Source organism: Hakea prostrata, unplaced genomic scaffold (assembly GCF_041222555.1).
Source record: "Hakea prostrata isolate BN-2017 unplaced genomic scaffold, UWA_Hpros_2 contig_100, whole genome shotgun sequence".
NCBI lineage: Eukaryota > Viridiplantae > Streptophyta > Magnoliopsida > Proteales > Proteaceae > Hakea > Hakea prostrata.
Window position 1 is genome coordinate 37,314 of NW_028291219.1, and position 60,948 is coordinate 98,261.

Sequence of the window (60,948 nt, forward strand, 5' to 3'; positions counted from 1 at the left end):
GTCTCACAATTGTTGAAAATCAAACTTCTATTAATCTTGATCGAAAGATAGAATTAGCTAGACATGGGAAAGAAGAATAAAGAAATGAAAAAAAAAAAATTGTGCTCTCTTCCATTGAACTATGGCCTCCTCTTGTTGTGGTGTGTGATGTCTAATCTCTGGAAATGCCTTCCTTTTTATAGACGTTTCTTGCCAATTCTACATCATTTCCAATTTTGTCATTTCCATTGTTCTCTTTAGCAATGCAATTCTTCCCAATTCAGTTGTTTTCTTTCTTCCTCCTTGCCCATTCAATGGTTTCCATTATTTCTGTCACACCCCACCCACCGGTCTTGGTCCCACTCGACAACCTGTGGGTGCGATCCGTCACAGGATCCACAGTTTTATCATCAATAATAATATGCAAGCAATAATAATTATAAGTAAGAATAAGTGTGAATAATTAATTAAAAAGGATTACAGGAGTCCAAATACTCCGAAGAAAATGAATAAAAATAAATAAATCAAGGTAATCAAATTCCAAAATTTATCGAGTTCAACGGAAGCAATTATTAATCTAAAACAGTTTAATTCCAGTAGTTCGCTCCTGGGTTATAGCCTTCGCTTCAGTCCTAGCAATATAGGGAGTTCTCCAATTTTGCTCCAAAGACTTCTCGAAATGTTGAGTGACCTACCTCCTTCTACCGTCAATGGGTGCTATAAGCACACTCCATGCATCCACAGGAGGCATTGTAGTAAACATCTCTGTCTCCCACTGACGGTACCACATTCTCTTCAAAGGAATTGCTCCAATCATACGGAACTTCTCCTAATTCGGGAATACCATATGTACAATATAATGTAACATACACAAAAAAAATAATGAGTTCTGACGAACTCAATAAGGAAAACACATCTCACATACATATCGACAATATATTAAAGTAAGCACATATTTAAAGAATGATATGCAAATATATGAATGCAGCTATGAATCTAACTATCCAAGTCTCTAAATGATGGACATGCTTTAAGATATAACACTAGCCCTCCTTTGGGTAGGTCTAGTAACTATGATACTTCACGGACTGGTTACCTCTATTGGGATCCCAAGCAAGGGGTTCAGTCCTTGTCAATCGACCATGGCTAGGGTTTAGGTCAACACTCTCTTACCACGACCATTGGTATAAGTACTGGCGCATGTCGAGGTTTCTAATCCAGTGCAAGATTATACAGTGATATACTACATGTAGTCTAGATACTTCCCCTATGGCACCAACCAACTCGGTTCAGTATCCTTCCCTACCTTGGAATGAGAACCCTCACGGACTAGCTTACCGTTGTTGGACTCCATTCCCTAACACTATGGTCATCCACATATTGTTGGGGCAAATTGGATGTCCATGAGTCCAAACCCTAACATATGCAACCCTACCAATGCATAATCAATAGTGAACCACTGAATCTCGACATGGACTAGTTACTGTTGTAGGATGAAATAGAGTCATGTCACTATTATCACGGGTCATTTGGTTTCAATTCCCCTACCGAAAGGGTAGTAGCATGTATGGGTACCTAGCCATGCAATCTAGACTTCCTAGGTATGTCATCCAACAATCATGATAGTGCTGGGGGCATCAATAAACATGTGTCCCATACCACAACCTTCTGATATCTCAAGCAATGGATACCCAAATGGATACCCTTCCATCACAATTACATCACATTAACAACCATTATAACATAACCATTCATTCTATATCACAAAGTTACATTTATACATCATTTACAACATACATTTAACTACTACTAATTGAATTATACAACTACAAAAAGTTACAAGAGCAATGATATATGTATGCATTAAATAGTTCAACATAGAACATATCATTGCATATATATAAGAATGTGTCCTTACTTGTAAATATGTAAAAAGCTTACAAAAATGCAAGTAGACTTCACCCATAGCAGTTTCAGAGAATCTCAAAGATCACTTAAATATATAGTTGCAAAAATATATAGAAGACATGAGTCAAATTAGAGCAAAGACCAACTTCACAAAGCTATTGTGACCCAGCCGGTTGCTTGGGGCGGTTGGTTGGGCAATTGACCTCTATAACGACCACCCTTGTTCTAGACTACTTCTAAGTCTAAAATTCTAACTTTTGATCTCCCAATTTTAATCCAATTTTTGGGAAAATCTATATCCGAATTTCATCCTTAAGACGCCTACAAGACAAACACAAAACAAAACTCAAGAATTTTAAAGATCCGATATTCAAATCATCTCTTTCGATTAGATCTATCCTTTATTTGAATGCAAGGATCTGTTTTCGGATAGGATCTAATCAAATTCACTGATGGGGAATAGAATCAACACAACTAACTAACCACCAACCCAAGGGGAATATATCCACACCATTCCATGAGATGAGAAAGGAATAAAGAGAGTGTGGGGATCACTTACCTCTTCTAGATTCACAAAACGGACGAAGGATTGGATCTACTTCCCAAACCACGCTTCTCTCACCTTTTAGCACGTTTTTTCGCCTCCAATCGTCCACAACAGCAATCCTGAATAAAATAATGATTAAAAAGGTCAGGGTTTGCTATATATATGGGACCGAGGGCAAATTAAGGTTGAAACCTCACAAGCAAATTTGGTGGTCGCTTGACCAATCAACCGCCTAAAGCAACGCCCCCTAGTACTTTTTAGTACTTAGGTTCTTTGCTCAAGGGGTTAATCCCCAACTCAAACCTAACTTATACAACATGCAGGGGAGTTCTTACTTTGATTTTGGACATCTTCAAACATCTCTTGATTCCGATTGGTGATCCACTTTCCCAGTAAGGCAAGTTCTTCATCAAAAGAATTTAGATCCATGGACTCAGGGTATGAATCATGGATCTCAATCAGGATATTCCACAACTTATTTTGGCTGGACCTTCGGGTTATCGGACCTACAATATGGATTCCGGGTTAGAAATACAGATGTTGTTACAATTTCTCCTTGCCTATTTGATTGTTTCCATTCTTCTTCTTGCCTAATTTAGTCACTTCCCAATTCAGCTTCTTCCTTAGATGTCTGATTACAAGAGGAACAAAATCTTTGTTTGTTGAATTGAAACATTTTGTGAAAATTCTCAAGAATCAAATCTCCAACTTTGGATATAATCAAATCCTCCATCTTAATTTGTGCTTGGTTCTTTGATTTGATTTAAAAATGTGGCGCTACGACTTTAAACCACTCTTTTTCTAGACTTGATATCTAAATGTTCTAATCTGTCCATATAATAAAAATCCAAATAAACAATCAATTAGTCTCACTAAAATATAAAGGATTTGATATAATATTAATGCAATTAAGTGACATATCATATTTTAATCTTCGTTGATCGCGGTGAGAAACCTAAGAACTCCCCTTTCAAGTTTAATAATTTTTGTATGACTAACAAATCTTTTATGGAGGTGGTTAGGTTGGTTTGGGAGGAGCTTGTTGTTGGTGAACCCATATTTGTGTTAGCACAGAGACTAAAGAATGTTAAGCAACGTCTCAAAGCTTGGGCAAAAATAACTTTCCCTAATTTCTTTCTTGAAGTGCGGCAAGTGGAGAAGGAACTAGAGTCCTTACAGCAGCATATAGATCATCAAGGTATGAAGATGAGTGTTTTGAACAAGAGGCAATTTTGAAAACCAAACTTCTAAAGGCAGTGAATTGGCAAGATTCTCTTCTTCAACAAAAAGCAAAAGTTCGATGGTTGCGGGAGGGAGATAGTTCTAAATTCTTCCATCTCTCTACCAAACTTTGAAGGATTAAAAACATGCTCAAGGCTTTGAGAAAAGCTGATGACTCTTGGACGGCAAGGGATGTTGACCTACAACGTCATGTCATGAGTTTTTTCGAAAACTTTCATATAGTTGGTACATATTCTATCCACCAAGATTTGTTGGTTGTGATTCCAAAAGTGTTGACAGATGAGGTCTATAGAACTCTTGAAGGGTTGCCATTTGATGAGGAAATTAAAGGTGTGGTATGGGATCTCGATCTCAATCTCGATAGTTCTCCAGGTCCAGATGGCTTCCTAAGAAGTTTTTTTCGCAAATGTTGGGAAATTGTCTCTTATGATTTTGGGGTTGCAGTGAGATCCTTCTTTTGAAAAGGAAAACTACCTTAAGGGGTAAATAATTGCTTCATCACATTGATTCCCAAGGTGGAGAATGCAGTTTCTCTGGATAAATTCAGGCCTCTTTGTATGGGTAACTTCTTTTGCAAAACGATTTCCAAGGTAATGGCTTCTCGCTTGAGCCCACTGTTGCATAAGCTTATTTATGAGGAGGAGGGTGCATTCAAGAGAGGTAAGTTGATTTCTAAAAATATTGTTGTTGCTTCAGAACTTACAAATATTTTGCATGTTTCTGTTAGAGGGGGAGGAATGAGTCTTAAATTGATATTATGAAGGCATATGATACCCTATCTTGGGATTTTTTTATTCTTGGTTCTAAAGTGTTTTGGATTTTCAAATCAATGGGTTGGTTGGATTCATGAAATGTTAGAGTCTACTATAATCTCTGTTCTATTGAAATGGGGGACCATTTGGTTTCTTTGGTCTTGATAAAGGGTCACATCAAGGGGACCCTTTATCTCCTCTTCTCTTTCTATTTGCAGAAGAGGTCTTATGCAGGGGCCTCGAACTATGATAATTGATGGAAGGATAAAAGCGTTGTCTGGTCCTAGGGTGGTGGTTGTTCTTTTTGTTCTCCTATATGTTGATGTTTTTGTTTTTTCAAATGCCTCATTGTGTTATGTGAAAGCATTGAAGCTATTCTTGTCAAAGTATCATGAGACAACAAATTAGTTTGGAGAGGAATAAGCTTTTCCTTGGGCGTGTGACTGCTCGTAGGAAATAGACAATTGTGGACATCCTCAATATTCCGCTTGCCCATTTTCCTACTCGGTATCTTGTGGTGGATATTTTAAAGGAGAGTTACTCGTGCTAGATTGTTGCTAATGTTAGACAAAATAAAAAATCTCCTTCAAGGGTGATGTGGGAAGTTGCTCTCTATGGCATGTAGGGTGGAGATAGTTCACTCAGTTATTTCTGCCATGCCAATTCATAATTTTTTGGTGTACTGGTGGCCTGGTTTTGAAATCAAGCAAGCAGAGGCTTTGATGCATAACTTCATCTAGACAAGTAGTATAGAGGCAGTGAAAAGGATTATCAAACACAAACACTCTGCTTTGGCTTACTTTTTGAGGAGGAAATTGGTGGACTTAAGGGGTCATTTGAAGATTTTTGGGCAGCAGACATCTTTGATGTTGGGGTTAAGGAAGGTATGGGGTTTTGTCAGGGCTAATGAACGATGGTTAATTGGAGATGTTCATAATATAAATTTTTTGTTGGACTGGAGGTTTAGGAACTTTACCATTGTTGACTATATTGGGGTTCCTACTAAGCTAGAGGGACAATTGCAATTAAAAGTCTCCGATTGTCTGAGGCACGGTGAGTGGAGTCTAGTGGAGGTGGGCATCTCCAAATTCTAGGAGGTGGTTTCTCTTATTCGGTAATCCCCTACTTCTTGTGATGGTTTTGAAGATGTTTGACATTGGCAAGGATCGGTGGAAGGTGAGTTTAGTATTAGATCTGCTTGGGATCTGTTCCATTGGAAGGGGGAGCAAGTAGAGTGAGCAAAATGCCTTTGGAAAACTTCTCTGCAGCCTTATACAACAGCTTGTTTGTTGGAGGATCTTCCATGGCAAGCTCCCAATTGATGCTATGTTGGCACGAAAAGGGATTATGTTAGCTTCATGTTGTAATCTCTGTGGTAAAGCTTCAGAGGATGTCAAGCATCTTTTTCTTCATTGCCCTTTTTCTCGTGGATGTGGAGAGGCATTGGTGTCAAAGTTTGGGTTCAACTGGACAATTAAATATTTAATTGTTGAGTCTTTCAAAGAGTGGAAACAATAGGCTTCTAATTCTCCTCTTAGGATTGCTTGGTTAAATGAATGTCTTTTTCTGTTATATTACCTTTGGATGGTGCGCAATCAAATTAGAATTGAAAGTTTAAACTTCAAGGTGGACTAGGTAATGCGCCTACTTTTTTCAAACTTGGTGCTCATTGGTTACGTGATGGATGGTAAAAGAGTTACTCCTGCCATTTATTTGGCATCTAGGAGATTGGGACTTCAATTTTCAATCATTGGTGTGAAACCTTCTCATGAAGTGTTTTGGTGTCCTCCTGTGTTAGGGTGAGTAAAGCTTAATATCGATGGGTCTTCCTTGGGTAATCTAGGTAAGATTGGGGGTGGCAGTGTGTTTTGGAATGAAAATGCCGTAGTGCTTTTCAATTTCAAGGTTTTCTTGGATATTAAAACAAATTTTGATGCAAGATTGGAGGCTCTCATTCATGGCTTGGGATGGGCAAGACACTTACAGATCCCTAAGTTTTGGGTGGAAAGTGACTCAATGGCAATGGTGGTTCTTATTCAACAGAAGAAAATACCTTGGTTTATTCTACAATATTGGAGAGACTTACAGACATATTAATTTGTTGGAAATCGACTGGAAGATGTCACATTGTTATAGAGAAACTAATATGGTGGCAGATTTCATGGAAAACTAGGCAGCAAGGCTGGGTACCTCTTCTATTAGTCCTCCCAAGCTTGCCACAATCCTTAGGGAACTAGATTTGAACGCCTCTAGACATCCTAGATATTGCTTATGACGTTTTAGGTGTTATCACATGTGAGTAGGAACTAGTGAGGAAGGGTGAATTGGGGGCAACTGCTATTGTGGGTTTGAGAGTTTGGTTCCTTTTGAGGTTCTAATTTTTATACGCTAATTGATGATTTTTTCCCCCTCTTTCACTTAATAAAATGACCCTTTTAGCGAAAAGGAAAAAAAGAAGATAAAGCTTGGAAATGGTTGAAGGAAACCAATGGTGTATCTACGGGAAGGGATGATACATTGAAGTACCATCGTAGGGTTACTCGATTGGTAAAGATCAAAATTTCTTGGTGAAGAGGTCATGGGTTTGACTCTTGTATCATCATAACAACCCCATCCCCTATATATAAAAGCGCCCTCATACCCGAAAAATGGAAGAAAAAAAAAAAACACACATATTGATAAGGAATTTCGTCATCGGTTTGACCCTCACAAGGCCTTGGCTTTGAGGACATTTTGTTTTTTAAGAAAGGTGTCCCCTTCCCTCTTTGTCTACTCTATGCTTCTTCAAATGAACCATTTACTTGTGCTTTTTTTCATTGTATAAATATGCAAAAGAATATTGGCGCCTCTTCCAACTAAGAATAGATACCTCAGATTTTAGGGGAGGAGTGGGTAGTGCATCTATTAAATTTCTTTTCTTATCAAGTTTCAGCGATCTACGTGCTCAACCAGCCCAACCGATTCCAATAGGGACCTCATGCATGAAGCTACATATAACTAGGGGGGGCCCTCCTGTTGGGGGGGGGGGGGGGGGGCAAGGTGGTATTCTTTAGGACTATACGGATAATTTAATAGCAGCGCAAGCCAAGGCATGTGAGGAATGTCCGCTACAATTTTGGGAATTGAAGTTACCAGAGATGACATTTTACTTGCCCAAACAATGCAAGTAATGAAGTTGGTTATCTTGTCTGACTGTCAACCAGTTATTGCAGTTCTAAACCATCAGCCGCATTCACTTGATTGGGCAAGCAAGCAAGAGCCTTATAGATAGATCTTACAATGTCATGTCCATGGTGGGAGATCTCGCTCTCGAGCGAGATCTCGCCACCCAGAAATACCGAGATCTCGACCGAGATGGCGAGATCTCGGTCGAGATATGCCGGAAAATGGCGATAGTCTCGGAGCCCATCTCGGTGAGTTTTAGGGCTCGGTGGGCTGAAACTTGGTACTTAGCCTATTTAAGGCCTTTTGAACACATTGGTGGCCTTAGATTTGTGAGAAAATAACCCTAACTATGTCTCCTACGTCGACCCTATGTGTAAAACCGAAATTCTGTGTAATGCAAAGTTATAGTCTTAGAGAATAGACAACATGTAATGTAATTATGTAAAGATATCAAGTAATTCAAGACTTCAAGTTAATGAGTTATCATTTATCAACCATCAAGTATCAAATACAAATATATAATAACATATTAACATTACACATCAAGTATTCAAGAATCAAGTCAACAAGTGATCAAAGTTCAAACTTCAAACTATCAAAGATTCAAAGTAATAAATTGTTAAACACTTAAATAGTTAAATGTCTTCAAAATTTTACAACCATAACTCCATAAGAATTAAGAAGATTACAACTTACAACTTACAACTTACAACTTACAACACAAGACTAAGAGTATCACTCAACATTCCGCATCAATTGATTCGAACGGTGGCCACATATGACTCCCAAGTCAATTGATCACAAGTATGTCATATATCGGTTTATATGATCATTATATGTTTGCATGTCGAACCTTGGAGGAATAGCGATCCGGGATAACCGTCAATCATGGGTGGGTGAAAGAGCCATTGTTGTTGTTGTTGTTCATATAGTTGTTGAGTATTTGGGTACGGATTTCTAAACCACTCATTTAACAACCCACCCACTCCCATATGCATACCTCCGGTGAAGGGTCTGAGGAATAGTATGACCTCCATAAGAAGAATACCCACCGTAACCGACCGGTGCCGTGATCCCCAATGGTACCCCGATGACAGGCTCGCGTTGTGAATCACTCGATCTAGGCTCATGCCCCATGTTCAATTCAAGATCAGCATGCTTGCATCATCATTCGGTGCCCCCGCCTGCTGATCGCTCTTCCGACTCCTACTATAAGTCCGAGAGATAGGGGAACCGTGGCTCACAGTGTCGGATGACTCGGACCTGGTGGAGGTGAGTCGGTGACTCCCTGTTGACGCGACTTCCACCGAAACACGACCAGCCCGATGCCTCCATGACTCGAACTCGATGTCCGATGGGCCACTGGCCGTCCGGTATGAGTGGTATCATCGGCATCATCATCCGAATCCCCACTACTAGTTGTCACCTCGTGTTGAAGTCGACCAGGTGGCTCCACAAATGGTACAGTTGATCCTTCGATGCCCTACAGCAGCCGACCCTCATCAAGATAGGTGCTCACCACGACATGGGCCCACAAGAAGAATGGTAGGATCAGCTGCCCCCGGCCCATCCAGAGGGCCACCTCGATCCCTAACCCACCGATATATGACATCATCTTCCTCATCCTGGGGGGCTCGTGGAATATATATCAACTCAATCGGTTCACGATTGTCGTCATCTATATTATCTGTATGTGCCCTACCTCAATCTCATGTGTAATGCACATACACCAAGTTTCGAGCCTCATCCCCAACGCTCCGACCACTATGGATGAGCGAGAAGGTGCTCAGCCTCTCGCACCGAGGATGAGCAAGTCCGGAGAGTACTTTAATTGCTAGTCCCCGAGATTTGGCGCACTAATTCCATATAGAAACCACCATCACGCATAACCAAAAATAAGAATGCATTAGGCAAGCAAATCTTTATATTATATAACTTATCAGCTATCATTTATAAAGTTATAGACTTATAGTCTATAGACTTATAGACTTAATGACTTATAGAGTAGTAAACTATTTACCAGGATCAGCTTTCCGGTTGCAACGCAGAAGGCCCAAAACTCCGAGGCATCCCCGAACTCCCGATCCGTACACCAACACCAATTCTTCAATTATTGTATTATACTATTATCATGTATATGCTTAATGGCTAATGCACTAATGCAAGAAGTTGAAGAAACAATTGAATAAGTTCTCACCTCTCCATTAATTGTCCCTTGCATGATGGGATTTGACACAAGCTTCTCCACCACCTCTTGCACCGGATCATCAACTTTACATCAAGCCCCAGATCATTCTTGTAATGGTACTTGGGTTGAGGTAGTAAGCTTGCATTGTGGAAATAAAAAATTTGGTTAATGACTTAGTGATTTGGTTGTTTACTAACTTACTTGTTTATAAATTATAAGTTATAAGTTATAACAAATAAAGAATTTAAATTAAAATATACAACAAAAACTTAAAGACTTAAAAGTGACTCACCAGCCAAGTGCAAAGGATGCATCAAGTGCATCTCCCATCTATTATCGATGATCCTCTCGTAGGATTTGAAGGTGCTAGGGGCAGCAGCTCTAACCAACTCTCATGCTGGAGGGCAGCAAATGTGGGGCATTGTGGGCTCTCCGAATCCACCATCCTTAAAACAAACACAATAGGCTCTATAATGCCCGTGTCCATTCAACCGCCTCCAAAAGGAATCATCGCAATGGTTTGTTGGGCTAGTACCGCATCAGGATGGCTAGATCCACGCCAACCAAACCACTCCTCACTTGCAAACATGTGCGAAGACCCACCACTTCTCGAAGCCAGCTACATAGTTGGTGGCGAATCTAGTCAATCCAGGTCCGACTAGATCACCCTACAAATGGTTCCTCATCATCTTCAGACATAACCATGGTTATAAATAAAATTACTTACCCTTCTAGCCCTCTCAACCACAAGATCGATTGACTCTCCCCAAGTCCTTCAACATAAGATCAATCGAATGAGCAGCACATGGTGTCCAAAAGAGGTGGATCCGCGCTCCTTCCTCATCAACATTTCACCAGCTTTTGAAGTTTGCACCATTATCCGTGACAATTTGACCACATTCTTTGGCCCTACCTCGAGTACCACCTCCCTAAGAAGCTTGTAAAGGTAGTCGCATCTTGATCTTATCCGAGGCATCCACCGACTTGAGGAAGGATGTCTCCATTGCACCACCATGAAATTAATGATGGACTGTCTAGTAGGACCACCATCCACAGCCATCACGATAACACCAATGTACTCCATTGTCTTAATGATTCAATGTATTCATCCACCTCCCGCTTACCTTGGTAAATATTTATTCATTACTCCCAAGGTTGGGCCAACCCACACGCCCTAGCAATCGCATGATCATCCCGATAGTATGGTGTTGGCTACATTGGGTGCAATGTGTTATAGAGCATGAAGCTGATGTTAACCTAGCTCTCCTCCCACCGCCCTCTACCTCCAGAAACAATAGGGAATGCTCTTGATAGATGTCTGTTGGTTGAAGAGAGAGGGTCTTGGTCAAAGTGGAATCATAAGTGTAGTCCCTCCTCCTCCCGGCCCCGCCTCGGCCCGAAAACTATGTCTAGGTGGCAGGATGCCCGACCAACACCCGCTCCCTTGTTCATATCCTCACACTATCCATGTAAGGACGCTAGCTTCCATTCACCATTTCTCCACCTGACTCAACACCCAAACCCTCCTTCTTCATCATCGCATTCCTCATCAACATCAAGAGTAGGTCTAGATACACTATATCCTCAAATTCCCTTCTTGTGCCATCTCTTCCTTTGTTCCTCCTCTTAAAGTTCTCAATTGTTTGGACTTCATAAGGAACCCCGGGACACTTGGCAACATCTTTATAACCACCAGCCAAATGTTGCTAATCCGGCTGAACCACCAGAATTCAAAGTCTTGAGGCAATACTCATCGGATTTCTCGTCGGACGGTGGATCCCCATGTTCCAAGCAATGTCCCAGTCCCACTACCAACGCCACTCCCACTAGTTGCCATTTAAGATTCAAATGTACAGCACTGAAAGTTTGAAATACATACATGAATCATGAATATTCCCAAATAATCATTAGAATAATTTAGATACATAAAAACATGTAAAAACAATTTATAAAACAACAAAACACACACTTTGTTCTAAGATAACATATATACACTGCTCAAACAAACATGTTAGTATTTTTAAAATAAACTACATAATATGAGCATCATTTTAAAAAAAACAGATAAATTTTTAATAACATATTATTTTTTATAATTATTTTATGTAAAAATAATTTATAAAACAACAAAACACACACTTTGTTCTAAGATAACATATATACAATCTCAATAAGACATGTTTGTATTTTTAAAATAAACTACATAATATAAGCATCATTTAAAAAAAAAAACAGATAATTTTTTAATAAAATATTATTTTTCATAATTATTTTATTTAATTATTTAAATAAAAAAATACAGCAAGCATGATAATCAAAATATTAATACATGAGATTGTAGCCCTCTAAATGTAGTTTAACATAAATAATAATCACATTCATATCATAAGTATTTATTTATAATCTTTAATTTTATTTTTTAGATAATATATTTTTAAATACGAAAATTCAAAAAAAAATTAATAACAGAAAATTAAAAATTTTTCCATGAAAGTGTAGATCTAAGCTGAACATCAACATATATTTATATCACACTCATACAATCATTGTAGAACCTGTATTTGAAAAAATCAAATTTGGGGAAAATCTTACATTTCTTGAAGATCCCTTGAAATATGCTTGAATCACTACAAATATGCTCAATTTTGTGATGATGTGCTATGTTGAATCCCCAACAAATCCGGCCAAATTCCGGCCAAAAATGAAGTTCCGGCCAAATATGGGCTTCCACGAGTTAGAGGAGAGAGAGAGGCTCGAGAGAGGCGAGAGATGCCCTCCGAGCGAGATAGGCTTAAAAAGCCCAAAGCACAAAAATATTCCCGTTGGCGAGATCTCGCCGAGATATGGCGAGATCTCGCGAAATGGGCGAGATCTCGCCAGAGATCTCGTCTCGCCTTTCTAAAAAGGCGAGATATCTCGCGAGATCTCGCGAGATCTCCCACCATGGTCATGTCAATGCTGGTTACTTAGCTTGTGTAGCAAACACTTTTTTCACATTTGTTTATTGTAGACGATGGTTTTATTGTAACCATGGTCCGACATGTCGATCCATGTCGCCGTGTCGGACCATGGCGACACGGCGACTCGGGCGACATGTCGCCAGATGTCGGCCGACTTTTGGCAGGGGTCATCGAACCCCTGTTTCGATGGGTATTTCAGGTCATTTTGACCTGAAATTTGACGTGTAACCTAATTTGAGGCCAATAAACACATTGGGAGTGTTATTTTGACCTAAAACATTACATAATCTAAAGTTTATAATTAGCACATTTTCGGCTATATGCGGGCAAACTGGAAATTTGGAAAATTCATATAAACTAATGTAAATATGTAAACAGAACACAAATACACAACTAGTAAATAGATGTACTAAAGTTTACAATTCATTATACAATTATGTTGAGTATGGCTCATGCTTCACATATTGTTGTTGACGGACAGGGGGGTGTGGGGGCAGCGCCCCCGGAGCCTATAAAGGTCCTATGTCACCTTGGCAAAAATCAAATGAAAAATCGGCGAAAAACGAATGAAATACTGTTATATATGGCAAATGTAAGAGATATATTACTGATTTTTCGGCGATATATCGCCAACATAGGGCGATATATCGCCGATATATTGTAAATATCGTGTCGCCCCCCAGCGACACGGCCATATATCGCCCTGTGTCGGCGATATAACACAGTGTACCATGATTGTAACTAGGTGTGTGTTGGATTAGAGAGTTTAATTTTGATGAAAACTCCAAAGAATAAAGAAATGAAAGAAAGTTGACAAAAAAGACTCAGCAATCTAGGTGTTACTTCTTTATCTGTGTGGAGATGATTTCATCCTCTCGGGGATTCGAACTCTGACCTCTTACGTGGTATGTTGTTTTTTTTCAACCTTCTTTTCTACTTTGCTTCACTCCTGTGCGTACTGTCATGTGAAATAACTTAAGTTGTCAGCAAAATTCTGGTCAAGATTTAATCCTCACCGTTGATGTCCAACAGTCGACCGGAAAATCAGAAATTCCACGTGACGGCCCGAAGCAATTTCGTCTTTCTCCCATTAAAATACAAAATATAAGAAGCAAAAAGCGGAGAAAACCAGAAAGTTGTATTCTCTGGAGCAACGGTTCGTCAGCATCATGAAGAAACTTCCGCTTAAAATATTAATCTGCAGTCACCACCCCACGTTGATGTTGAAGGGTATTCTCGTAATCGTTCTTTTTTTTTTTTGGTCAACATTCTCGTAATCGTTCGTACTCTTGCTCATCTGACTTACGATTAAGCAAGTCTATATCGATAAACACAGAGACAATTTCCTGGGTCATTCACGGTTCAGATCAAAAGGAAGATGGGAGACGAATGCTTGGTCAGCTGCAACAGCCAAGAAGAGTGGGATCATTGCTTGGACAAAAACCCCCTGGTTAACACTATTTTTATGTTACTTTCTGAATTATGTTTTATGAATTCGAATCCCCTGTTTAATTGCTTGATTAATGATGCTGGTTTTACTTTGGGTTTGTGTTATTTCTACTAGTTTTGTTGCATCTTCAATTGATCTAGTTTCTCTTTCTTTTATGGTGTTTTATTTTTTATGTGGCTTTGAATTCCACTATGTATTCCGTGATTGCTATTTCTGCTTTTGGGTTTTATGAGGGTTCCATGTCTAGTTGATGGTTTCCCCTGCTTTTGGGTTTTATGAGAGTTCCATGTATAGTTGATGGTTTCCCCTGTTCTCTGTTATGCTGTTTTTGGGTTTTATGAGGGTTTCATATCTAGTTGATGGTTTCCCCTGTTCTCCAACTTTAGAAAGAGGTTAAAGGGGATTTTCTTTCTGGATCCCATATCATTTTAAACCTGAATTCTTTGAAGCCTTAAAAATCTTAAGAAGGCCTCAACTTGCATGCCTGTCCAAGATCTGATTTTTGTGGATCAACACCATATAGAACCCTGATTAAATTGTCATGAAACCCTCATATTGGTGGAAACTACTAGTTTGATTTAAAAGATTTGGATTCCTATCCACATCATTAACAATAGCTACCTCCGGATTGGGAATCAGTTCCAAACAATTGGCAGAGGAAAACCCTATAACTGTGTAGTTTGAATCTAATAATCTAAGACATCTTTGCCCACTGACTAAGTAAGTCAAGTCGGAAATGCAATAACTACGCAGCGCTAGTAGTGGTTGATGCTGGGGGCTTGGGAAATACACTATAGTGAAAAGATGCTTCAGAATTGTTCATTTTCACAGCCCCCAAACCCCAAACCCCAAACCCAAAAATAAAAAAGAACAGAATTGTTTGAAAAGGTAAATATGTTTCGCTTCAGGAAAAAAAAGTTAAGAATGGAAAAAAGCCCAGACAATTATGGCAATAAGTTGAGAAGGGCAAACAAATTTGAACTTTAATGATCCTGGAATTTCCCTTGTGTACCAAAAGTATTAAAAATAAATAAATAAGGATGGGAAAAGCCCAGACAATTGAGGGCAATAAGTTGAGAAAGGGCAAACAAATTTGAACTTTAATGATCCTGGAATTTCCCTTATGTGCCAAAAGTATCTTTCCTTATGTCTGTAATTGCAGAGGGTGCCAAGTGTCTTTGTAGCATGAATGTGCTGGTAAACTTTCTTATGATTTGAATTAGTGTTAATTTGAAAAGTTTGTTTTGACAAAGTTCAAGTGCTAAAATGAAAACCTTTTTCTCAATAGAATATTTTGGCAATATCTATTCATAACCTTTTCAGGAGCAACTAATTCCTCTGTAGAGCAGAAGTGTGGATACCAATATGAATTTAAGGTACAACCCCTTGCAAAAATGCCAACGTGCTTGAATATTGATTCTTAAGAAGACCTGTAAAAGCTAGTCTACTGTCAACCACAAACCGCCTGAGATTTTGAGTCATTTGATTTTGTACTAGAATATAGAATTTAAAGTATTCTAAATGAATGTAACCCATCCTACCACCTCTTTCTTTCTTTCTTTCTTTTCTTTTAGAAAGGGAAGATTATCCTTCAATCAAGGTTATTTGACAACCTGAGGATGTGGAAACTAAAAGAAGGTTATCTATTTGTATCCATGGTGTCTACTGACCTTACCAACTCATAATGCCCTGGGTCTGGTCTGGATGGACAATCTCTGTTGCAAATGGAAGAAACCTGCTGCTTAATTTATGTGTTTAGCAAGAACAGGGGCTGGCTTTGACTGTCACAAGCAGCTTGTTTGACTCTCAAGTTTGTTTGAGCATGTTGTCCATGGCATCGTCTGGTTGAATTTTAGTTTCCAGTGCCATTGTGCATTTTTAGAGTGAGAATAATGATTTCAGATTTCTATGAAAAAAGTTATTATTTTTGAAACATTTGGACTGTTAAAAGTGTTGAGATCTCACAGTTGGTGGAATGTCCAACCATGAGTGTTTTTCTGAATTAGCAGTTTACCGGTAGTAGGATTAGTGGTTTAGAGTTCTGTTTTTTGTATTCTGTTCCTTATTGTTTCCTACCCTAATTATGTTTCTTTCTTTGGCTTATTAATAAACACAACCACAAGCGATCATATTCATACTGAAGCTGTCATTAGTTTAATTTTCCCCGCCTCTCTCCCTCTCTTCTTTTTTTTTTCATTGTTAGGTTTCTACACTGTTTTTTAGATGAATGTAGGTTCTACACTGTTGCATGGTATAAAGTAATTGAGGTACCCTAATCGATCTCTGGTTGGGGCCTATACTTGCTGTCAGCCTTTAAGGTTTTGTAGCAACCTATGCTGCAATGTTTTAAGGTTAGTCCCTATTGTTAATGATATTACTATGTAAAAGGTGCATCTCCCTTGTGTACCATGAGGTAGACGGTGGTCATGTACAAATGGTCTTATTTTCCTTGTATTATTTCCCTCGTACCCTTGTAACTTGATTGTCAAGCAATCCAACCATTGGCTAGATTGCGAAGATTTAGTTTCTAATATTTGCATGTAACCAGATTTAGGGGTTCTTACTTTTTATGTTAAAGCACCTGCTTTAGCGAGAGAGTTGATTATTTACACGACTCTCACCCCTCCTCATTCTGGTCTCCATCTTCTCTTTTCTCTTCTTTCTTTTCACTGTCTTTTCGGGTTCTCTTACTTCACCTGCTGTGATATGGTATCAGAGCTGTACTTCTTGTCCTCCTTGAAGACTCCAATCTTTTACTTAGGCTCTTCCTAGATGTGCTTATTAGAAGTGTTGTTCTAAGCTGCGCATGTGCAACTTTTATCATCCAGCTTGGAGGCCGGAGGGTGAGTTTAACTGTCGAGGTTAATGGTTGGAGGAACGTCCTGCCTGCATGTATTTCTAAACTTGTAGTTTAGTCTTAGTAGGATTAGTGTTTTTGAGTGTTTAGTCTTATTTGTTTTACTTTATTGTTCCCTAGAGTGATCAATCTTCCTTCTTTAGCTTATATATAAAAACAACCCCCAGCAATAGAATTCCCTGTGATTCTACCAGTATGTTTAGTTCATCTTCCTTTTCTCTTTCGTAATTAGGTTTTTTCACTGTTAGATGGACAATTGATGAAACAAGGAAAAACATTTACATTGAGTTACAAGAGATGGGGGTCTCAATCATAAATAAAAAAAAGTGTTAGAAAGGATGATGTTTCACAAAGAATTAAAATATGGTGGATGAACTGGAGAGGTGCGTCTAGGGTCTTGTGTGATCAACGTATGCCTTAAAAGCTTAAAGGAAAATGTTGTAAGATTGTCGTACAACCAACTATGATGTATGGTGTAAAGTGTTGGGCTGTTAAAAAGCATCATAGATAAACCTAGTGTAGTAGATTTGAGGATGCTAAGATGGATGAGTGGCAAATCTAGGATGGACAAGATAAGGAATGATCATATTAGAGCGCAACCATGTGCTAATGGAGGCCTGTAAATGCCCCTATTTGAAGAAGTGATTTAATCCAGGTTGAAGGAATTAGAAGAGGTAGAGGCAGACCTAAGATAACCTTAAGACCTTAAGAGAAGTTGCGAGAAAGGATATGCATAGCTTAGGCCTTGTATCTAGTATGGCCACAAACAGAGCTGATTCCATCTAGTTGCGACAAGGCTTATTGTTGTTGTTGTTGTTTGTGAGTTTTGCGGAGGTGGTTGGAAACAGTTGAGATGGACCATTAATCTAATCATCAAACCAGTATTTCCCCTGTTGCATCAAATGAATTCAAAATTTATATAATTTTTAGTTCATGTACCTAACCTAGGCATACAACCAGCTAATTTTATTATCAGAAGCCATGTTTTCCAAATAATATACAAAATATACTTTCCTTAATATGGTTATAAAGTAAATTCTGGTATCCAATTCCTCTCAGTGGTTTTAAAAACCTGATGATATTTGACATGATTATCTAATTCTTACATGGATAAGGGCAAACCCGATGCCAAAGGCTTCCGAACAAGCAGAATCCCCTTGGGGAGGAGGGACAATTTTCCTATGCAACATTACCCCAGCAATTTTTGTTGAGAGGCTGTTTAGATGCCTTGACATCAGCCCACAACCCTGGTCCACCGACTATTGCCCAATGACTGCCCTTAATTCATATAGATAAGATCTTTTTTGACTAGTGAATTACCAGTCAATATGGGTTTCTCTTCCAACCCCTCCCCCACCCAAAGAAATATATATAGTAGTCTGATGACTGAAAATGCACAGGAGAATACTCAGTAGATAGTTTCTATATGGATGAAATTGGCCACAAAATTGTGTGATGTAGACAGCTGAAGGTAGTAGTCTCAGGAATGGCTTCCTTATCAAATTTCCTTGGTCAGCAAACAAGGCTTGTTCTAGTTTGACAGAGGGGCTTGGTTTTGAAGAACTCACTCCATTTAATATCGTTGGCCAAAAAAATCCATTTAACATCCAGTGGACCCACGGTGGTAGTTAAACTAGAGGTAACTGCACCAACACATTGGTCATCCGATCCCACTTGATCTTTCATGTGGAATGAAATAGCCTCCGAGCAAGAGCTTTCCTTTCAAAAGATTTGACTTGTCTCGGTGGAAACAACAGACCATCCTTTAGCACCTGCTGCAACAAGCACCAGCTTAACTTGGGTTTCTCAACAAAGCATAAATTCTGTGCAGGTGGTTGCTTGTTTTATCACTTCCAATTCTCCATCCAGGGAACTTATCCAGACAATAAAAGCCCTGGCACCGGAATATGCGATTGGCAAGCCAAAGGATGCTACTGGCATTTCGTCGGGAGGCAGCAGTAGTAGTAAGGCAGCAAGAGACTCTACTGCAAAGACTCCAGGAAATGTTACTGTGAAATTCCTCCAGGTGGATGTGAACAACTTCAAGGTGAATAAAGATCCCATTCCTATACATCTTATAGTTTTTCATTCAATTTATGAGTTAAACGTAGTCATTTGTTGGATCTTTTGGTAACTTGGTCGTTGGAATGTATTTCTTGCAGCCTAGGCAACCAGGTTTTATGGTGACCGAAGTTCCGTCTGTTATGTTTGTGAATAATAAGGGAAGAATGTTTCCTGATTATAAGGATCTTAATGCTCAGAAATTGAAGGATCAAATCAAGGAGTTTATTGAGAAGGCAGCTGCGAAATAAAGCATTCTGTTGAGGTTGGTGATTTCTGTTGTTTACTCTGCTGAGTAGTTTGGAAATGTGACAGGTAACTGAATGATCTATTGTGACTGTAAATTTTTCTTCTCGTGTAGGGTGGTATTTTTTGTTTTGTTTTTTTTTTTTTTTTTTTTTTGTTTTTTGTTGTACCAAAGAAAAGAAACAACAGCACGGAATGAAAATCTCACCAAAATTAGATACCCCAAACACACTCTTATTGGTTTTCACACACTGTATGAATGACATAACCAAGCAACAGTATCCCATCCCCTTCTGTTCCCTGGCCTTCGTATTTTCTAACCATTGCTTACTGCTATTCCCGAGTTCAAGGATTTGGAAGCTCGAAATCCAGAGGGGAAGAGGGAGATCGCAGTTAGAAGGAACGCTGCATAGTTAGAAGGAACGTTGCATACAATGATCATTAAGCAGGATTTCTAACAAACACAAGCTGTGTGTATAACCATAGTGTGAAGCCCAGATGCTGAGAAGAGGTGTGTGCTCACTTAAGACCTTCAGAGTATACTAATCCAAAATAAACCTCTGGAAGCATATGTTTACCAAAGCAGATTACTCCTTCAAAGCCTGCTAATCGGAAATTGACCTTGTTAATATCATGACATTCTCAATTTGTTCATCCCTTGTATAATGCAAATCAAATACCAGATTAGAAGAGAGACAAAGCCCAAAATGCATACCAAGTGCCTGATTAGAAGAGAACCGATGAACTTCTCAAAGAGAGAACCATTCGTAGTGTTTCGAGGGGAAGGGGCCCCGGTTTGGGGGGGGGGGGGGGGGGGGGGGGGGAAAACCCCAAAAAAGGGGGGGGGGGGGGGGCCCCGGTTTTTTTATTTTTCCCCCCCCCCCCTCTTTTCTGTTCCCCGGCGGGGTCGGGTGCCGCCACGCTTGTTACCCCGTTCTTTTTGGAAGAGAAAGTGACCCAGATTTCGAGTTCCAGGGAGGGGGAGAGAGGGAACAAACCTAAATAAGTGAGATTAGGGAAGCTCCGGTTCTGAAATATTTGGATCACTCGCTCCTTTTTGTTTCTGTTCCCTCTCTACGACATGTTTAAAATGTTTTTACAAAAGCGTTCTCGGGATTGGATTGTTCTTAAAGAGAAAAAGAATGACCGTTTTACCTAACGCTTGTTACCCGTTCTTTTTTGGAGAACAGACAAGTGTCAGAAACGTGCTCGAAAACATTATCAAACGCGCTCTAAGAAAAATTATGGCACAGGTGCGATGGGTTGCCAATCAAGAGAAGAAAATACCGTGAAATCTGAGATTGACGCGTGAAAATGCTTTTTCATTACTTTTCAACTACAGCTATTTTAATCCAAAAAAAAAAAAAAAAAAACTACAGCTATTATAATATTCATAGGAGTGACAAATGTTTATAATCACTAACCCGTATTACTATATCTCAACATCACTATATCTCAACATCCTCCAGACTAGGTTGAGGAAGGAGACTTAGTTTGCAACATAAAGTCTGAAATTAGTATTGAGGGAGTCGTTTGATGAAACTATCTGCCAAGATGCTTGGAGGAGACAAAACGAGTCACCAAATGACCGAGTGTCACCTTCTCCCGAACAAAATGATAATCCAACTCAAGATGTTTGGTTGGAGGGGGGGGAAGACCACGGGTTATGCTTTGAACTTGTTTGAATCAGTTAAATGTTCAAATTTGAAATAGCGATTATATAGTCATCCCCCGGGCACCCTATCAAAATATAGTTTTTCTACGTGAAAGGCTATGAAGAGCTTTCATATTATAACAATAAAGAATAGCCGGGGACAACTGAGGAATACGAATGTCCCGAAGCAAGAAACTAAGCCATGTAAATTCACCTATGATAGCAGCCTTCGCCCTATATTCGGCCTTAGTGCTGGATCGAGAGACGGTTGCTTCACAATACCCTATTGTTGATCGTCTAATAGTGGGACATCAAACCCGGTCGGCATTGGAAAAACCATATGATTGGAAAGAAATTATCCTCATGAATATGAAAAATATAGTTAAGAGTACCCTTAACATAGCGAAGTATACGCTTGAGCAACACAAAATCTCTCTCTTTTTTTTTTTTTTTGTCAACACACAAAATCTGTCTATGAACCATGCATGACTTGGCATACCGAATTAACCGCATAAGATAAGTCTGGTCTTGTCATCGCAAGATATTGAAGGCCTCCAACGAGACTACGAAATAAAGTAACATTTGGATAAGCACTTGTGTCACCAGAAAATAAAAAATAAAAAGGAGCCACCATAGGGGTTGTCATGGGTTTTACATCCTCTAAGTGGGCTTGGTGTAACACATCCCGTGCATATTTTTTTTGTGAGAGAAAAAGCCCATCAGAGGTTTTGGATACTCAAGAAAATAATGCAAACTGCCCAGGTTTCTAATTGCAAAAGGATCTACAAGGCGGGTAACAAAGTCCATAAGAAAATCTGAATTATTCTTTGTTAACACGATGTCATCCACATAGAGCCTACCAGGTATATCAAATAATAAAATAAGCCTAAGAAAAATATTCATATGCCATTATTTGATCGAAGGATTATATCATAGTATCTAAAGTAGAAGCGCATTGAAGAACAAGGGTGTGACATAATGTCTTAGACATATTTGGATTAATAAACCTGATGAGGCACAGATGTGAAGTAATGTTTACAAATTAAAGTTTTGGCGAAGTCACTTTTAGAATCGTTAAATTCAATCCAGTGCAAGACAAACTAGGACCCTACATCAATGCTGCTCATTTACTAAACATGTCAAGGGTATGTAGTACCTACCCCCCCCCCCCCCCCCAAGAAAAAAAGAAGGGTATGTAGTAATCATGGTGCAACATTTTGGTGAAGAATTTCGGCTGGTTCGAATACTATCGACATAAAAAATTTCACCGAAATCGATACTCCTAAAGTTGCCGGAAAATCACTCAAAAATCATCGATTTGCCGGAAAATTGGCGAAAATTTGGAAAACTTCGCAGAAGTCGATGACTGACTTGAAAGGTAAGGGCGAAACCAAAAATTAGCAAACTGATTGAGTAAAAGCCATGGGAACTATTGGTAAAAAAAAAAAAAAAAAAACAAACACGCAAACCGGTCCATCTTCCAACAGTGAAGAAGAGGATATACACCAAACACAGAAGGCAAAACTAGAGAAAAGCCAAAATGGAATCTCACGGCAACGGAATGTAAGAAGAAAAAAAATCCATAAACAAGCTTCGAATCTGTACTAACAACGTTGAAGAAGAGGATGATATGAAACCGATTAAGCTTAAATGGCGGATGAAACGAGAAGAGCTTGATGTCTGATGACGACATCAACTTCCTTGAAACCAAATGGGAGACCGGAGATGCGACTAGGAGGAAAGAGGAATGGCATTTTTTGATTCTTCAAGACATTTCGTTTGGATTTTTACTTTTTTATTACTTAAATTGAAAAGACAACTTATACAAAACATGTGCTTGCCCTACCACTTTGATGGTATGCTTTACATGACTACACCATGTCACCATGTGGCCTTGTGTCACCTTGAAATCTGGGCGAGACTTTGGCAAATTTTCATCGGAATTTTCGGCGAAATTTGCCAATTCGCTTGGTTCACCCCGGACAAACCGGCAAATTTCACCGAAATGTTGCACCTTGCTTAGTAATAGGTTGGACTAAAATTGACACTCTTTACCCAAAATTCCAAGTCTATATTCCCATTATGTCTTACGAAAAGAAGAAACATTTTTAAGGATTAGTAAACGAAGGGCAATTTCTAGTTATGTGGATCTTTACCATCTATCTTATGGGATAAAAAATCTCATCTAGATTCGATACCCCACAAACACTCTAGTGCAAGAACCATAAAACCAAACAAAATAACCCATCCCAAATTCATATATGCTAAATTTTTAGATTGAAATTTTTTACATTATTTATGTATCCAAAGGAGGCCAGATTTTCGCTCATGCAGCCAAAATTCTGCAAAATCGAACAAAGCCCATATACAAAATCCAAGGCCCACAATAGGTTCATTGGCCCATAGAGAGATTGAAATGTTCTGGCCCATTTATCATCTCTATATCTTTAGTGGGCCCCACAGACGACGTACACGAGAGATACGGCCTGAACGCATCTGACACGTCTCGTTTCTTTCTTGTCGTTGATTTGATTTGTTCCGTTCCGGTTTCAGATTTATCATGCGCCGGACATTACTGAAACTGACTCATCGTTCGGGTTCGGTGTCAGATGACTCAGACATTGCTGTTCTTAGGCTACCAGCATGAGAAGAACGCTTCGCCTGTAAAACAGAAACGCTGGTTTGATTTAAAACAAAAAAACAAAAAAACGTTAACGGCCGTTAATTTTCCAACCTCCGCGACCAGCTGTTTTTTTCAGTTTCTTCTTTTATTATGAATTGTATTTTCGTTTTCTCGGATTTGACGGCGGAAACGGGATTCCGTGTCCACGTGGCGCCTCTCTATGCTGCATTTCTTCTTTCCACCTGTCTTTTTCGCAAAAAAAAAAAAAAAAAAAAACTGTTATCAATCAGCTCCACACCCACAGATTTTAGCTTGAAGTCGTTCAATTTCTTTTTTTAAAATTCCAAATTTAAGATTTTTCTAAAACTACTAATTCTGTAACAAACAAACATCAAAATTAAATAATCAAATTTGAAAATTTTTTGGTAAGAAAAATCAAATTTGATATTATTATATTATTATGCAAATTTAGAAACCTAGGAGAAAAAGGAATAGATGTTTCATCAAAACCAACGGCTACATTGCCGGTTCAAAATCAAAAGAGTGAAGAGCAAACAAGCAAAAGCAGAGCCCTAGAAGTAGACCCCCTACAGCTTTATATTCCCCTTCCTCATTTTGCGTAGGACCCACGCTTTTAAACGAAAAACAACCAACAGCGACTATCCGCTGGCGGAGTATTCAAACGGACGGAATGAAACGCCGTTAATACTTAAATATGAAATTAATTAAGAAAAGGCTGGAAATTAGAGGTGGGCGGTTGGGTTGGGGTGAGGTGAGGTGTGCTGTGGGTCCCATGGAAAGGATTAGTACGAGCTGTCTGTCTGAGTATGACAGTCTGGTCCTTAGAGGTTTTCTTTCTCTCTCTTCTAAACTGCATGTCTATATGAAACAAAGCAAGCCTGGAACAAGACCTTCATCACATTACCTCCACACACGTTTCAGAAACTCTCAACCACCATCACTGCTAGCAAAATGATGCTGGCTCCTTGTTTTTAAAGCTGCTCTCTGTCTGCTCTTCTGCCCATCATTCTGTGGTTTCTCCATTTGGTTGTAGAAAATCTTGAAGGGTAATCCTTAAATCTTCATTTGCAACCATGGCAGAGGAAACCCAAACGAAATCAGAGGAAGTCGTTGTGACTGTGAAAGAGACTGAGAAAATGGCACAGAAGGAGGCCGCCAAGCCCAGTGTTATAGAAGATGTTTCTGCTTCTGTGACTGTTACTGCTTCTGAAATGGCTGAGAAGCCAAAGGTTTCTGAGGAGGAGACCGTTGGTCAATCTGTTTCTTTTAAGGAGGAAAGCAACATCGTTTATGATCTTCCTGACCCAGAGAAGAAAGCCCTTGAAGAGTTGAAGCAGCTCATTCAGGAAGCTCTTAATAAACACGAGTTCACTGCTCCTCCACCGGCGCCGAAGGAGGAAGAGAAGCCCAAGCCCAAAGAGGAGGAGGAGAAGAAGGCTGAGACTCAAGAAGAAACTGCAACTGCTGTTGAAGAAGTGCCGGCGGCGACGCTTACGGAAGAGCCCCTGAAGACGGAGGCTAATGAAGTTGCAGAGCCGGCATCGGTACCGGAAATGGTGGAGGAGAAAAAAGAAGGATCATCGGCAACGCCGGAAGAAGTCAAGGAAGTGACGCCAGCGGCAGTGGTGGTTACAGAAGTGGTTGAGACTGTAACCTACGTTGATGACGATGGCGCTAAGACTGTTGAAGCCATTAAAGAAACCATCGTAGCTGTCTCTGCTCCTGCAGCCGCGGCCGAGGAAGCTGCATCGGCGTCTGAAAAGAAAGAAGATGAGAAAGCGGAAGCCGCAGCTTCACCCCCTTCGCCACCGGAGGAGGTATCCATATGGGGAATCCCGTTGCTCGCCGACGAGCGGAGCGATGTGATCCTTCTGAAATTCCTTCGTGCTAGGGATTTCAAGGCGAAGGATGCGTTCGCCATGATTAAGAACACGGTGGCATGGAGGAAAGAGTTCGGAATTGAAACTCTGCTTGAAGAAGATCTCGGTAATGATCTGGAGAAAGCTGTGTTCATGTATGGCTTTGATAAGGAAGGTCACCCTGTGTGTTACAACGTATATGGTGAGTTCCGGAACAAGGAATTGTATCAGAAGGCATTTTCCGATGAGGAAAAGCGACAGAAGTTCCTTCGATGGAGGATTCAGTTCCTTGAGAAGAGCATTCAAAAGCTCGATTTTAGCCCAACTGGTATCTCCACGATTTTCCAAGTTAATGATCTTAAGAATTCTCCCGGACCCGGAAAGTGGGAACTTCGACAAGCTACAAGGCAAGCTCTATCCCTGCTGCAGGACAACTACCCTGAGTTTGTCGCCAAACAGGTACTACTGATTCTTCTCCTCTGATGATCTGATTCATGGACCAGTTTAATTAAAATTTGAGTCTGATGCAGGTTTTTATCAATGTTCCCTGGTGGTACCTTGCCTTCAATCGGATGATCAGTCCCTTCTTGACACAGAGAACCAAGAGCAAGTTTTTCTTTGCCGGACCATCCAAATCTGCTGAAACCCTTTTCAAGTTAGTCAAGATTTCGGCTTTCGTACTTAAATTTTGATGATTAAATATGTCTGTTGTCTTTTCTTTTTGGGTTCTTCCAATTGACATTTACTGACTTCGAAGTGTGATTGTTTCTGCAAAAACAGGTATATCACTCCCGAGCAAGTGCCAGTTCAATACGGAGGCTTGAGCAGGGAAGGAGAACAAGAATTCTCTACAGCTGAATCAGTTACTGAAGTCACTGTAAAGCCGACAACAAAGCACGCTATTGAAATCTCTGTTCCTGAGGTGGGTTCTTTTTTCTGTGTATATCCAATCATCTACATTGATTTGAAAGAACTCTTGTTTGTCTCTGATACAATAAATGCTAATTGATTGTTTAAATTCCGGATTAATGGTCTGCAGAACTGCCTTTTCGTTTGGGAGCTTCGCGTAATTGGTTGGGATGTCAGCTATGGTGCTGAGTTTGTACCTAATGCCGAAGACGGCTACACTGTGATTGTGCAGAAGGCAAGGAAGTTGATGCCCACCGATGAACCAGTGCTTTCCAACAGCTTCAGGATTGGTGAGCCAGGGAAGGTGGTGCTCACCATCAACAACACCTCATCCAAGAAGAAAAAGCTCCTCTACAGATACAAGACCAAACCCTCCTCAGATTGAGTTCAAATTCAACCAGATGAAACCTATTTCTCAAATCATACATCATCATCATATTGACTAGAAGATTTTTGGGCTGGGTTCTTTTTGTTCAGACTTTTAGTTCTTTCTATAATTTTTTTTTCTTTTTTTTTCTTTTCCTTTTGGGATTCTTGTGGAGGTTATATTTTTGTTGAAGTTTCAAATTTGGTGTGAGGATGTGTGAGATTTTATGGCAAACTTGATTGGGTATGAGGGGAAGAATGGAAATTCTGAAAGAAAAAACTAGGAAGAAGAGTGGAAGGAATCCTGTTACTGCTGTTGCCTGTAAAATTTCTTTGTAAATTAGTTGGTTTTTTTGCTCAGTAAAAATAGATCTCTTGTTGAAATTCTTTTCTTTATAATTCATGGCCCTCTTGTAACAATTAATAATGCTGCTAATCAAGTGGTTTGATTGTTTATACATTAAGTTGGTATTCTTTGAATGTTTCTCTATTTAATTCCAAAACACAACCAGGAGAGTGGAGACTGACACTGGTAAACTGGGCTGTCTTCATAAAGAATGGCACTCGTATTATTAGGCACGATTTGCTTTTGCTGTATCTTATTTACTATTAGGTGTAAAGGAGGAAAACCCTAATCATTTGATCCACCTAACTCTTATGAAAAAGTTATGTTTAAGGTTTTTTAATGGCAGTGAAGATTTGAAACCCATTTTGAAACTATCAAGGCTGGTAAAATTGTCAGGGATCCTTCAAAGGCTGCGTCTTTTGTTTACTTTCCCAAAAGTTAAAACAGATAGAAGTTTTCAAAATTCAACTCGTGCTTCTCCATTGGTAGCTCTTTCGTGCTTTGTCAATCCCATTGTTGTAGCTTTTTTGCCGTATTTACCTTTGGGGCCCATTACTGAATGGTGCCCTTCTAAACCTCGAAAGAAGCATTGTAATGGTATTGTAGTCTCAAAAAGAAGAAAGCATTGTAATTGACCTCCCACCTTGCATTTTCTGGGCATCTGTCTTGCAGATCTGGGTACCTATTTATTATATTTTAATAAGTTAAAAACTGTAAAATTCAGAAAAGCAAATTGCACCAATACCTAACATAATAGGCTGTGTTTTTTAGCGAAGCTGAAAGCTGAAAAACTTCATTTATAAACTTGAAAGAAAATTCAAATATATATTAAATAAAAGAAAAAAATACAAAAGATAACTCCATGAAAACACAAGGTTTAGTCTAAATCAAAAAATAAAAATTGACCAAATGTCATATTTGTAATAGACAAAGTCACTTAGGCTAAGAAATGGATAGAGTATAATAAGCCCTTAGAATAATAGTTGTAACAACCACAACAACAATTAAGCACAAGAAATATAACATTCACAAACACCCGATGAAGCGACATGCCACAAAGGCGGATATAAACACGCTATAAGGACGGAAATACACGTTACCAAAGCGGAGAGATGGCATGCTACAAGGGTGGAAACGACAGCCACGACAAAGACACACCGATGACGATCAGCAACACGAGACTCTCGTAGCAGCAAAACTTCCAGATGATTCACGGGAGAAACTTCAAGCTCCGGCGTAAAACCTTCGGTCTGCAGAATTCACTGTTGGAGCTCGCATCTACCTGTTTTTTTTTTTCCCGGATAACCTGAAACTTTCCGCCAATTGTGAAAAAAGAGAAAACACAGAGAGACGGAGAGAATGAAAAACTGAGAACAGTTTTTTTTTTTTCCGATCGGAACTTCACAAAAAATAGAGAGAATGAGAAACTGAGAACAGTTTTTTTTTCTCCCCCAAATTTACCTGCACTCAAATCTATCGTTTTTTTCATCTTACATGTGTTTTTAGTTTTTACATTACTTTACTAACATTTAAGTATGCTTTTAGGGTTTAGCTTGTCATGTTGTCATCTTGCATCACCTCTACAATCTCTTTTCTAATCCCCTACCTTTACCATCAAAATCTCCTTAGTTTCTTCCATCATATCCTTCAAGAATCTATACACGCAAGGGAAAATTTTCATCACTTTTTATGGATAGTTGATGGTTCATCAGGTGCCAACCTTATCTGATAATGATTTCCTGCTGCTTCATGAGTAAACATGAATAATTAAACTGTTTAGATAAGCATCAAGGCTGGTCGTTCGGGTAGGTAAACGTACAGGGACACGACACTATCAAAGTCAAGCTGTATACAACTTACACTTTTGGACTTGGTTCAGGCCTGAATCTTTCTCGCTTGACTCGACAGTTCAATGATTTGCCCAGTGAGCTATCAAACTTTCATTGGGTATGTGGGTCCTTGATTAATCACTTGATCTCTCCAAAAATTGATGACATTTACTGGTTTTCATTAGGTTTTAAGCTCTCAACCTTCTCATTGTATAATCGAAAAACAGATCACCTGTAGAACATATTATCCATTTAATTATGTTAGTGATTACTGTGACCAGAGGTAGTGATGAAATCTAGTGGCTATGCGGGTCCTACTTCTTAGAGGTCTTTAGCCTCTTTTTTCTTTTTTTTTTAAAAATTAAAATAAAAAAATTTATTTGGTTAAAGTTCAATAACAAAGATAGATGTGATTGCACGTAAATTGAGTGTTTACATCATCTACAATTCTCACTCTCTGTAATTTCTTGTAATTTTATTTAGGATTGTTATAAATAGCAGTTAATTATCTAAGAAATAAAATTAGAACCCAATAAAAAACTGAATCTGATAAATCCCTAAATAAATTATGAAGAGATGATAAAATTTTAAAGATTTATTAAATGCACTTCTTAGTTGGGTTTCTTTAAATAATTAATTGTCATCAATCATAATCTTTCTATAAATCATAGAATTTAAAAAGAAAAAAATGATAGAAAATTGCAGTGGGTTAGAAAACCTCAATTTTTGAAAAAATAAAGAAAATTTGGACGTGAGTGCATGACCATGGTCAGCAGAAGCTATTCAGTGTTTTGGCTTGCACGTATATCAAATTCCCATGGTTTTGAAGTCATAACGTTAGGTTCCGATACAGATAGGATCAACCCGATACCCGATACCCGATACCCGATACCGACCCGTTACGTACTCACTCTCGTCAGTGTGTCTGGTGACTCTGTTGTCCTGGACAGACACGACAACTGAGCGACCAGAGTCCCCACTGGGCCACTGCACCCACCATGTGCAACTTCTTTGAGGGGCAGCCCCTGATGATCTCTGTCTTTTCTCTCACTGTCCACGCTCAAAGTTCTACCCATGGCGTGCGTTTTGGGTGTCAAAACAGAGCCCAAGTGATAAAAAAAAGACCCCATCAGTTTCAATGTCTTGAGGTTAAATAAAAGTCCATAACCACCTCTGAACTCATTTGTTTCAACTTCCCGTTTTGTTTTTTCTTTTTTTTTCTTTTGGTTTTCAATGGTGTAGTTTAAAAAGTAGAAGAAAAAAAATGGATGTTCCAGACCACCAGAATTGATTTGAGCCGTAGGCAGCTCAGTGAACACAACTACTAAAGCAAAACCCGAGATTTTTGGGTGTCTAATGAGGCTTATTTTCATGTATGGACCTTTATTTGTCTTACATATTGATCAAATAATCAATAATTTTGTATCAGAATTAGTGCATTGGTCAAATCCACCTGGTAGAAATGCAATGTTTTATGACTTTATCATAATGAAAAGGGGGAAAGAAGTTGTTAGGAATGCAAGTGTCATTCATCTCTAACCATCATATGACCTTGTGCCATAAAAGAGTCCAAATTGGTGGGTATATCTACCAACCATCATTAAAGAGATAATATATATTGGAAAAGGATCAACTACCCTTGGGAGAGTAGGGATTTTGATCCTAGCCCTACCTTTGGGGTTGGGCCCATGCCCCATGGATGGCTGGGATCCATCCACCCATCACTAACTGCCCAAGTGAACAGCAGATCCAGACCAAGAATCTCTCTCTATATATATACATATGAAGGCGATCACATGTTAGGTGTTGATTGTTAAATTGTCATTATAAGGAAGCAAAGCAAAACCCCTTTGAAAGACCTATTATCTTTTGAGGATAGCATAGCATGATGTGTAAATTTCTTTGTAAATATCATTTTCATCATTAACATTCTAAAAGATACTTCCCAATGGTCAATTTTGGTACCTGCAGAACCATATGAATTTGATTAGTTTATCAAAACAATCCATCGCATGGTGCCCATGAAATCATGTGAATCTTTACTATTAACTCTGAAGGAGTGGTCAACTTTGAGCCACTCACACAGAGAGTTTAATACTCTTCATTGCTTTCAGTGAAAGTTGAATAATTTTGATTTCAACCATGGGCGATGTGGTGAAGGAGTTCATAGAGGCCTGCCCATGTCAATACTAAGATCAGATCATTTTAAGTCTGATGTGAAGAATCAATTAAATCCAAAATGAGTGGCCCCAAGTAGATTGGAGGATATGAATCTGTTAATTTAGATCAGCTACCATGTCAACTCCTTTACCAACTTTGGGATTAAATGAACCATTAACATATATTAATAAAGAGTTACCTTCATGGTAGATCAATTATTTAATTACATAGCTTGCTACAGGAAACTAAAAAATGTGAGGTACCTACTCATTGTTTGTCTAAATTTTGTATCCATTCAGTCTAAATTATTGATAGCTCATCTCTGAGTTTCAGCCCAGTAGAATTTCCACCATGAAGAACAATGAAGTTCTGAAAAACTGTTGATCCGACTTGAGTTGCTTGAAAGGTTGATCACTTTCCACCTATGAGTTATCTAGCAATCCAAGGTCCCTGTAGAAGATCTGGGTTGCTCAAGAAGAGTCCTTTATTACCTTCCCTTTGTAAATAATACTATAAAGAACACACTCAATATGGACTAGATTACACTGAAATAGGTATAAGTGGGAATAATACAAAATGGAAAGCATTCAGTAATTGCTTACAACCAAGGCTTGATTCAGCCAATTTCTCATCATCAGGAATGCCTTGTCTGCATCTGCATCTTCTTCTGGAGACTCAGGCCGGTGAGCAAACCCATGACCACACCCTTCATAAGCAACCACCTTGGAGCCTCTACCAATGCTCTTTTCCATGTCATTTAAGATACTAACTGGGCAAAGTGGATCATTGTCTCCAGAAACAAATAATACAGGGACTTTAACATGGGTTGCTAGGGACTTGTCCATCCTTGTACCATAGAAGCAGACACCCACACCAAAATAGGTATCCTGATCCTGGGCCAGAGTCTCCACTAATCGGCCACCTCCAAAGCAAAAACCAATGACACCAAGCTTCTTTGAGATTCCAGCTGCTATGAATTCATCAACCATCCATTTTGTTGATGCAGCTATATCCTTAGCGACCCTTTCAGGGGCTTGCCTCGCTCGCCACTCTTCAAAATTGGCTTTGGATTGGTCCTTCTTCCATGGATTCCCACGGAACAAATCTGGTACTAGAACACTGCAAATTTGGTTGGAAAATGTATAAGCCAGACATATGGGGAGGCATTTGAAGAACTAAAACTGTGTAACTGAAGAGAATGAAATTAGGTATTCAGAAAGTACAAGAAACAGAGTATGTATAGAAAGCCAAGCAACATACTTGTATCCATTGCAGGCAACACGGTATGCAAAATCCCTTGTAGATGAATCTTCAAATCCGAAAACATCAGACAGTAGAAGTATACCATTTCCATTATTATTCTTCACTGCCTTGAATAGGTTAGAGCGGAAACAGTCCTTACCCTCTCCTAACATAATTTCAAATCCATTTACTAGTTCACAAGCCTCATCATTTATCTCCTCCTCCAGTTTCACCTGACCACATGATACTCTGCAGATGCCATTCTTCTTTGTATAGTATGAGCATCTTTGATGATTGTAAGTGCATATCTTCTGGACAACAACTGAAGCATTAAAGTCAAAAACTGCAGTTTTCCTATAAAACAAACAGTATGGCTAGAACAGTGTTGAAGAATCACATTATGTCAACGGTGATAGGTATCCAAGTTTGTAATCTTTGGACTGGCATTACTTAAAGCATGAATTATAAGTAAACCTGCATTAAAACAGCTGATCTCTCTAGAAAATGTAAATGTTCTTAGACATAAGAAAATAAATCAGTACCAAAAAAAAAAAACACATTTGTTGGCATTATTTTGTTGTTTGTAAAATAAAATTACCTGCAGGAGTCATTCATTACAAGTAATACAAGGACATTTAAATCAACCCTGAAGGAGAAAGTTATTGGTAGCTTTAAGTTACAAAGGAAGCCTCACTCAGAAGGATCTAGCACTGCTTTTCTGTGAACCTACTATAGTTATTTATTTTAATCCAAAAAGAAGGTATAGTCATTTATTCAGGCGTGGCTCATATAGTTCAAGATGGTATCTGAAACAACAAGACAGTAGTAAAGGTGGAGAAAATACTGGTTACCCACACGATGAAAAGGAACACAGCAGTTAAAATTCAAAAAGCCTATCTTTTGCTAAGTTATTGGATTACAGTTCATAACAAGATCAACAAAGAGAAACAAAATAATAAGGTTGTTGATTGTAAGGTTGCACTGCTCGTTATGGACAACCACCTCAACTGAAAACAAACCATTAGATCTGTAGCAAGGTTATGTATTTCAGGTATAGGTAGGGGTGTCAAAACCTAACCCAAACCGTTAAAACCGGACCGAACCGGCCCGCACCAAAGCTTAATGGGCTGTGTTTGGGCTGAACAACCTCAGCCCGCAACGGTTCGGGCTGGGCCGGGCTAGCCCGTGTGTGGCCCGCTAGCCCGAACTGTTTGGCCCGAAACCAGCCCGAACCCGAACCGTTGACACCCCTAGGTATAGGTAAATTTATGGTCAATACAAACAAAACTAATTAGACAGGACATTTCATGTTTTAAGCATGCTAAACCCAAAACCTACCCTAATAAGTGACTGTTAATCCTCATTTAGTGTTTGCAAAAAATTTGTACACACTAGCAGGGAAGAAGAACTTGGTGGATCCTTTTGGCTGAGTTGTCTTGGCTTCACAGCTTATCAAGATAATTGGGGTTGATTTTCTCTTCAACCTGATTTCACATGATTTCAATAGGTTTAGATGCTGTTTCTACCCCCATTAAGGTGATTGCTAGAGTTTTGACCTGACACCTATATGAATTCACATTATTCCAATTGAAACTTGAAGAAATTGGGCCTGGAACCAGGACAAGCACTTGTTTATGCCAGATACTGTTCATAAATAAGCAAATTTTTTTGAATCCAATAAAAATTCTTAATTTCAAATCATTAAAGGATAAAAGTGTCAACCCTAAGTTCAAGAACAAAAACTGGAATTTCAGTCTACTTTTAAATGCTAGGGATTTTTCAAATCTAAAAATCTTAATAGTATAAAACATTGCTAAAACCAAAAGATTGGTAATTTGTTTTGATGTCTAGAAACTTATTTCCATTCAGAACAACTTCTATAAACAATTTTTGCACACCCCAAACTAAGTTTGACTAGGACATAACTCCTTGAATATATTCAATTTAAGCAATCTTAAATTTGTTGGAAAGCTTTCAAACTAATCCAAATTGAATCAATTGATTCTGATATTGAAGGAGTTATATTACGGTTAAACCTTATTCAGTACCACATCCAAAGAACAATGTACACTATAAAACTTCACAAACCCCCAACCCCAAAAAAAAACCTCTTTTCCTTTTCCCATATATTACTCCCACCATTTTTCTCCTCCATGTTTTCTGGGTTGGGCACTGATTTTTTTTTTCACCCAAAAAGTAGAAATGAACCAGGAATCCTACCAGAACTCAAGGCTGAAGACCCATGAAGCCTGTCTGCTAGATCTTACAGATCAAAGGAAAAGAACATCTAGTGCAGTGTCTAGGAGAGGCAACTGTAAAGAGCGTTACCCCTTGCTTTACAGGGTAGTAATCGAACTCCATTAAATGAAATTGTGAGGAAGGGCCTAGCACTTCACCTCATTCTAAAAGGAAAGAAAAGCGAAATTAAAACTGATTCCAACTCCTGCAGCTATAGGCTGTGTTTAAAGTGTCTTAAAGCAGCTGAAATACTGATAAAGAAAGTAAACTGGAAAGGAAACAGGTCCAGACTTACAAGATCCTAAGCCAGCATGACTACTGAAATATAATTAAAAAGAACAAAAGAATAGGACTCTAAGTGATCCTTATGATTTAGATGAACCAGCTTTGAACTACAAAACTGGTTCAACAAGAACCATGCAGTGCTCAATCTCTTATTCCTGTTCCTATCTTAGCCTCTTCAGATCCGTGTAGCCGACACAATTTGTGGGATAGGGTCATGGTTATTATTCTTGCTGTTATTGTTGTTCAGTCTCCTCCATTAGTACTTAATGGTGTACCTAGCATCTAAATCCTCCTCCTTGCAATAAATCATGCAATTTGTCACCCCTCCTCCCTCTATTGTTGTCTCAATTCCCTACATTTTATCAAATTTGATATTTAGTAAATGCAAGGTCATGTTCATGATAAGCGAAGTAAACCCTCCTCTCTACCAACCATTAAATTCTAAGCATAATAAGACCTCAATCATGTACATGGCTTGCAATTTTAATCTAGTATTTGCAGTTCTAGTTTTTTTAACAGAAGGATTTTCATCCAAAACGAAAAGGTAGTTTTGCATTTCTGAAATAAACTCAACTGCAGCTCATCCACAGCTAAATCAAGTGCCACTCACAAAGATTATGCTGCACAGCTTTCATTTCTTGGTCCAAGACAAGTAAGACACAGTCAGAATTTTGAACTTCTTTGGACGAAAATTCAGGCTCTATTCTTTTGCAGATTATCTACACTCTGTACCTTGGAATATGGAAGCATGAAATAGTTTTCAGTTGTGTTCAGTAGGAATTAAAGTTCAGGAAAACATCTGAGTGCAAGCAACTCAGATGAAAATTCCATTATTGGCACGCCACTTGGATCTGTAGCAATTTACCAAAGCTTCATGTCAGACAATGCATTCTCCAACTCCGATGCTAAAGTTGAAATGTACCAATCCAAATCATATTTATTAGGTTATCTGAGCGGACAAAAGAAAGCTTGTTACCCCCATTAGTCTACTAACAGAAAAATTTCAGAAAGAATCAACGCTTTGTCTTCAAGATCCTGTTTTCAAGAAGTCCACAGAATGCGGCTGCTTATAATCAATTCTTAATCATGTTTCAGATGATTCAACAATCAAACTCAATTTTATTTCCTTGGAATGTACTCTGCCCAGCCTAAAATTCCGCCTCTAATTGACCTTGTGATTCATTAATAGTGATATAAAATTCCTCAGAGATGCCTCTGAACAGAAAATAATGGACCAAGAAATGAAAATTTCCCATCCCCAGCAGTCATTTATTAAAGCCTCTAGTAAACACTCTCTGATAACTCAAGCAAGGCAAAATGACAACTTAACAAGACAAAATCACAGAGAGAAATATTATGAAAAGAATCAATAATTTTCCCTACATCTGTTTAAACAGCAAGCAGGAGAACATTTCAGTTGAGAGATGAACAGGTTCAAAAAACAGACTAGGAAATAGTGAACTTACAGACTAGAAAATCAAGGAAGAAGGGTGAACTTACAGAAGAAGGGAAGCACCGGAGAAGAGCAGGTGACAGGAAGTGTGAACGCTGGTGAACCTTTAGAGGGAAGGGAAAGGAAAGGGTTGATGCCAACCCCATCTATTATTGCAGAGACCAGCCAAAGGAGGAAGCTCGGATGACGAATCAATGGCGCCTGTTAATAATATTATGCACAACTATATCCGAGTCACGAATTCAGGCCTCAATCTATTCAACCGGTTTGAATAGAAATAGCGGTTGGACCGGATCTGGTGAAGAAGCAACTTCTTTTTAAGTATTTTTTCAAGGGTAATTTAGTTATTTGAAACATCAGGGAGGTACACGAAACTTCATTTTGTTATTGCCCTAATCGATATTATGGAAGCAGCCATGTTTGAATCAACAAGAACACTTGGAGTAACAACCATGTTTTTCCTTCTTTCTTCTTTTTTTTTTTTTTGTTCCTTATTTAATGTCAGGGACTCAGGGCAATGCTAGTCTTTTTCTTTGATATAAGGGCCAATACTATAAAACCACAAGAGATTAAGGGCAATTTAGAACTATCAATTTATCTAATCATGACTTGATATAACTTTTTATAAATAAAATGTACTATTGTGCAAATTTAAGACCCAGAAGCACTATAAAACCCTCTAAATCTCAAACAATTCTAACCAAGGTTGCTGAGATATAGGACAGATTCAAAGTTGGAAGGTTGATGAAGATCTTGCAAACTAGAGGAAGCTTTCAGCTCCAAATTAGTATTGACTATAGGCCCTTGAGCAGGTACTTTGTGCTCCAAAACCCAGCAAAGTTCTGGTGGCTGGCTGAGGATATGTGAAAGCCTGAAGTTGCAGTTGCGGATCAGCTTTGAGATTCAGCAGTAATCCTCAAAATGAATTGGTCATCACAAGAACAAATTATGCAGCAGTCATGGGTATGAAAGCACTTGTGTTGATAAAGGAGAAACAACAGAAGAGCTCAACTGCAATCGAGGCAAAAGTAGACAAGATAGAAGCGTAAGGGGTAGTGGTAATGGCTATCTCACCCAAAAGCTATCTCAGCTGCTGAGACTAGGACCTCCCATAACAGATGGCAAACGTAGATGGAACAATGACTGCTAAAAAAAAGATTTTACAAGCAATCACCATCAAAACTTGGATTTTGAATTTTTATATGGTGGCATTATTTTTAAAATAAGAAAATATTTCTTCAGGAGCCCAAATGATCTCCTAATAATGGTTCTTAATGACAAATGGTGCAAAAACTAAATAGTTCATCCTGTCCTTGTGGTTTTCTATCCGTCAAACCATATTTGATGATATCAAACATTCGGAGCCATATAGCCAGGTTTGTGTGTATTTAGAACCAACAAGACAGCATTTTCCTACATAATTAAGATTAACTGGTGAAATTTCAACAAATAACTTAGAGCTAAAATCTTGATTATAATAAATCCACAGAAATTTGATATACTACCTCTGGTGGTGGATGTGGAAGCTCAGACCTGGAGTGCGGATGGCTTTCCCATAATGTTCAATTGTCATGTGTTGTTCCATAACAAACAAAGCCATTACTTTTAAAACATAGTAAATCAAAACATTTACATGAAATATGAGTCTTAAAAGAGAAAATCGATACACATTATGGATCCTTACATGTCCAACTTTAAGACATGGCAATTAAAACATCCACATTACAAGTCTTACACTAAGAAAGATACTAAAATCCTTAAATGGGTTCAAACAAACATATTAGTATATATCAGTGTATATCAAATAAGAGATCCAGACTCTTCTCTTATTTTCCTCTCAATTGCTCTTAAAAGCCAAGGTAAGCGAGCCACTCCATTCATCGAAATGAAGGCTTGTCTTTTATTTCGATCCTCCAATACCTCCAAAGCCACTACATGGTGGTTGCTACCAATCTCAATCCCATCTAAAGTGTCAAGAATCTTATAAGCTTTCTCAAATGTTGTATCTATCTTTTCTCCATTTATATCTACTTTTTTGCTATTTATGTAGGCTGCCATACCTGCTACTCTATGTGTTTCCAGAGCAATCAATTTCTCAAGAGCCTCTCCTATACAGTCACTACTCTTTGATCTCTTCGATGACGCCATACTACTTCTCTTTTGCTTCTTATTTTTCGTCATATCCGACAATTCAATTGGCAAGTCATCATCACTAGAATCATCAGGATTTAAATTTACTGCACTATTGGAAGCAGATACCACATTTGGTGTTGTTGGTCGTGGCTCATTTTCAGTGGTGCAAATTGTACCATCGCCATCAACAGCAGGACCTTGGAACAATTCTTGTAGTTCTTCTTCATATTCCAAGGGGCCATCCTTTAAGTGCTTCCCATGGGGAAACCTCTGCAATTTTATTGGCAAAAAATAATTATCCAAGATTATTTCAAATTCCAAAACTGTAAAATTAAGGTAAGATTTGCTGTTGAGGGGTGTACCTTTACATAGTCATCCCAATGCTCTTTACTAGGTAGTTCGAGAATACCTAGATCCATGTTCCACCCCCAACCGTCAGTCTTATTTTTCAAATACAACCATCCATTCCACATTCCTTTCAAAACGTTCCATTTATTCTTGAGTTGCATCTTGGTTACTTTCTTCTCACATTTCTTGTTATATTCTTGCAACATCCAGGCCCAACCAGCCTTTGTGAAATTTGTATTCACCTTTTGCCCATTACGCAAACATTCACGTCCAATACTGATTAGCAATTTGGTCCTCTCATCAGTCCAACAATATTTCTCTCTTAGACCCTTCGAATCATCTGCCATATGTACTCCAACTCCCTTTCCACGATCCATCTAAAATAAATCCTGCTCACAATAAATAAATAAAAGTTGTAAAACATAATGCTAAATCATTGCAAAGTGTATATCATGTATCAAGTCTGGTATACACAAGATGAATATGTGATGTTCCCAAAATGAAATCTAATATTCTTTTTCCAAATACCTAACAACATCCATTTTACAACTGCATTAGTGAATCAGTGATAATTATGGAAGTAAACTAACATATTTAGTTTCTAATACCGAAGCTTGATCCTCAACCAAAAAACAACATAACCAATAAAAAAACACGACAGGAATAATTGACTATTCAGACTGAAAAAGGAAATGTAGTAGGGGATGCTGTAACAGATCCATGTCTTCATTCTAGTAACCAAGCATTAAATGGAGTGAACATAGATGTAGGCCCATCATATGGTTGAGAAGAATTGGGCTGCTATTGTAGGCTTCTTGTATCAATGTTAATTTTAATAATTTTCAAAATTTATTAGCTATTGGCTCACAGCTTAACTTTTTGAACATTATATATATAGGATGTTGTTTTGGAAGCAAAGTATATCCTTGACTCATCAGATAACGGTGCTCTTTACGATTGATTGGTTTGCATATAACCACTCAAGTTTTGTTTATAAAAAGACACAGAAATATGGGTTAACATTCATAAAAAGAAGGCAGTGCACCTAACTTAATCAATTTTAACTGCCATGTAGATTACCAGGGAAACAAGCTGATAGGAACCAGATTTTCCCGGTTGCCAGTAATTGATTTTCCCTTACAATTGCTGATCACTACTTGCCAAACCAATAGCTCAACCATAGCTGAAACAACTCACCAAGAATAACAAGGAAAAACAGAGGACATTAACAATGGAGTTCTTTCTATATTGTGTTAATGGAAATTAACATGGACTGCACTGCACTCGATTAACAGCAAACACCCTTCAAGACTTAAATTCACCTCTACTCTAGCACCCACCAAGGGTTTTTCCCTCACGTACAAGCACAGGCTATCCCTTTCTCCTACTGACGTAACCAGCACAGCAAGCATAGGGCCCATCAAAACTTGGACCAAAAGCCAGACCCAATTGGCGCACCAAGGAGCTCAAAACCTTCAGAAGGGCAATTTGGTCATTTCCTGGCCCCCTTGAACACCCAAAGGATTAAGCAGATTCCAGAATAATCTTAGGATCCTATATTTACTTTTAGTTTTTCAGTATGATTAGTGGTTAGAGTCCTTGTCTGTGCAGGAGTCCTAATGGAATCCAATTTTCAAGAAAAATGCCTTCTAGAATTTGGTTAATTATTTTTGCAAGTTATTTTTAATTTGAAGACCTCTAGAAGACTCCATTCTAATTTGTTTTATTATGTTGTTTCCAAAGTGGATTCCCTAGTTTGAGTCCAATTAAGTTTCCTTGGTAGAGTCTTAGTCTATTTCCCTCAAAGTGTAAGGCTATGTAAACCCCCCCCCCACCTCATTGTAGTCAAATCAGTTGAGAATCAATAAGAAATCAAAGACTTGGAGTAGTGGGAAGCTAGCTCACAACCTGGGTTTGAGGGTTTAAGAGTTTTTTATTAAATTCTGCAGTTCTTCATCATCATCTTCTAATCGTCAGTGGCAGCTTTGAAGTTTCATCCAGACCAGTAGTGACTCAACCAGCCCCCCCCCCCCCAAAAAAAAACCCCCCCCCCCCCCCCCCCCCCCCCCCCCCCCCCCCCGCCCCCCCCCCCCCCCCCCCCCCCCCCCCCGGCGCCCCCCCCCCCCCTCCAAGTAAAACCCTAGAAAACCCCAACCCCTTCCCTCTATCACCCTATGCCCTAGGCTCGCACCTCCCTCCCCTACCTTTTCCTACTTCTGAACCCACCTACAGTCCATTCCTTGAAGTGGCAAAATTTTCCTGCACCATCTTCTTCATTAAGATCCTAAACCCTAATTCCATTACAGACCTTATATCTCCTCAACCCCTTACCCAAAGCCAAAAACCCTTTCAAGATTACCTTCCCCTACATCTTCTCTACCTCCCTTCCAAACCCCAACCCTAACCATGAGCCCATACTCATTAAGAGACCTAAACTAACAAACCCTAACTTGGGAATTCTCTGAAATTACAGTTTGTGTAAAACAGAATATTTTCCTTCAATTTCAGATCTCTTTCTAACCTAGCCGAACCCTAAACCCTATCCAAATCAACGCTAGACCTAGCTATACCTAGATCTAATAGTGGAGAACCCAAACAAGCCTAGCCGCAGGCATCCTTGAGTGTTTTAAACTCAATCCAGTTGCTGTCCATGGAGTTTCAGACATAGACAGTGAAGTTTCAAACCCTAATTGATCAATTGAGAGGATACTTGAAGAGAACAGCTGCTGTCCAATAATTCCAGGCCTTAGCAGTAATGTTACAAGCCTAAAATCGCTGATTCCTTTGAAATTTTGCCCCAAACAGCAAGGTACTGAGCCCTAGATTGCCTGATGCATTCTTAGAAAAGATCCTACTACTGGCCTTGTAATCTAGGGTTACATCACCCACTTACTAATGTAACAAACGAATCCTACTCGCTTTCCACATAAGCCAGCATGAGAGTGGTTGCTCCCACAGGACCCTGCCACCTATCCCTGTAGCTGATTTTGTTCCTCCACATGTTTGTTTTGTTTGGTTTTCATCCCCTACAACTCTTCTATCGCTACAGTGTATGCTCCTAAGAGCTAAGACCAAGGTTTAAAGTATCTGTTGGTATCATTTTGTATATGCCGATACGTATTGGTATCACAAGCTTTCGATACAATACAATACAGAACGATACGTCTCTGGATTTTACTTTAGATAATGTTTCATTTGTCTCTCAAATGTATCGGCAAAACAATACTATACGACGATACATACATTTTTACTAATTAAAATATTTATTTATTTATCACTAGTATCGATGCATATCGAACTAGGGGTGCAAGTTTGGCCCTGGCGGCCCTAACCCGCCCTAAGCCCGCCCTGAGCCCGATTAGGGCTTGGGCTAAAGATTTTGGCCCTAAGGCGGGTTAGGGCCAAAATATTTTGGCCCTGAACTAGGGCCAAGGGCGGGCCTGGGATTACTCTCTGGCCCGCCCAGCCCATCCCAGTCCGTCCCTGATTTTGGGCCTAATCTTGGCCCTGATTTTGGCCCTGATTTTGGCCCTGATTCTGACCCTGATTCTGACCCTGATTTTGGCCCTGATTCGAACCCTGATTCTGACCCTGATTTTGGCCCTGATTCTGACCCTGATTCTGACCCTGATTTTGGCCCTGATTCTGACCCTGATCTTGGCCCTAATTCTAGCCCTGGTTTTGGCCTTGATTCTGACCCTGATCTTGACCCTGATCCTAGCCCTGATATTGGTCCTAATATTAGCCTTGATCTAGGCCCATGATTTTGGCATTGATTTAAGTCTGGACCCTCCACCCATATGGAGAGGAATTAATTATAATCCACATGGGTGAATATTTGACATGTGTCAAATTTTAAAAACATGATCATGTTTTATAAAAAATTAATAAAAATAAATTATATCTTCATTACCAATGTATTAAGCATCCACCTAATTTTGGCCCGATCCTAACCATAATTTTGGCTCTAGTCTTAATTTTATTTGACGCTGATCATGTATTAGATTTTTACCCTAATCTTCACATCAACATTGATATAATTATAAATCTCGACTTAGACCTTCAGTCATTTTGATCATATTAGACTATGAGTTCACTTTTATATTATTTTCCAGATAATTTTTATTTTTCGAACTAAGTCATTTTTAGTTCCAAAAAATCATTGATTTTTTTTTTAATTTTTTTATTAAGGCGAGATAATATATATAAATAATAAAAGCTAGTATATAGAGAATTAATATCTAACAAATCTACACCCCAACTTCTCATCATGAATATTGACATCTTTCTTTTGCCTCCAATGTGATATTTCAGGAAAAAAAAAACTTATTAAGGACAGATAGCTATGTTTGTAACTAAAATATAATTTTCTTTAACTACGAAAAAAATATCAATACTAAATTATCATTAACAAAGTTTTGAATATGATTTTTTTTTTTTTTTTTTTTTTGAATAAGGATATCAATGAGAGGGGTTTTCAATTTCCATCACCAAAGTAATGAGAGAGGTTTTCAATTTCCATCATCAAAGCAATGAGAGACTTTGAGAGATCAATATAGAATTATGGAGTATGAATTTATTTATGTTTAAAACAACACTATCAACTTATTGACTATTTTATCATTTTGTCTGAGCTTGAATCATTTTATATTTCTATGTTATTTTTAATTTATTTATGATATTTTTATTTTTATTATTATTATTATTGTTTTTTTATGAATTTAAATTTGATATTTTAGGTTCAAGGATAGGACCAATTAAGGCTAGGGCCAAGATAGGGTCAATCAGGGCCAGAGACAAGGCTAATCAGGGTCAGGGTCAATTAGGGCCAAAGACAGGGCCAATCAGGGCTAGGGACTGGGCCAATCAGGGTCAGGGCCAATCAAGGCTAGGGACAGGGACAGGGCCAATCAGGGCCAATCAGGACTAGGGACAGGGCCAATCAGGGATAATCAGGGCCAATCAGGGCTATGGATAGGGCCAATCAGGGCCAACCCATCCTGACCAGGCCCAATTAGGGCCAATTAGGGCCGGAATGGGCTTGGCTTGGCCCTGTAGGGCTTAGGGCCAGGGACAATAATCATTGGCCCTGAACTAGGGTCAGGGCGGGAATGGGCTCAGATTAAAACATATAGGGCTGGGCTTGGGATTGCCAAAGCCCGGCCCAGCCCGGCCCAGTTGCAGCCCTATATCGAACCGATACAAGTCGATACACACCGATACGTGCTGATACATAATGAACCAGCTTCAAAAAGGCAAGAACAACGGTTTCTTTCCAGAGAAGGAACTCAATCTCTCTCATACAAGTTGCAGAGTAGTAGCCAGCCTTCCTCCTCGTCAGCTGCTGCTCCTGTGACTTCTCCAAATCCTCTAAATAGTAGTCGCTGCCGCCTCTTCTCCACTATTTTTCTTCTTCTTTGCCCCACTCCCATCTGCTTGTTCTTTTTCGTGCAATCATGCTACCCGTATTGTAAACGACAAGGTTTTGGAGCTGAAATAACCGTTCGTGTTCGTCGAGCTGCTCTAACATTCATTGATGATGTTAAATATTAAGTAACAATAGCTGGGCATTAAGGTACATTTTAACCTCTGTAACAAAGATCTGTTTCACTGGGATTCATCGTTGCAGCCTAAGAATCATAATTTTTTTTTTTGTAGCAGGCAACTTTATATATTGGGGATGGGGGTATTACATAATAGGCAGGGCTATGGCCCTAGCCCCAAGGGGCTTCAAACTCTGAACTCCTACTCAGCGTTGTTGGTTTTTTACCAACTAAGCCACCCTTCAAAGTAAAGAATCATAATTTTGAATATAAAATCTCGAAGGGATGTGATTGTTTAGAACAAAGTTTTTCTTAAGTATAATGAAAAAACCCAATCTTAAGAGTGTCATGTCTTCTTGGTTAAACATATTTAAGTAATGGGTGCATGACAAAATGATTATATATTAGCTATACCTACTGTTTTTTGTTCAAATTCGACTATTTCCTCATATATTTTGTTCAAATTCGACTATCTCCTCTATTCAATTCTACATCCATCAATACATATCTACAATACGAAGTAAAAAGTCTCTTAAAGCACCCGATCGATACATTACCGATACGCAATACTTTAAACCTTGCCTAAGATTGTGTCTTATGAATACATCACCCCTTCAATTTCACCTTTCCCTCAAGATGAAACTGATCTTTCGCCCAGCGTGGCTAGTGCCATGCACCTCCCATCTCTTGCCAGGGTCCCCTCCCTCTTCCGCATGTAGTAGCAGGACCTTGAGTTGCTTGTACGAACACTAATGGATCTTGGAATAAGGTGCGTAGCAGTGGAATCATAAGACTTTATCCATCTTGGCTTTAATTTCTTCCGGCGTGAGCCAATGAGAGCGACTGTTGCTGGCATTTCCGCTGGGTGTTGTCGCTGCCCGAGACAACAACAGAGCTGAGATTGTAGAGTGTGCAGTGGGTTGGTTCATAATAGTTTGGTCCGCCTGCCTGCAGCAATTGGGTTGGTCCCAGTTCTCGAAGTTGGACCATAATTTGTATTAGCTTCGGGGCCATTTGGGCTGATTATCCCAAAATTTAAGTAGCTTTGGGTTCCATTGGATCTTTTTGCTATGGGCTGGGTACTTAAGGTTTTCGGGTGCCATGAAGGACACAATTCTTTGCCTCGATGGATAGGGCCAGATCCAAGATCCAAGTCAAGGTCATGGGAGCAAATATCTGTATCTCAGCCCTAATGTGTTCAGCAAGTCCTGCCATGAAACCTTCTCTCAGCCAAGCTTCATTTTGAGCTCCGGCAGAGATTGATAGGGCATTGAAGCTTTCACAGTAGTCTATGACAGTCCCTCCTTGCCAGAATGCAATCAAGGCTTCTTGTAGGGTTTCTTGTTACAGCAAACAGAATCTTCTCCTCATCTCCAACTCATTCCAATAAACAATCAGTTACTAAACTCACAAAATTGTAACCACCCTAGAGCCACCTCTTCAAAGCATACTGACACCGTTTTCATCCTCTCTTCGCTAGTGAGTTCATGTGGGCAAAGAACCTCTCAGCTTGTGCAATCCACCAGATTGGGTCCTCACCTAAGATGACATATCTAAATGGCACAAAAAATAGACTCATCTCCCCTGAAGTTTAATCTCGTGGCTTTGCTCCCCCAAGAATCCTCACTACACACTATCCTCTACCAGTGGTTCAGACCTCTCTGTTACCCCCCCAAGGTCACCTCTTGCTACATCGAGTTCTACAGTTTTACCATGCATCAGGTATTCTCATAACTCAGTTTTAAATGCCTGATTGCTTTGCTGCTTCTTTGAACCCAGGTTCAAGCCAAGAGTAGACATCTGACCTTGCAACTCTTTCCTCGCCAACTCAAGTTCATCAACCCAGGGCTTCATTCAGCTTCTAACATTCCCTAGGATCAAGGTGCTCTAATACCACGATCATAGGAACCTGACTTTCTCATTGCCAATCTTGCACTTCTCCCTTACAATTGTCGATCAATTCTTAACCGAACCAATAGCTCAACCATGGTTGAAGCAACTCAGCAAGAATAACAAGGAATAACCAAGGATATTAACAATGGAATTCATTTTGTATTGCATTAATGGAAATTAACACGGAGTGTGCTGGACTCGATTAACATTAGACACCCTACAAGACTTGATCTACCCCTAACACCTACCAAGGATCTTCCCCTCACCTAAAAACACAGTTCGTCCCTTCCCTTTACGAAATTCTCCTTCCCTTTTCCCTTTCTCCTTGTTGCTGCACAATCCTGTTCGTCCCTTCAGCCGGTTGAACCTGCAAAGATGAGCTCGATCGTGGAGGTCGAGTTTTCACCTCCAACGATCTAGTTAGAAATCCGACTAAGGAAGGCAAGAAAGTAATGAACAATAACAATAATAATACGAATAGTGATGGCTCTCTTCAGCGTACCTTTCTCTTGTGCCTCCTTACCTTTTTATAGATTTTCTATGTACGAGTTCGGATGGGACTCAAAACTTTAATTAGTCATTGAGTCCTACTCAAACATGAGTGATTGAGTCCTGACTGAACATTATCTCTTTGGCTAGAATCTTATCCATATTACCTTGTTATTCAGCCTTTGTATTAATTCATCCGACCTGGGATTGGTCGGTCTAACTTGGTCCGATCTGGTTGGGCGAAGCTCAAACTGTCCTGGTTTGGTTGATCTGGTCGAACTGGGCCTAAACCGAACTGGTTCAGGTTTATTTATTCTTTCCTCATCATAAGCCCCCCAGTCTTTGGAATCCGGTCTTCAGGCTGTTCGGATTGTGGAGACTTTTACGCTTGAATATGGGTGATGAAGCTTAGGCAACCCGACCAACATAACTTGTATTTAGTAGGTTGATAAAAGGCTAGTTTTAGAGCTGACGTCATTTGACAAGCAGCTGCACCAACGTAGCTGACAAAGGCGGCGCACGTTCTCTGAGGATGTCATGCTGCTGGCACGTGGCTACGTCTTTATGGCCTCTCATGATGACATTTTATTTTATTTACAAAATGCTCAAACTCCAACCGTTTTTATCACTTAATTTCCAGCCTTCTGATTGGAACCCTTTTGAAGCCCTAAGGTCTCAGATCTCTGTGGATCATCAGATGAAGGGGTTTCTTTAGGGTCGTCGAATTAAGATCTCTTTGGGAGGTTCTATAGACTTCCTTTTTGATCCTTTAGATTAGGATTTTTTTTTTGGGAGAATATAAAGCCCTTCGTCTTCCATTTCTTTTCATCGTTTTTTGTCTGAGTTCTAGTTCGTGAAGAAGGTGAACAGTGTTGCTTGCATCTTTTGCTCCTCCCCCCTCCATAGAAGCTTCGTTTGTTGATTCTTTCCACCAGTAAGTTCGTCCTCCTCTCCTGAATCTTTTGATAGTCTTAGTTTTTTGTTTCGTGCTTTATTCTGAGCATATGTTCTTTTTCCTTTTCTTTGAACTCTGCTTGTCATTTCTTCCATTTATGACACTGTAACCGTAGCTTTTACTTGGTGATGGGTATTAAAATGAAAGCTTCCAGACCTTCTAAGATTCCTTCCGAACATCCACCTAGTGGGGCTGTTCGTTCTGGGGGTAATGAGGCTTCTTCTTCTGGGTACAGTGACATTGAGAGTGATACCTTTGTTAACCCTTCCTTATCTCCTGGTGTTCGTCCCAACCTGCTTAGTGATGAGGAGTTTAGGACTTTGAGTATTCGTGGTCGGTTTAGTAAAAACAAGCTAAGATGGCTGTCCAAACTTTCCCCTTCAGAACTTGATTTTGAAAGAAGTCGCCCTAGGAGCTCCAAACATATAGATTTGATCCGAGCAGTTCAGGCCCCAGCTTTTATCCTTCAGAGCTAACTGAGAGTGACTTGGAACTTATCCAAGCTCGGTTTGCTATACCAGATAATTTTGTGCTTAGAGTCCCTGCTTCTTATGAGCGGGCTCACCGACCTCTTTCCGGTGAGTTCGTTGTGTATGAAGATGCCTTTGTTAGTGGATTTAGGCTCCCCGTGCACCCGGTCTTTGTTGATACTCTTAACCAGTTTGGGATGTGCCCAGGGATGCGCCAAATAGTTGGCGTAACTTAATCTGTTTTTGGGGCTTTTGTAAACAAAAAGAGGTCGGTGTGACTCCGACCTTGAATTTGTTCCTCCAATTTTTTATAAGAAACAAGAGCAGAGTCGTTGGTTCTATCTTTCCAAACGAACTGCTTTGCAGTCGGATGGGAGGGAAACTTTGTTGGAACAGGAACTCTTCCCTCAAATACAAAAGGTTGGAGGTCTAGATATTTCTTTGTTCGCCCTCCTTCTCCTTCTGATTTTCCAACCTCTTGGCCAAAAAGTCCTAGGGAAGGTTCAAATACTCCTCCCCTTTCATCGTCCGAGCAGGAAGCAAGGGATCGTATTCGGATGATTCCTACTGAAGATCGAAACTTGCTTGCTGTAAATGGATTTTGTCCGGAATATCCCAATATTCTTCATCATTGGGGTTTCTTGACCGGTAAGATGTGTGCTTTTGGTTTTTGCTTTAAATCATCCTTATTTTGCCAAGTAAACTTACTCAGGAGATGATGCAGTGTTGCTCGGTGAGGATGATCTGGCCGATGTTGCAGAGTCTATGTTAGAGGTGGAAGCAAAGCATCCGACCAAGCCAGACAAAGGAAAGGCTGATCGGGCTTCTCCATCTAAAGATAAGAAGTCTTCTGGCAAAGATAAATCTTCCCGTGTTCGGAAAGATAACCCCTCTGACATTCCTCCTCGACCAACAAAGAAGGTGGCCAGTAAGAAGAGGTCGGATAGTGATCCCCATCCATCCTTAGGTGAGGATGTTTCTGGTCAAGAGCTTCCTGCTGAGTTCAGGGCTTCAGGCTCTTTGGGCTCCACCAATATTCTCCGACCAGACTGGTCACTGGATGGGAACTCTTCGATATTCAGGGGTGAGTCTCCCTCCATGTCCAGCGTTGCCAATGAATGGCTGGGTGGAGTCATTCTTCCTTCCGACTTTGAATATCTTCAAAGTTTTGGTCGTCTGCAAGCGCACAGTATTACTGTGAGGTATAGATATTTCCTTCTTGTATTGAAAGTTATTTTTCTATACTTTTGTTTGTAAACTCTGTCTTTTCGTGGGTAGAATGGCTTGTGCTTTGGTCCAATCCCTGGGTCAAAGCATTGACTCTGCTCGGCAGGACTTTTTTGCTCTTCGGGATGCCAATCAGCGCAACAAAAGCTTGGAAGAGGAACTGGCTGCTCTGAAGTCCAACAACAGTTCCTTGATTGCTCAGGAGGCCGAGCTTCTCAGCGAAGTGGCTGCATTGAAGGGTAGGAATGAAGCTGTGGAGCTTGAGAAAACCGCTATTCAAACATCCTTGGAGGAAACACAAGGCTCCTTGGTCGGTAAGGAAGCTGAGATATCCAGTCTCCGAGCTAAGTTAGAAAGCTCTGACCACCAAGTTGCTAAGTTGATGAAGGTCGTTGAGGAGAAAGCTCCTTGTGTTTTCGAGGATATCCCACACAAGCTCTATGCTGAGGTGATAAAGAGGTGGGTTAAAACAGCTGGTTGTAGGAAATTTATGACCAAGGTGGCTGCACCGGGATATATATATGCTCGGCGTCATACCTACCAGGGTCTTATTGCAGCTTTCAAGGATTTGGATTTAGAGAGATTCCAGAACCTGATTGATCCTGGAATCTATGATGATCTTAAGATTCCCCGACTTGCCTGGTGTGCTGACCGACCAAGGTTTCCCAAACCTCAAGAAGTTGAAGTGGTTGATTTTTTGGATAATTGGGATCCCTTGCCTGAGACTGGCAGTTCAGACACCTCTTCCTCGAAAGGCAAAGCACCTCAGAAGACAAAAGAGAAACTTTAAAGCTTTGTTCTCTCAATGTCTTTTTTGTATGTATGGCCTTTTTGGCCTTTACTTTATTTTTCTGTCTTTCAACAAAATTTGTAATCTCTGTCTGTTCGGAATGAAACAGTTTATTTAAAATTTCTCAGTTTGATCACTGCTTTTGCCTTTTTGTAATCTTAGGGCTCTCCTTCCCGACCTTAGCAGGTCGGTGGCCTAAGTTACTTAGGGCTTTTTGTGCCTAAGTGACTTAGGTCTTTTTGTGCCTAAGTTGCTTAGGGCTTTTTGTGCCTAAGTGACTTAGGGCTTTTCTTCCCGACCTTAGTAGGTCGGTTGCCTAAGTGACTTAGGTCTTTTTGTGCCTAAGTTGCTTAGGGTTTTTTTGTGCCTAAGTGACTTAGGGCTTTTCTTCCCGACCTTAGTAAGTCGGTGGCCTAAGTGACTTAGGTCTTTTTGTGCCTAAGTTGCTTAGGGCTTTTTTGTGCCTAAATGACTTAGGGCTTTTCTTCCCGACCTTAGTAGGTCGGTGGCCGAAGTGACTTATGTCTTTTTGTGCCTAAGTTGCTTAGGGCTTTTTTGTGCCTAAATGACTTAGGGCTTTTCTTCCCGACCTTATCAGGTCGGTGGCCTAAGTGACTTAGGTCTTTTTGTGCCTAAGTTGCTTAGGGCTTTTTTGTGCCTAAGTGACTTAGGGCTTTTCTTCCCGACCTTAGTAGGTCGGTTTATGAATTTTAGCTTTTGTCCGTACTCCCGCGATCATCTTAGCTAAGTATTCTAGCTTAAGCTGTGATGATATGTAGAAACTTCAAAAACTTTTTTCAGTGGAGGAAAAAATAAAAATCATATTGTCTGAATCACAAACTATTATGTGTATCTAAACAATTTAAAGACGAAAACTGAAAGAAAATTCTAAAATTTGTTGAGGATTTTATACTATTGATAGTATTTCCTCAAGTTGTTCGAATTCCAAGTCCGGGGTATTAGTTGCCCTGTCTCTGGATCTCGCAGCTTATATGCTCCTGGGGCAACTTGTTGCACTATAATGTACGGTCCTTCCCAGTTTGGAGCCAGCTTTCCTTGATTTGTAGGATCTGAAGCAGATGATTTGCGCAGGACTAGATCTCCCGGGAGATATTGTCGTAATTTGACCTTGGCATTGTAGTGTGTTGCAATGCGTCTCTGGTATTCTTCCAGGCGATATTGTGCTTTATCTCGGACTTCTTCGATGAAGTCTATGTTTGCCCTCATTCCTTCAATGTTTGCTTCTTCATTGAATTCTTCTTCTCTGATAGACCCGACCTTAACCTCCACAGGAATCCGAGCTTCGACTCCATAAGCTAGTCGGAATGGAGATTCGCCAGTGGTCGTCCTAGCAATAGTTCGGTATAACCACAGAACTTTAGGTAACTCTTCTATCCATCTGCCTTTAGACTGGTCCAATCTTTTCTTTAATCCTTCCAGCATTGATATATTAGTAACTTCCACTTGGCCATTACTCTGTGGATATGCTACAGAAGACCAACAGTTCTCTATGCCTTGCTCTTTACAGAACCGTTTGAACTTAGCATTTTCGAACTGTTTACTGTGGTTGGTGACGATGATTTTTGGAATACCATACCGATACATGATATTATGTGTGACGAATTTTTTCATCTGGTCGGTATTGATGGATGCTAGTGCTTCAGCCTCCACCCATTTAGTAAAGTAATCGATCGATACTACCAGGTATTCTCTACTTCTTGTGGCCTTTGGTAGTTTCCCTACCAGGTCTATCCCCCATTTAGCGAATGGAATTGGAGATAGGGTTGATGTCAGAGGCATTGCCGGGGCATGAGGTATGTTGGCATGTGCCTGACACTTATCACACTTGCGGACGTAAGCTTTCGAATCTTCTTATAGTGTGGGCCAATAGTATCCTTGCCTTATCACCTTGTCTGCTAAGGCTCTGGCCCCTATATGACCTCCGCAGTTCCCTTCATGAATTTCCTTTAGGATGACGGCTGCCTCTGGAGCCCCGACGCATCGTAACAGTGGTCGGGTTAGAGACTTCTTGTATAACTTGTCATTTCTGACGGTGTATCTGACCGCTCTTTGCTTTACAGTTCTAGCCTCTTTTGGATCTTCTGGTAGTAAATCACTTTCCAGATAATTGATTATTGGAGTCATCCAACCTTGCTCGGTTTGTATGTGCATCTGGTCGGTAAAACTGATGCTCAAGAACTGTAGCTCTTCCATGTATACGACTAGGTCTGCCTCCATTTCATCCGTAACCAACCTAGATAAGGCATCTGCCTGCTCATTTTTTGCTCTAGGGACTTATTGGATTTGGATGTCTTTGAAGAATTGTCTGTATTGGTTGACCATGGTCAGATATTTAGTCATCCTCTTTTCTTTTGCTTCATATAGCCTGTTCACCTGATTCACAATTAGTTGTGAGTCGCTTCTGACTTCAATGTTCTGAATATCAAGGGCTTTTGCTATACGAAGACCTGCTAACAGTGCTTCGTATTCTGCTTCATTGTTCGATGCCCAAAATTGGAAGCGTAGTGCATACCGTATTTGGAATCCTCTTGAGCTTATTAGGAGCAAGCCCGCTCCACTCCCCTGTGCGTTGCTAGAACCATCCACCGAGAGTATCCATCTTTTGATACTTTCGGAAGTGACCTCTTCTTCTTGCTCATGTTTTGGTTCGGAAGTTTCAACGATGAAATCGTGAAATCGGCTAGGACATGTGCTTTAATAGCTGGTCTTGGTCGGAACTCTATCTGATGCTCGCTTAGCTCCACCGCCCATGAAACCAGTCTTCTGGCCAAGTCTGGTCGGTGCAGTATTTTCTTTAAGGGAAAATTTGTTAATACTGCAATAGGATGTGATTGAAAGTATGGCCTCAGTTTTTTGGCTGCTATCACCAGGGCCAGAGCCTGCTTGTCCACCTCTGGACATCTTGTTTCGGCGTCAAGGAGTACATGGCTCACGTAATAAACGGGATTTTGCTGTTTGCCTTCATCTTGTACTAGCACTGCACTAACAGCTAGGGGTGAAGTGGCCAGGTAGATGATCAGTTCCTTTCCTGTGGTCGGTCGTACGAGCAGCGGTGGAGTAGTTAGCTTTTCTTTCAGATGCTCGAAAGCTTGTTGATACTCCTCGCTCCATTCTGGTACTCCCTCCTTTTTGGAAATATTTTTTAGAGCTTGAAAGCAAGGAGAACATCTCTCTCCTGACCAGGCTATGAACCTGTTTAAGGCTGCTACCCGACCAGTGAGACTTTGTATCTCCTTGACGCTTTTTGGTGGTTTCATCTCTTGTATGGCTTTTATCTTCTCCGGATTGGCTTCTATTCCTCTTTGGGATACCATGAACCCCAGAAATTTTCCTGTAGATACTCCAAAAGCGCATTTTTCTGGGTTGAGCTTCATTTTGTATGCTCGGAGTACCTCAAATACTTCTGCTAGGTCTTTAAGGTGGTTGGATTGAGATGTGCTTTTTATCAGCATGTCATCGACATATACCTCCATATTCCGGCCTATTTGCTGCTCGAAAATTTTGTTGACCGCTCGCTGGTAGGTTGCCCCAACATTTTTTAGACCAAAGGGCATTACTTTGTAGTAATAATTGTCCCTGTCTGTCATGAATGCTGTGTGTTTCTGGTCATTATGATTCATTAAGATTTGATTGTATCCGGAATAGGCATCCATGAAATTGAGCATCTCATGACCAGCCGTTGCGTCGATAAGCAAGTCTATCCTTGGTAAAAGATAACAATCCTTTGGACAGGCCTTATTGGGTCGGTATAGCCTGTGCACATTCTCCATTTTTCGGTTGCCTTTTTTACCATTACCACATTGGCCAACCAAGTTGGGTGGTCGATGAGTTTTATGAATCCGGATTGCATTAGCTTCGAGATTCTTGTTCGGATGGCCTCATGCTTTTCCAAAGAAAAATTTCTTCTCTTTTGTATCACTGGAATTGCTTGTGGGTCTATGTTTAACCTATGCTCGGCTACTTCTCTGTCTATTCCGGGCATATCTTCTGCCGACCATGCAAAGATATCAGCATTTTCCTGTAGAAGTTTAGTTAGACTATTTTTGAAATTTTCTTCTTGTTCTGCTCCGATCACAGTTCCCTGATCTTCTTTTGAATTTAGTCTAATCTTTTCCAAGTTTTCTACTAGTTCAGCCCTTTGCATGCTTTCTTCATCGCGATCATCTCTGACTTCAACTGCCATGGTAGAGCTTGTTTTTAATCTTTTTCTCATGTAATTGGCGTAGCTCTGACCGCTTCCTTTTTGATCCGCCGAACATTCCCCTATTCCCTTTTTTGTAGGGAATTTCATCTTCATGTGTAAGGATGAAACTACCGCCTCTAGAGTACAAAGGGTTGGTCGTCCTAGGATCATATTATAAGCAGATAAATCTCGAACGACCATAAAATTCGCTTGAACAACCCCTGTCTCGGGGTATTTTCTGATACTGAGATCTAACCTGATGGTGCCCTCTGCTCGGGTTGAGGTTCCGGTGAAGCCGTATAAGTGTGTTCCACAGGGTACCAGCATTTTCTCGTCTAGCTGTAATTTTTTGAAAGCTACTAAGGACAAGATGTCTGCTAATGACCCCGTATCCACCAGGACTCTATGGACCTTTGTACCTGCCAGAATGATTTTGATGACAAGGGCATCGTCTCGGGGAGTGTTTACCCCTTGCTTATCTCTGGATGAGAAAGTGATTGGTTCTGAAGTGATCTTCTCATCTGGTTTTTCTAGCTCAGCATTCCCCACATATCGTGCTTTTCTTTTGGCTTGTCTACTTGACTCCTCAGTTGGACCACTGAACACAGTAAGCACTGGTGGTCGTTTGTGATCATCTCCTCCTTCTTGTGGTCGGAACTTGTTCTGGCGTCCTTCTCTGCTTGGAGATATATGCCTTTTCCTACCTCCTTCTATTTGCTTTTGATCAGGTTGGGTAGGTCGAAGGTATTTCGTAAGCTGCCCTTGATCGATGATTCTGTCAATTTCCTCTTTTAGTTGTCGACAGTCATCCGTCCAGTGTCCGTGATCTTTGTGGAAGTCGCAATATTTGCTTTTATCCCGATTTCCTGCACGAGAATGTAGCTTTTCAGGCCGCTAGAGAATTCCTCGATCTTTAATTTGCATCAGGATTTCTGATCTCCTCATGGCCGGTAACCTTTCCTATTCAGGTCGACCATCCCTGGTTGGGTCTATGGTCGATCTTCTGACGGGTTAGTATTTTTCTTTGTATGTTCTTGCCTTAGTGGTTGGATGCTCCTTCTTTCGAGATTCGATTGTTTCTGATATCTCTGCTTGTTTGTGGCATCGCTCTCTAAGATCATCATATGTTTTTGGCATGTCGAGCAAAAGTCTCTCAAGTAGGCCTTCATGGCTGAGTCCTTGGTACAAGGCGTGGAAGGCTATTTTTTCGTCCAGATTTTCAATCTGCATAGTCAGATTATTGAATCTTGCGAGAAAATCTCTAATGGACTCTGTTCGCCCTTGTTTTACAGCGAACAAGGTATCTTCCCTCTTTTTAGTTTCTACTCCGCTTTGAAAAAGCAACAAGAAAGTCCGACCTAGATAGTCGAAACTTTTTATTGTGCCACGGGGCAAAGCTTGGTACCAATCCAACGCTGCTCCAGTTAATGATGCTGGAAAACTACGGCACACAGCCGCTTCATTGTGTCTTGAAGTAGACATGACGGACTTATAATGTGTGATGTGATGCTTAGGACACTTCGATCCGTCGTATGCCTTGAAGGTAGGGCATTTAAAACCTACCGGCATCTCTGCCTCCGAGACGCTTTTGATGAAAGGATCCTCTTGTAAAACGGCGTATAGCTCGTCTTTGCCAGGATTCTTCAGTTTTTTGACCATCTCGTCAAGGTCGGTGATGCGCTTATTCATCTCTTCATCCCGCTTCTTTGAACCTTTAGGGTCCTTTTTGTCCTTCGAAGCTTTTACTGGATCTGTGCTGCTTCCTCGATCTCCGTCTTCGTCGACTGGAGGATTCTTTTCTGGAATAACTTCTTTCGAGGTTCGAGATTTTGCCAGCTCTTTTTGAGATTGTTGAGGTATCTGGTCGGTCAAGGGTGGTCGGTCACGCCTACTCCCCTCGGGACTTTTTTGCTTTTTCTGAGAGTCTGCTTCTGGAGCAATTACGTGTTGCATTGTCATCCTGATCAACTCGCCTAGGGATGAGATTTCTTTTCTCATCTCACATTGTTCTTTTTGAACTTCGACAATTTGATGCATTGTCGCGTATTGATTGCTTGTGGGTCTGGAAGAATTGGAGGATCTTCCTTGGATCGGAGTTCGGGGATTTTTTCCATTCCTGGTGGAATCGTACCCTGGTCGACCTCCTTTTCTCCGTCAGACACATCTTCGATTACTAAACCTAATCTCGTCTTCATAATAGCTTTTTGATCAAGTTCCCACAGACGGCGCCAATTGTTGCTGCACAATCCTGTTCGTCCCTTCAGCCGGTTGAACCTGCAAAGATGAGCTCGATCGTGGAGGTCGAGTTTTCACCTCCGACGATCTAGTTAGAAATCCGACTAAGGAAGGCAAGAAAGTAATGAACAATAACAATAATAATACAAATAGTGATGGCTCTCTTCAGCGTACCTTTCTCTTGTGCCTCCTTACCTTTTTATAGATTTTCTATGTACGAGTTCGGATGGGACTCAAACTTTAATTAGTCATTGAGTCCTACTCAAACACGAGTGATTGAGTCCTGACTGAACATTATCTCTTTGGCTAGAATCTTATCCATATTTACCTTGTTAATCAGCCTTTGATTTAATTCATCCGACCTGGGATTGGTCGGTCTAACTTGGTCCGATCTGGTCTGGCTAAGCTCAAACCGTCCTGGTTTGGTTGATATGGTCAAACTGGGCCTAAACCGAACTGGTTAAAGTTTATTTATTCTTTCCTCATCACTCCTATTCCCTAGTAGAACTGCAAATGAATCCTAACTCCCTTTCCACATCAGCCAGCATGAGAGTGGCTGCTCCCAAATAGGACTTACCACCTTCCCATGTAGCTGATTTTGTCCCCCACAGGTTTGGTTTGGTTGGGGTTGATCCCCTACAACTCTTCAATCCCTAAGGTGTATGCTCCCTAAGACTAGTATCTTATCATGGGCTAACTGCTTTTAGTGGTCAGATGAAGTTTATTATTCCCATGCCAATAAGTACTATAAGATATTGAACGGACTCCTTAGTCCTCAGCCTAGCTTGTTGGTGACAATAAAAGCTTGATTCTTTTCCACTATCGTCCAACAGCAGACACTTTAATTTTACAGTGATTTGGACTAAAGAAAAGGTTTATAGATGTTATTACATGACCAAATTAAAAGCAATCTGATGAGCCTCATTCTCTGGGTAAATATATAGAAAGACAGTTTATTGAATCTAAAGGATAGCCATCACGTTGAGGAAAGGAAGGGGAAAAAAGAACTAGAATTGTTATTACAATGGTTTTTTTTCTAGTAAAACATAGTTAAAAAATGCATGGGTCCATGCCTCTCATTCTGGAGATTAAAAAGGACCAGATGATGGTTCAAAGAATTTCTAATATGTTCATCAGCTTTGTAAGGACAAATCAACCAAAAAATAAGATAACTTCCAAAGATATTTATCATAATTTCTGCAAGCATCTCTTGCAAGCAGAGTCAAGGAAGCATGGAGGTTTACAATGAAAGCTTCAGTAAGACCCAAAGGAATCAAGAGATGAACATATGAAGTCTCAGTGTATGTTCAAACACAAGATGGTGGGATCAGGGATGGTGTTAGTCTACAAAACTATCATGTCTCATTTGCATATGGTCAAGCACAAATTCTGTTAATGTCCATCAGTGTCAACAATGAGAAGTTTACTATAAATACAAACAGGCTATATCCATAGTACAACAAGAGTTAGTATGCCACCAGTGTACAAATCCCACAATGAGAAATTTAGTCTGATATGTACTTCTCGTCACACTATCAGATAATAAGAAAGTAATGAGTAGGATTGCAAAATCCATCATTTTCCCCAAAACGATCCTTATTTAACCTAAGGATTCGTTGCATTGTAGAAGATTAGACTAACGACAAACAATGGAAGGCCATAGCAGAACTTGCATAATAAGTTTCAAATCGGAAGAATAAGAGACTTAACCTAATCTTGGACGGAATGATTCTCGAGCAAAATCAACTGTCAAAGCATCGTTTACCACTGTGACGCCTAGAAACCGGCTTAAAACTCCATGACTTCAACCAAATAAACTACAAATCAGGGGAGAGAAAAGGTCAGTGATTATCGAGAGGTATAAATGAATTCTTCGGGAAAGGCTTACGCATTAGACAATCAGGGAACTGGAAACAGTTTCCGCATTCAAAAATCATAGGAGCGGGAAGGAAGGGTTCAGGCGAAAATCTCAGATCATCCGATCAATACGACTTTGTAAATGCTAATCAGAAAGCAGCAACACAAGAATCAGAAGAGGATGAGTGAGAAAATAATGGCAAATCAGAAGAGTTGTGCAGGAATATATATATCAATACGACTTTGTATATGGTGGTTCAGGTAATGCACAGCGGAGTGCCGGCATGAATCCAAAACGGAGGAAGAATCGTGTTACGCCTTCGTGGTTCGAACTTCGAAGAAACAAAGTATCGGATATGATTCATATCGGTCTCCACCAGACAGCGAGACATGGTCGCGTTCGCTTTAGCTTTTTAAAACCTAGCCCAACCTGCGTTTTCTTGGGGCTGTTTGGTTACATGAATTGAGATATTTGAAATATGTGGACTCATAAATATGAGATTTATACCTATTTGGTTCTGAAAATTTATGGATTCATGAAATTTAGAGATTCATTTTTTTCAAAAAAAACATGAATGTGTAGATTTAGATTTATGGGTATGGGTGTGAACTATAAAAGCATTAAACATTTGCGCATTCACAAAAGTCATGTCGACCAAACAGTTTTTTTTTTTTTTTTTTTTTGGGTATTTGAGGTTCGTCCGGGCCTGCGCGCGCACCTTGATTACATCTTTAGGGGGATGCTTGTCATCCGCAAGGGTCGAACCCATAACCTCTACATTGAAAAGTATGGATCTTACCACTCTACCAACCCTGCATTGACTCGACCAAACAATTTTTCATAATGAAATTTCCACAAAACTCAGGTTAACCAAATAGTTAATTTTTATAAATTATTACTCCATAGATTTAGGGCATGTTTGGTTACATGAAATCTTTGGATTCCTGAATCTAAGATTTATACCTGTTTGGTTGTGAAAATCTCTAGATTCATGAAATCTAGATATTCATCTTTTTACACTAAAAACGTGAATCTGTAGATTTATGGGTGATACGGAGAAATTATGATCAAACCGGGTTCATACCTGGTTCGACCCTCGACCCCGGTCAAGACGAAGGGAACCGACTCGCTCCCGAGCGAACCGGATCCAGAAGATGGCTTACTGAAGAAGAAAACCTATTCAGCTACAAGCGCGTCCTAATCCTACTTATGGATTAGGGTAATTACCCTAATGATGGCAGACTCGAATTGACGGCTGCGGATAATCATTATCGAAGGGATAATCATCACATAACCTAAAGGTTATCTCAGGAGTCCTCTACTAGTCCAAACAAGTAGAAGTCTATTGCTCAACGGATCTAACTGTTAAGATCCAACGACTACCCGAAGAAGGCTCAAGTGGATCCAACGAAGGAGATTCAAAGGTATACTCTATATAAACCTCACTACCATACAAGGTGAGGGGATCGAAAATACCACCGAGACTCGGTTCGGATATACCGATATACTTAAACATCGCGCCCGCTATCTAGATCACCTTTCCCCGCTCTTCATTCATTAGCTCGTGCCTAGTAGAGCCGTTTGTGATTAAGTCCATCAACTGACTTAGCCTTCGGAGGTGGACTCCCGACCCCAGCGGTCGGGCCACATCTGACGCTTTCGTTTTGCAGGTCATCACGAGGAGATCTAAGGGCTGAGCAGATTTTGGACGCATCATTGGGTATGGGGTAAAATTCAGAGATTTCATTGTCACTATAAAAACACTACACATTTGTGCATTTACAAAAATCACATCGACCAAATATTTTTTTAAGATGAAATCTATGAGTTATGACTCCATAGATTTGAAATCTATGAGTTATGACTCCATAGATTTGAAATCTATAAACTTGAAATTTCTAGATATTTGAAATCTCTAGATTCATGTAACCAAACAGGCCGTTACTTCAACCAGGCCCAACTTGTACTCAACTCAAGCCCAACTCTATCATCTGTCGGGCTTAGCCCAATCTAATCTCCTAAATTGAATTTAATTTGGAAATGTTGGAATTGCCTCGAAAAAAAAATCTAGAAACTGGAAATTGTTGGAATCCTTTGCTAATGCAAATCATATCATATGATCATATATTATCTTCACTTATCAAAGAAAGAAAAAAATTCTATATTATTATCATACTATTTATGATTTTTTTTTCCAACATCAAAATATCATATTAAAAGCCTCTAAGGAAACACTTAAGAATAAGAAAGAATTGTCAAGAACAAAACAAGGTGACACTTGACACCCTAGTGAGAGAGAACCTGTTTGCCCCACGAATAATGAAGTCTAAAAATGCCCACAAATATTCATTAAAAAGATTATTAATTGTGGTCACAATTATAATTTCATACTCTTATTCAATTGTAAATAATTTTCACCATTGTCTTATCTTTCTCTCCTTCACTTTTCTTTTTTTTTTTTTT

General features: G+C 39.8%; 5 protein-coding genes across 6 annotated transcripts; 2 read left to right on the forward strand and 3 right to left on the reverse strand.

Annotated features, from left to right (window-relative positions):
• Positions 1-13,960: 13,960 nt before the first annotated feature.
• Positions 13,961-19,508, forward strand: LOC148998889 (uncharacterized). Its single transcript, XM_089141630.1, has 3 exons — positions 13,961-14,191; positions 18,880-19,095; positions 19,211-19,508. Exons 1-3 carry the CDS (start codon positions 14,120-14,122, stop codon positions 19,358-19,360), a joined length of 438 nt encoding a protein of 145 aa, XP_088997756.1. The 5' UTR covers positions 13,961-14,119; the 3' UTR covers positions 19,361-19,508.
• Positions 19,509-24,501: 4,993 nt separating this feature from the next.
• LOC148998890 (patellin-3-like) lies at positions 24,502-27,171 on the forward strand. The gene is made up of 4 exons (XM_089141631.1): positions 24,502-25,971; positions 26,043-26,167; positions 26,293-26,434; positions 26,552-27,171. The coding sequence occupies exons 1-4, from the start codon at positions 24,727-24,729 to the stop codon at positions 26,804-26,806; spliced, it is 1,767 nt and encodes a 588-aa protein (XP_088997757.1). The 5' UTR covers positions 24,502-24,726; the 3' UTR covers positions 26,807-27,171.
• Positions 27,172-31,662: 4,491 nt separating this feature from the next.
• On the reverse strand, positions 31,663-36,561 carry LOC148998891 (alpha/beta-Hydrolases superfamily protein). 2 transcript variants are annotated; one of them, XM_089141633.1, is made up of 3 exons: positions 36,388-36,561; positions 32,383-32,672; positions 31,663-32,241 (listed from the first exon to the last, which is right to left on the reverse strand). In XM_089141633.1, exons 1-3 carry the CDS (start codon positions 36,484-36,486, stop codon positions 31,710-31,712), a joined length of 921 nt encoding a protein of 306 aa, XP_088997759.1. In that variant the 5' UTR covers positions 36,487-36,561; the 3' UTR covers positions 31,663-31,709. The 2 variants fall into 2 exon arrangements, with proteins under 2 accessions (XP_088997759.1, XP_088997758.1); XM_089141632.1 differs by having other exon boundaries at positions 32,383-32,675; positions 36,388-36,560.
• A 966-nt stretch (positions 36,562-37,527) lies between these two features.
• Positions 37,528-39,236, reverse strand: LOC148998892 (uncharacterized). The gene is made up of 2 exons (XM_089141639.1): positions 38,836-39,236; positions 37,528-38,743 (listed from the first exon to the last, which is right to left on the reverse strand). The coding sequence occupies exons 1-2, from the start codon at positions 39,196-39,198 to the stop codon at positions 38,141-38,143; spliced, it is 966 nt and encodes a 321-aa protein (XP_088997765.1). The 5' UTR covers positions 39,199-39,236; the 3' UTR covers positions 37,528-38,140.
• Positions 39,237-52,746: 13,510 nt separating this feature from the next.
• Positions 52,747-56,429, reverse strand: LOC148998893 (uncharacterized). Its single transcript, XM_089141634.1, has 3 exons — positions 55,431-56,429; positions 54,129-55,286; positions 52,747-53,334 (listed from the first exon to the last, which is right to left on the reverse strand). Exons 1-3 carry the CDS (start codon positions 56,427-56,429, stop codon positions 52,747-52,749), a joined length of 2,745 nt encoding a protein of 914 aa, XP_088997760.1.
• Positions 56,430-60,948: the final 4,519 nt, after the last annotated feature.

Bases quoted from the DNA above. Each gene is read 5' to 3' on its own strand.
- LOC148998889 (XM_089141630.1), top strand. From the start codon at position 14,120: ATGGGAGACGAATGCTTGGTCAGCTGCAACAGCCAAGAAGAGTGGGAT. The intron at 14,192-18,879 runs GTTAACACTATT...AATTCTGTGCAG, and splicing joins GCTTGGACAAAAACCCCCTG to GTGGTTGCTTGTTTTATCAC. The intron at 19,096-19,210 runs GTGAATAAAGAT...TATTTCTTGCAG, and splicing joins TGGATGTGAACAACTTCAAG to CCTAGGCAACCAGGTTTTAT.
- LOC148998890 (XM_089141631.1), top strand. From the start codon at position 24,727: ATGGCAGAGGAAACCCAAACGAAATCAGAGGAAGTCGTTGTGACTGTG. The intron at 26,168-26,292 runs GTTAGTCAAGAT...CTGCAAAAACAG, and splicing joins TCTGCTGAAACCCTTTTCAA to GTATATCACTCCCGAGCAAG. The intron at 26,435-26,551 runs GTGGGTTCTTTT...AATGGTCTGCAG, and splicing joins TTGAAATCTCTGTTCCTGAG to AACTGCCTTTTCGTTTGGGA.
- LOC148998891 (XM_089141632.1), bottom strand. From the start codon at position 36,486: ATGGGGTTGGCATCAACCCTTTCCTTTCCCTTCCCTCTAAAGGTTCAC. The intron at 32,676-36,387 runs GTAAGTTCACCC...GTTGTTGTCCAG, and splicing joins TCCGGTGCTTCCCTTCTTCT to AAGATATGCACTTACAATCA. The intron at 32,242-32,382 runs GTATGTTGCTTG...CCAAATTTGCAG, and splicing joins GTTGCCTGCAATGGATACAA to TGTTCTAGTACCAGATTTGT.
- LOC148998892 (XM_089141639.1), bottom strand. From the start codon at position 39,198: ATGGATCGTGGAAAGGGAGTTGGAGTACATATGGCAGATGATTCGAAG. The intron at 38,744-38,835 runs GTACACCCCTCA...ATAAAATTGCAG, and splicing joins ATTGGGATGACTATGTAAAG to AGGTTTCCCCATGGGAAGCA.
- LOC148998893 (XM_089141634.1), bottom strand. From the start codon at position 56,429: ATGCATCAAATTGTCGAAGTTCAAAAAGAACAATGTGAGATGAGAAAA. The intron at 55,287-55,430 runs GCAAGAACATAC...GGAATTCTCTAG, and splicing joins AGGAGCATCCAACCACTAAG to CGGCCTGAAAAGCTACATTC. The intron at 53,335-54,128 runs GTGATACAAAAG...ATTTCCAAAAAG, and splicing joins TAGACCCACAAGCAATTCCA to GAGGGAGTACCAGAATGGAG.